Here is a 72,089-nt window from a genome sequence, read left to right on the forward strand (position 1 = left end):
GCGCGTAGAAGAAGCAGCGGTGAAAGCGAGGACTCGCGCTGGCCGGATCAGATAATGTATTGCCGCTAGCGTCGTTCGTCGGCATTCGAGCGCTTCTATCGGCGCACTCCCGACCCGCCGGCAATTGAGCGAAATCTTCCGCAAGGACAGCAACAATGGGAACGATCGATTTCGGACGGAAAGCGATCGTTCGGTCAGCATTTGCGCAACGATTTCACAGCCGATTTGATCACAGTGATCGGATTGGCTGTATATTGGCGGGAAAATCTGTAAGTGTATGGGCCCCTTTAGATTTTCTAGAAGATTGTCTGTAAAGTACTGGTAGAGACTGGTCATTATCTCTGGTGCATTGTCTTCTGGTTATCTCCAGCTGAGTATAACAATGCTTAAAGAGACACTGAAGCGAGACTAAATCTCGCTTCAGCTCTCATATATAGCAGGGGCATGTGTGCCCCTGCTAAAACGGCGCTATCCCGCGGCTGCACGAGGGTCCCTGACCCCCCCAACCCACCCCCCGCAAACCTTGGTCGCAAGTTGGTCGTAGATTTTTGCTTCCTGGAGGCAAGGGCTAACGACTGCAGCCCTGCCTCCCAGCGCGTCTATCAGACGCGCATCGCCGCCTCTCCCCCGCCCCTCTCAGTGAAGGAAGACTGAGAGGGGCGGGGGAGAGGCGGAGATACGTGCTGACAGACGCGCGTGGGGCAGGGCTGCGGCGGTTAGCCCTGCCCCAATGCGGAAGCGCTCCCACGCATTACGGAGGGGATTTGGGGGGACAGGGACCCCCGTTAGCAGGGGCACATGTGCCCCTGCTATATATGAGGTCTGAAGCGAGATCTATTCTCGCTTCAGACTCTCTTTAATTGCGAGGCAGATAGATGGTTAGATAGATAATTTCCTACATGTTGGAAATTATCTATTTGTAATCTCAATGTAAAGCAAGCACCCACGGAATGGAATTGCGATGTGCTATGACTTGCAGCGTCCTTGCACCAATGGACACACTCCCAAACTTCCTTTCCAATCAAGTCAGCACCATCAGTAAATATAGCTCTTTATTGGTTTAAAACAGCAGCATGACAGTCATCCTGTTCAGCGACAGCCTCGCTGTTTCGGTCCTCAGACCTTTATCAAGCTGTGTAGAATCGTATCACACTTATACAATACACCACATGTTCTTATATAGTGGTCACTGAGCTCCAGCACCAATCAGGTGCAAGTGCCTTGTAGCCAATCAGCTCACAGCGGTGGTCAAGCGGACTGCATAGAAAACTGCAGTATCTAATATGTAAATGGGAAACATCCCATAATATTGCCAACCAGCCCCTATATGCATATAGACCACCCCCACAAAGCGGACCACGTAGGAAACCGCTCATTGTATATGTAGATATATGCGCAGTTGCGCAGCACTCACCAGGAGCCGACACTCTGCAAGACGGCAATGCGTCCTCCAACCCAGCCGCTTCCTGAATGAGTCATCATGACGTCTAGCGCCATATGACTCCATCATGTGATGCCTGTGTCACCAGGGGGCGTCCACCAGACGCACTATCACCATGGTGACCATATACAAGCGCAGCCAGCTAGTAAGCCGGCTCTGCACTAAATAAATAAACGTATATTAATAGCGAATGGGCTACAGAACTCACCACCGGCTCGCAGGTCCCACCACCTGTTAGAGTATCAAGAAGAGGGGGGGGGGGGGGACATACAGACCACCGATGTTCGTCCCCGGCTCCCAAGGCACTAAAATAAAAGCATAAATACAATATTAGTTATAGATCCCACTCATTCCAATTTAAAGGCACAGCAAGTTCACCCTTATATTAAATACATGCTAGTAAGTCATATTCTTTATTCAGACCCTCCTCCCCATGGTACCAAGTCTCCGAATCCAACTCGCTTCTTTCACTAGTAACGTTTTATTCCTATCCCCCCTTCTAGGATGTTGGGGTGCATGATCTATAACTTGCACCCTCAGCTGAGTGACAGAATGGCCATGTTGTTTAAAGTGCAAGGAAACTGCTTGATCCTCATCCCCCTTTCTAATTGCACTTTTGTGCGATGAAATTCTATCTTTTAATGGCTGCGTCGTTTTACCCACGTATCCAAGTCCACATGGACATTTTAAAAGGTATACGACAAACGTCGAGTCGCAATCAAAATAACCTTACATAGAATTTGCGTCCACTAGAGGGATGGGTAAAGCAGTTTCCTTTGTTTACTAGACTGCACATGTGACAATGGAGACAAGGGAAAGTACCACTTCTAATACCTCTCTCCCTAAGTTGTTCAAAGGTACTCATAACCTTGTCCCTAATAGTTGGGGGACGTTTGAAGGACATCAGGGGCGGGTGTCTAAACTCCTCAATATGAGGAAAAGCATCTTGCAGTAACTTCCAGTGTTTTCTAATAGCTGTACTAATTTGGTTACTCCAACTATTGTACATAGTAACAAACGGGATTCTCGGACCACTCGGTCGCCCATTATTTGGGGATTTTCTCTTTGTAAGGGTTTCTACTGGATACCCCCTTCTCTTAAATTTATCCTGCATTTGTTGGATCCGAATTCTTTTCTTCTCTGGATCAGCTACCAATCTCTCTACCCTAGTTAGCAACTAACTAAATTTAAGAGAAGGGGGTATCCAGTAGAAACCCTTACAAAGAGAAAATCCCCAAATAATGGGCGACCGAGTGGTCCGAGAATCCCGTTTGTTACTATGTACAATAGTTGGAGTAACCAAATTAGTACAGCTATTAGAAAACACTGGAAGTTACTGCAAGATGCCTTTCCTCATATTGAGGAGTTTAGACACCCGCCCCTGATGTCCTTCAAACGTCCCCCAACTATTAGGGACAAGGTTATGAGTACCTTTGAACAACCTAGGGAGAGAGGTATTAGAAGTGGTACTTTCCCTTGTCTCCATTGTCACATGTGCAGTCTAGTAAACAAAGGAAACTGCTTTACCCATCCCTCTAGTGGACGCAAATTCTATGTAAGGTTATTTTGATTGCGACTCGACGTTTGTCGTATACCTTTTAAAATGTCCATGTGGACTTGGATACGTGGGTAAAACGACGCAGCCATTAAAAGATAGAATTTCATCGCACAAAAGTGCAATTAGAAAGGGGGATGAGGATCAAGCAGTTTCCTTGCACTTTAAACAACATGGCCATTCTGTCACTCAGCTGAGGGTGCAAGTTATAGATCATGCACCCCAACATCCTAGAAGGGGGGATAGGAATAAAACGTTTCTAGTGAAAGAAGCGAGTTGGATTCGGAGACTTGGTACCATGGGGAGGGGGGGTCTGAATAAAGAATATGACTTACTAGCATGTATTTAATATAAGGGTAAACTTGCTGTGCCTTTAAATTGAAATGAGTGGGATCTATAACTAATATTGTAGTTATGCTTTTATTTTAGTGCCTTGGGAGCCGGGGACGAACATCGGTGGTCTGTATGTTTCCCCCCCCCCCCCCCCCCCCCCCTCTTCTTGATACTCTAACAGGTGGTGGGACCTGCGAGCCGGTGGTGAGTTCTGTAGCCCATTCGCTATTAATATATGTTTATTTATTTAGCGCAGAGCCGGCTTACTAGCTGGCTGCGCTTGTATATGGTCACCATGGTGATAGTGCGTCTGGTGGACGCCCCCTGGTGACACAGGCATCACATGATGGAGTCACATGGCGCTAGACGTCATGATGACTCATTCAGGAAGCGGCTGGGTTGGAGGACGCATTGCCGTCTTGCAGAGTGTCGGCTCCTGGTGAGTGCTGCGCAACTGCGCATATATCTACATATACAATGAGCGGTTTCCTACGTGGTCCGCTTTGTGGGGGTGGTCTATATGCATATAGGGGCTGGTTGGCAATATTATGGGATGTTTCCCATTTACATATTAGATACTGCAGTTTTCTATGCAGTCCGCTTGACCACCGCTGTGAGCTGATTGGCTACAAGGCACTTGCACCTGATTGGTGCTGGAGCTCAGTGACCACTATATAAGAACATGTGGTGTATTGTATAAGTGTGATACGATTCTACACAGCTTGATAAAGGTCTGAGGACCGAAACAGCGAGGCTGTCGCTGAACAGGATGACTGTCATGCTGCTGTTTTAAACCAATAAAGAGCTATATTTACTGATGGTGCTGACTTGATTGGAAAGGAAGTTTGGAAATTATCTATTTGGCAGGTAAATCTAACAGAAAATCTTACAGAAAATTGTATGTACTAGGCATGAATTCACTTATGCTGGGATTACATGATACTTTTTTTTGTAAGAGTCGTTCCGATAGATGCCTTTGATGATAAAACTCCGACATGTCCGATGTTCCACTTGATTCGTTTCTGCTCGATTTCTTACAAAAGTCAATGGAATAAAGATAAGAAAAACGAGTGGAAGATAAGAGAATCGAGCAGGAAATCTAATGGCTAATAGATTGCGCGCCGATTCGAGCGCAAAAAACGTATTGAGTAATCCCAGCATAAAGAAGCTTGCCTTATTAAGGTGTAGAGATACGTTTTCACAGTGGGAGAGTTATCTTATCACTTCAGTCCTTAATTTACATCCTATGTAGTTATTTTCACATGCAGTTAATTAACAGCCTGCCTGCTTTAACTTTAGAATTCTTTAGTTACTGTATTTTAAGGATTGAAATGTTAACTCTATAGAACGCTCCTTAATGTAAGACATAAACAGATAGACAGAACAAATAATTCAAAAACATTGGCCAATATTGCAACAGGATCAATCCCTGAATAAGGTAGTCCCATCAAGACCAAAGTTTATATACAGACAGGCTCCGAACCCCAGTGATGTATTGGTGCCCAGTTGTGTGGACCCATAGTGAAGCCTACAGCATTTTGCCAAAGACCAGGTTACTTCCCATGTAGGGATTGTTGTATATGTAGGGATACATCTAGCATTAGGGGAGACATGGTCACCTCGAGCAAAGATGGGAAAAGGTATCAAATTAATGTCAAACATGCTCCTCGTTGTATGTGGTACATGTGCTGATGTGCACATGTAACCTACAATATGTTGGTAGGACGTCGAGGCCGCTTAAAAAAACGCATATACGCATATTTATAATTTACAAAAAGGTTACATGTGGTACAGTGTCAGCGCATTTTGCCAAGGTTCATAATAAAGATCCGAGTGGCATGAAGGTGTTGGCTATTGAACAAGTTCACACACACTGGCGGGGATCGAATAGATTGCAGCAATTACTGTATGTAGGAAGGAGACTGAATGGATTTACAGGCTGGGCACTATGGAGCCTCACGTTCTTAATATAGAATTGGACATCAACTGTTATGTCGCCAATCCTTGAAGAGTCTGTTATGGTTCTGTGTTCCCATGGTTTGTGTGATATATTAATATTAGTTTATGTAGTTAGGTTCGCTGATGTGGGTGGTTATGTGAGGTTCTGTTGGGTAGGTTGATATTAGCATGTTAAAATGGTTTGAGGGTTGTTATGCACTTTATAGGCACTGTACATGGCACTTTTGACTTGTCTGGTTGAGAAGTTGGGCATTATGCCGTGGTGCTTTATTTATGCACTATTTAGATGCACTGTCACTTTAATGATGTTTACACTTAATGTGGTAGTATATAACTTTGGAGGTAGAGAGATACGGGCAATTTTGATGTATATCAGTATAGGAATTTTGTGGTTATGTTGGTTCATATACTTGGATAAATAGGGAATATGCACTTTAGTAGATAATGCTACTGTGACAGGTGACTTATGGAATCGTCACTGTAGAGGTGGCATGATCTTTGTAGGTTGCACTGTTGAGTTGAACTGTCACTTTAAGGTATAGTTGTGACTACATCAGGTGATCTAAGGACTGATCGTGATGTCGTTTTGGGGTTCACTGTATATATGGGGGTGTACGCTGTAAGGTTTACACTGTCACTTTAAAATATCTTGTATAGGTTGCACTGTCACTTTAAGATTTTGCATAGGTTGCACTGTCACGCTGTAATAGGTTGCCCTGTCACCTTCAGGCATTTGGGTAATGACTATGGAGTGATGGCAGTGTCACTTTATATGCACTGTCAGGGTGAGTGTGCATGGGGGAAGTATTCACACTGTATAGTATCTGCATAGTATCAAACGTGGGAGGGATCTGCCATAGCAATGTAGTGATGGATGCACAGCCTTTTTGCAGATTGCAGAAGACAAACTGAGGTAGGATAAAGCGGGACCGAGGCAATTATAATATATACAATTGTGTAATAATGCTGGTATCCTGATTTTTAAAGTATATTTGGGTTTTATATGTTTGTGGAGCATGATCCACAATGTTATTTTTAATGTACACCGCTCCTCACCGGGTTGCCTAGCGATAAGAGGGCAGAGTTGCGGGCGGAGCCCTGGAGGGGCAGCGACGGTATTTGAATTATGTCAGCAGAGCGTGTTGCCAGCCCCTGAATGAGTCATTGCGACGAAACGTGTAGGGCGGAGCTAGGCAGCACGCTGACAGACCAGGAAGTACAGGCATACCCAGTGAGGACGGATTGCCCTGTGTCCGCAGCCAGGGCTTCTGGATCTTGTTCCTTAAGTGGATTGTCTTGCCTGCTTTTAAATAAAGAAGTCTTTTGTATTCTCAGCCGGAGGATGGTTACTGCACAGCACTTTTGGTATGCTATATGAACCAAGACGCCAGTCGGTGAGTTGATTCACAAAGGGGGAAGATCTGTATCATCCCAGTGGTGAAGGCACGTCCCTCTGGAGTGCAGCACGCGGTGTCAATCATATATTGTATAGACAGTGCTGAGCACTATGTGCGCCCTCGTTTTGTTTTTATTATAGGGTATCTTATCTCCGTGGGAGAGTGGACTGAGTATGCACAACAAGTAATTAATGTATAAACTTAAAGACAAAAGAGTTAGAGAATCTGTACTGTGAAAATCTTACATACAGTAAATAGAAGTACCAGTCTGTCTGTAGTCTTCTCCTAGCCCCCTCTGTGACATTTTCTCTGCTCCTGCTGCTTGGTGATAAAATCACTGTTTTCATTGTTTTTGTAAACCATTAAGATGGCCACCAAACGGGAAATACATCATCAGAGCAGGTGCCTGTTTGCAGATGCTTCTCTCAAACGTGACTTCACTGCTGTAATATTTCTCCCACGTGTTGCCTTGGTTGCTTGTCTGGGCTTTGAACTGATCTTTCTGCACTCACAGCTGTTCACAAGGTCACAGACAGGCTGGCTGTGAGCAGAGAGCTGTCTGTGACTAATAATCAAAACACACACACACACACACACACACACACACACACACACACACACACACACACACACACACACACACACACACACCCTGTAGGGAGGGGGGGTGCATAACTTCTCCCTATCGCAGCACATTCCTCTCTGGGCTAACAAGGCTCGACAAAGGATTAGATTAGATATAATACAGAAACAGTGCAACTAGAAAAGGCTGCAGTAAGCCAGACCACATTAAAATGGGTATAGGAACTTATAGGATAGAAGAAATGGGGCTGAACATTTTGTTGGTGACAACAGTAGAAACAACTCAGAAACTTTATTAAAGACAGGAGATAAGCTTAGTGAATTGAGGCCTATGTGGCCTGCAACTAAGTGCGTACATACGCCCGATCTCTTCAGACGACTGGTCGTTAGACTCGCCCGCGGGGCTGGCCGTTCTGATGACTGATCTGCTCAGTGGATCGGTCAAAACCGGTCTTATCAGCCTGCCGACAGACTGTACACACAGGGAAACTGTCGTCAGAACGGCTCCCCGCAGGCAGGTCTGACGACCCGTCGTTTGAAGAAATCAGGCATGTGTATGCACCTTACAGCTACATACACACATCGGATTTTTGCAAACGACTGGTCGTTTGGACGTCAAATAGGGCGCGTGTACAGTCTGTCGTTCAGTTGATAAGAATGGACTTGAGCGATCCGCTTGGCGGATCGCTCAAGTCCAGTCTTATCAGCTGAACGACAGACTGTACACTTGCCCGATTTGACGTCCAAACGACCAGTCGTTTGCAAAAATCCGACTTGTGTACGAGCCATAAGAGTGTTTCAGATATTTGCCCTTTTGTGATTGAGTTTGCCACCCCTGGTCTAAAAGTATTTAGATTAGTTATCAGTGCTATGACCACTCCTTGATCAAAGACCACTTTAGTAATGCTAGTAACTTTTCACTAGTGAATATATTTTTTCTGTTAATTTTTTTTTTTTAACCTTTGGGGACCGCTGTAGGCAAATCCTACGCCGCAGTTTTGGCTGACTAAAGGCTAGTACACACTAGCAATTTTGATTGGGCAATGATTGGTCAATTTTACCACCTCCATGTAGTATGACCATTTACCTATATAATCTGCATAGAATTGAAAATCTGTTTGGCCCTCATACTACATGGAGGAGGTAAAATTGACCAATCATTGCCCAATCAAAATTGCTAGTGTGTACTAGCCTTAAGACTGATGCGGTTTAAGATTTACACCACCTGCCATTTCCCAACAAGATTGTGTGCACCCGAGAGGGGAGATTAAGCTGTCATATAACAGCTAACATCTCCACTCAGTGATCAGAAGCCATCGCGATTGGCTCCTGATCACGTGATCACTACGATCGCCGGTGGATTGTAGTGATCACTAACAGAGCAGCTGCAATTTCATAACCTACATGCGCTGCGTTAGGGACACGTTGTACGACTTTAACATCGCATCAATCGCAACGTCCCACTGTGAAAGAGGCCTAAGGTATAGACACTATTTCTCCATTCAGACCACAGCAGCTTTAACCGTTTATTGCTCGGTCATACAAGCTACTATCTAAATTAATTTTACCTCCTTTTCTTGTCACTAATACAGCTTTCTTTTGATGCTATTTGATTGCTGCTGTGATTTTTAGTTTTTATTATATTCATCATTTTTTTTTTTACTTTCTGTGCTGACATTTTTCAAATAAAGTAAAATTTCTGTATACGTTTTTGTCCAAATGTGTTGTGCTACATGTCTTTGATTAAAAAAAATCCAATAAGTGTAAATTTATTGGTTTGGGTAAAAGTTATAGTGTTTACAAACTATGTTGCTAAAAGTTAATTTTCCCATTTTGAAGCATCTCTGACTTTTCTGAGCACCTGTCATGTTTCATGAGGCGCTAGAATTCCAGGATAGTATAAATCCCCCCCCCCAAATGACCCCATTTTGGAAAGAAGACATTCCAAGGTATTCATTAAGAGGCATGGTGAGTTCATAGAAGTTTTTATTTTTGTCACAAGTTAGCAGAAAATGACACTTTGTGACAAAAAAAGAAAAAGTTTCAATTTTTGCTAACTTGTGACCAAAAAAAAAATGAAATCTGCCACGGACTCACCATGCTCCTCTCTGAATACCTTGAAGTGTCTACTTTCCAAAATGGGGTCATTTGTGGGGTGTTTACTGTCCTGGCATTTTGGGGGGTGCTAAATTGTAAGCACCCCTGTAAAGCCTAAAGGTGCTCATAGGACTTTTGGCCATTAGCGCACCTAGGCTGCAAAATAGTGTCACACATGTGGTACCGCCGTACTCAGGAGAAATAGTATAATGTGTTTTGGGGTGTATTTTTACACATACCCATGTGGATAGGAGAAATATCTCTGTAAATTAGATTTTTTTAAATTTTTTTTTACACACAATTGTCCATTTGCAGAGCGATTTCTCCCACCCAGCATGGGTATGTGTAAAAATACACCCCAAAACACATGATACTACTTCTGAGTACCGCGATACCACATGTGACACTTTTTTTTGCAGCCTAGGTGCGCTAAGGGGCCCAAAGTCCTATGAATACCTTTAGGATTTCACAGGTCATTTTGAGGCATTTGGTTTCCAGACTACTCCTCACGGTTTAGGGCCCCTAAAATGCCAGAGCAGTATAGGAACCCCACAAGTGACCCCATTTTAGCAAGAAGACACCCCAAAGTATTCCGTTAGGAGTATGGTGAGTTCATAGAAGATTTTATTTTTTGTCACAAGTTAGCGGAAATTGATTTTTATTTTATTTTTTTCACAAAGTGTCATTTTCCACTAACTTGTGACAAAAAATAAAATCTTCTATGAACTCATCATACACCTCACGGAATACCTTGGGTTGTCTTCTTTCTAAAATGGGGTCACTTGTGGGGTTCCTATACTGCCCTGCCATTTTAGGGGCCCAAAACCGTGAGGAGTAGTCTAGAAACCAAAATGGAATGTATAGTGTGGCGCCTATGAAACTGACAGCTGCTCAACCTAGTATGGGGTAATCCCAAAGACCCCTAATTTTTGAAAAAGCAAACTAAACAGTACTAGGTAGGCGCTAATTATTGCAATCAATTTATTATATAAAATAAGCAATGAATGGATATAAAATTCTATAACATAAGATGATTGATCATTCACATGCACACACTTCAATCACAACCACTGCCCTGCTGCAGCAGAAAAATCCCAAAAACTAAAAAATATAGATTGAATAAATAGTACAAAATGATGCAATGAGATATTGAAGCCCACTGTATTAATGTGTTGTTATAAAAGAGTCTTCTTCAATAAGAAAGCCTGATGTGCTATATCCAATATTATGAGAAGTAATAATAGTGGGACTTGGTTATCCTAGTGATAAAATATCACAATGTTCAGTCAAACAGGAGCTTTGAGAAAGGAAGGCGTACCTTCTGAAACGCGTTAGCGATTGGCCAGGTTGCAGTGACGTCACTAGCTCCATCGCGGAAGGAGGTGTTTCCAGCACGGACAGCGTGATCTGGTGGAGTTCGGGATTACGGCAAGACTTTCCGGACACCAAGCGCTGTTACATCCTCACTGAAGCCGGGTTAGCTTGCCCGACTCTGCTGCTACTCACTATCGAACAGCTGGTCTTAGTCTCTCCTGCCCAGCCCCCGGCCGGGGCGGACAGGATTGAGCGGCTCCAGTCTTGACATTGCGGATCATCTACGGAGGTTGTGAGTAACTAACACTTCCTGGACTATCCATTATCTTTGCATTTGCCGATATTTGCTCCTGTTTGACTGAACATTGTGATATTTTATCACTAGGATAACCAAGTCCCACTATTATTACTTCTCATAATATTGGATATAGCACATCAGGCTTTTTTATTGAAGAAGACTCTTTTATAACAACACATTAATACAGTGGGCTTCAATATCTCATTGCATCATTTTGTACTATTTATTCAATCTATATTTTTTAGTTTTTTTAGTTTTTTTGATTTTTCTGCTGCAGCAGGGCAGTGGTTGTGATTGAAGTGTGTGCATGTGAATGATCAATCATCTTATGTTATAGAATTTTATATCCATTCATTGCTTATTTTATATAATAGATTGCAATAATTAGCGCCTACCTAGTACTGTTTAGTCTAGAAACCAAATGCCTCAAAATGACTGGTGATGACCAGTGGTCTGAGGGACCGAATTTTGTGGAACCAGTCATAAGCAGGGTGGCCTCTTAGATGACAGGTTGTATTAGCACTGAAGTGCAGGAAGCGCAGGATGTTTTCAAATCGTGACCTGGACATGGCAGCAGTGAACATGGGCATGCGATGTATTAGGTGCGTAGACCAAATAAGACCAAAATACATTCTTTTTGACAAGGCCCCAAAAAATGTTACGTTCGGAAACTTGGAGTGGTGTATACCGAAAAGGCTGGGCATGGTAGCTTGGATTGGCGGTTTCGTATTGTGTGGCATAACTGTTGGTGTCAGCCACAATTACGTCGTAGAGAGGAGTAGTAATCAGAAAAAAAAAATTCTGTCACTGCGGTGGGGTGGGTGAGGGTGATCAGAAGCCCGCAGGGGGCAGATTAGAGCCTGATCTGATGGATAGGAGTGCTAGGGGGTCACAGGAGGTGATTGATGAGTGTCTCCAGGGGGTGATTAGAGGGGAGAATAGATGCAATCAATGCACTGGGGAGGTGATCGGAAGGGGGTCTGAGGGGGATCTGAGGGTTTGGCCGAGTGGTCACGAGCCCACATGGGGCTAATTAGAGCCTGATCTGATGGGTAGGAGTGCTAGGGGGAGACAGGAGGTGATTGATGGGTGTATCAGGGTGTGATTAGAGGGGGGAATAGATGCAAGCAATGCACTGGGGAGGTGATGAGGGGGGGGGGGTCTGAGGGTGTGAGCGGGTGTTTGGGTTCCCGCAAGGGGCAGATTAGGGTCTGATCTGATGGGTAGCAGTGACAGGGGGTGATTGATGGGTGATCAGTGGGTGATTAGAGGGGAGAACAGATGTGAACAATGCACTTGGGAGGTGATCTGTGTGAGGGTGTGGGTGAGTGATCAGGTGCCCGCAAGGGGCAGGTTAGGGTCTGATGTGATGGGTGGCAGTGACTGGGTGATTGACAGGTGATCAGTGGGTGATTACAGGGGAGAATAGATGTATACAGTACACGGGGGGGGGGGGTGATCAGGAGCCCCCAGGGAGCAGTTTAGGATCTGATCTAAAATATAGCGTTGACAGATAGTGACTGGGTGATTGGGTGCAAACAGTGGTCTGAGGGGTGCTGTGGGCAATCAGGGGGCAGGATCAGTTTGTTTGGGTGTATACTAGAAGGGCTGCCTCCTGCCCTGGTGGGGGCCTCGATCACTGGGAATACCAGGGCAGGAGGCAGCCTGTATAATACACTTTGTATACATTACAAAGCGTATTATACACTTTGTAGCGGCAGATCGAGGGTTAACACCTGCAGGCGCTGCTAATTGGCCGGCGGGTTGATGTCGCAGGTGGGTGGAGCCTGATGCGCGATCCCCGGCTATTCAGCCCCCCAGGTGCCGCCACCGCCGCCAATACTCGTCCTGGGGGTGCCACTTTGCTGACGCCCATAGGTAGTGGGCGGTCGGCAAGTGGTTAAGCTACCAGGAAGCAATAAAATACTCAAAATAATTTTGATATTACCTTTTTACTTACTTTTGGTAATTTTTTTTAATTGTAAAGTGCTGAAGTTATTTTAAAGATAAGATGAAAACTTATCTCCTAGGAAACAAAACATTGGAAAAGAAGTTAAAGGAATACTATCGATTCACATATTTTTTTTCAATTGACACAGGAATTGTTTGGGAAGTGCTGCTAAGTACTGGTGTATACATTTTAGTAGCAACTTCTTTGTTTACTGTTAGCAAAATACATTCAAAGTTTACTGACGCCAAAACTGACGGCTGACTGAGCCATGAGGAGAGGGGAAATTCCCCTCACACTTGATCAGTTAACTCTATATGTAGCTCTGTGTGTGACAGAGAGAGACAGGACACAGGAGCTGCAGCTGTTGGGAGCTCTGTTTCTGACTGAAGTGTCTGAAGAGAGCAGAGGAAATGTAACTAATTGTCACAGCTTTTTCATATTGTTTTTGCTTTCAGAGTTTGATATGTTTGATATTTGCTTTCTGTAGTCTGATATGCAACTCTGGCTGTGCATTGAAGCAGACACCCCTTCTGCAATTGATTTGTCCCAATATAGCTAAATCCTACCCTCAATAAATTACAGCTTTTGCCTCTGATATTTAACATGAAAAGTAGGAAAATGTTTACACAGCTACTTAGACATTATTTGTACATTGTAATCTTAGAACACTTGGGTATTGATAGTATTCCTTTAATTGAATAAGGGCCTATGTTTCCTGTCTGCGAGAAAAGTGTCATATCCCTGGGTATTCCATAGCAAATATTGCTATGCTAGATGCTCATCATATGGTCTGATTATACAATTGTTATACAGTCTTACCATGTTTGTAATGTGAGGGCCTACCTAAACTGTCTCTATATTACATCTCTTTTGTTGAACTCCATGTTTCATAGATATTGGTGGTAAAACTGTGATATAAAAATAAAATGGACAACTCCATTTTACAGGGAGTGCAGAATTATTAGGCAAATGAGTATTTTGACCACATCATCCTCTTTATGCATGTTGTCTTACTCCAAGCTGTATAGGCTTGAAAGCCTACTACCAATTAAGCATATTAGGTGATGTGCATCTCTGTAATAAGAGGTGTGCATAATTATTAGGCAACTTCCTTTCCTTTGGCAAAATGGGTCAAAAGAAGGACTTGACAGGCTCAGAAAAGTCAAAAATAGTGAGATATCTTGCAGAGGGATGCAGCACTCTTAAAATTCCAAAGCTTCTGAAGCGTGATCATCAAACAATCAAGCGTTACATTCAAAATAGTCAATAGAGTCGCAAGAAGCGTGTGGAAAAACCAAGGCGCAAAATAACTGCCCATGAACTGAGAAAAGTCAAGCGTGCAGCTGCCAAGATGCCACTTGCCACCAGTTTGGCCATATTTCAGAGCTGCAAAATCACTGGAGTGCCCAAAAGCACCAGGTGTGCAATACTCAGAGACATGGCCAAGGTAAGAAAGGCTGAAAGACGACCACCACTGAACAAGACACACAAGCTGAAACGTCAAGACTGGGTCAAGAAATATCTCAAGACTGATTTTTCTAAGGTTTTATGGACTGATGAAATTAGAGTGAGTCTTGATGGGCCAGACAGATGGGCCCGTGGCTGGATTGGTAAAGGGCAGAGAGCTCCAGTCCGACTCAGACGCCAGGAAGGTGGAGGTGGAGTACTGGTTTGGGCTGGTATCATCAAAGATGAGCTTGTGGGGCCTTTTCGGGTTGAGGATGGAGTCAAGCTCAACTCCCAGTCCTACTGCCAGTTTCTGGAAGACACCTTCTTCAAGCAGTGGTACAGGAAGAAATCTGCATCCTTCAAGAAAAACATGATTTTCATGCAGGACAATGCTCCATCACATGCGTCCAAGTACTCCACAGCGTGGCTGGCAAGAAAGGGTATAAAGAAGAAAAACGAATGACATGGCCTCCTTGTTCACCTGATCTAAACCCCATTGAGAGCCTGTGGTCCATCATAAAATGTGAGATTTGCAAGGAGGGAAAACAGTACACCTCTCTGAACAGTGTCTGGGAGGCTGTGGTTGCTGCTGCACGCAATGTTGATGGTGAACAGATCAAAACACTGACAGAATCCATGGATGGCAGGCTTTTGAGTGTCCTTGCAAAGAAAGGTGGCTATATTGGTCACTGATTTGTTTTTGTTTTGTTTTTGAATGTCAGAAATGTATATTTGTGAATGTTGAGATGTTATATTGGTTTCACTGGTAAAAATAAATAATTGAAATGGGTATATATTTGTTTTTTGTTAAGTTGCCTAATAATTATGCACAGTAATAGTCACCTGCACACACAGATATCCCCCTAAAATAGCTAAAACAAAAAACAAACTAAAAGCTACTTTCAAAAATATTCAGCTTTGATATTAATGAGTTTTTTGGGTTCATTGAGAACATGGTTGTTCAATAATAAAATTATTCCTCAAAAATACAACTTGCCTAATAATTCTGCACTCCCTGTATGGTGTGTTTCCAAGCACAGTTCACTATACTATGTTAGTTTGATGATCATATTGGTTACCCATAGATTGTTAAAAAATTTTTTAATCAATTTTGTTGACCGAGTTAAAAATCTACTTATGATCACTTGCTGAGAGAAATCACCATTATCAGTTTATTTATTGGAAGTATGATCCAAGAAGTTAGGCCACTGATTTTTTTTTTTCTGATTTCTGCTGAAATGTAGTACAATACTCTCAAGTAGATTTCGGTACTTATCCGTTAGCCGGGCGCATCCGGCAGGTGGCGCTGTTGTAGCGAATTTCGATGCGCTGGGTTGTATCTAATTCCATTCATACTTCAACGTAGTACTGTGTGAATGGAAGCGCCGCAGGTGGCGCTAATTACATTGATACGTTGATAACAATACAGTGTTAATGGCAAGGAATACATTGTATTTGAAGTGGCTGGCACTTTTACATGGAATTCAAATGAAGGCGGCGGCAATGCAGATGAAGCCGCCGCCTTCCTCTGTTCTTCTTCTTCTTCTCCCCCTTTGCCCTCCTCTCGCTTCTACAATGCTGGCAGCCTGCGGGGACATGCGTCTCCCCCCAGAGTCGTTCGTCGCGGCAGGGAATCCTGCTTGTTTCCTTGCGACGAACGACTGTGGGGGGGGGGACAGGTGTGCCCCCCCCCAGCTGGCAGGGTTGTATAGTTGAGAGAGGGCAAAGGGGGAGAAGAAGAACAGACGAAGGCGGCGGCTTCATCTGTTACATTGCCGCCGCCTTCATTTGAATTCCATTAAGTGCCAGTGCCGGCCACTTCAAATACAATGTATTCCTTGCCATTAACACTGTATTGTTATCAACGTATCAATGTAATTAGCGCCACCTGCGGCGCTTCCATTCACACAGTACTACGTTGAAGTATGAATGGAATTAGATACAACCCAGCGCATCGAAATTCGATACAACAGCGCCACCTGCCGGATGCGCCCGGCTAACGGATAAGTACCTAGATTTCTAATTTGTTTGGATAGACTAAACATTGACAAAAAATATATAAACTCAAGCAAAGTCCTTGCAGAACTGTAAAACTTAGCCTGGTAAGGAAGAGGGTTTAATATGTTTGTACTGAAAAGCAAAGTACCCTTGCAACCCCCTAGGGAACAAGGGGTTAACGCTTGCAAGCCTTTTTTTTTTTTTTTTTTTTAATCCCACTTTTGACAAGCAAGCACTTCCACGTGTGCACAGTACTGTCAAACATGACATTGGCCATTGCATTGTACAGCTGCGTCCAATTTATTTGATAAATGGTGGACGTTGCATAGAGAAAGATGCATACATGTGCACATTTTCTTCTATTTGTATCAAAGGCTGCGTTCTTACTGTAAGTAATGCGCAGCGCACACCTTATAACACGTTATTTCAAAGCCTGGTCAATGTGTATGCACATATTTAAACAAATGCACTGCATACAGCAAGTCACAAGTTAGTTTGCACTTCTGAGTTTCCCAAAAATCATCACATGCATTCCATTGGCTTAGTAGATGATACATTTTACTGTATTGTGTGTCTGTCTTTAATTCTGCCAACCTAGAAAGACCTGGTGGGCCAGTCTGTCTACATAAGCAGTCGGAGAGATTGAGAGCAATTTAACAGAGGCTGGCATTTGGTGACAGATTTCAGCACAACTCCTACAGAGCTTGAATATGAGCCAGGCCAGATCTCCGAGTTATCGAAAGTCAGAATGGAAACACAGAGCCTGAAGTTTCCCCTTGCCAAGACATGTTTGTGACAAGGGTATTCAGCTGCTATCAAGCACATATCCCAATTAGCTAAAACTCTCTGTTAGTTCCCTGCCCCCGATGACTGATTCACATTGTCCTCTTCCTGTTATTAAATGTCAGTTTTCACTCTTGTGCATTTTCACTTTTCATCAGTATTAATTACTGGGCTCTGGTTACTCAATGTCAGAAGGTATTTAACATGAAGACACATTGTAGTTGCTGAATGCCTCTCATATTATACACTGCCCCTCCAGCTTCAGACTTCTATCAAACTGGTGCTTGATTTGAATACTGTAATTGGTTAGAGGTGTTCATTTCTCACAAAGGAGTGTATTTCCTTTCCGTGCATCTGGTCAGATGATATGAGACCTATTGTAAGTCAGTGAGGACAGGAATCAATGGGCTTGATGCGTCTGTGGCGCCAGGACAGTGTATCTCCATATGCTGTGTATATTAGTCTCCTCCCGTTGTTCCTTTTTTTTGCTTGCTTCATAGTGATTACACTTTTTTTCATTATGCATAATGCATAAACATTTGTTCTGCATTGCCAACACAGAATATTCTTTTGATTTTGACCTAGAAAGAAATGGAAACCTTGTAAGAGACCACATTCTTATTGCAGAGTTAAAGTCCAATTGAGAAAGTAGCCCAACACAACAAAAACACTTAAATTGAACCTGAACTTAGAACTTCCTCTCTGCTCTAAAAGATAAGCAACAGCATAATAAACTTTAAAGAAAAATGTCTTTGTTGCACCTGATACAAATCCTGTAAAAATCTGCAGTGTCTACTTCCTGCTTTCATGGAAGCAGACCTAGTGTTAACATCCTCTGTTTACAAATTGGCTGCTCTGCAGAGGCAGCCAGCTGATACAGCTGAGAGATTAAATTACAGTTGTGATTAGTCATAAATGAGGGGTAATTACATTTGACATTAAAGGCATACTTTGCCCTATTCAATATCTTAAACGTGATTACCTCCAGATTTCACTAGCCATTAAATGCCTTTAAACCACACTACCTTCCAATATTTTTGTCCTATCTGTAATATCTTTACCCCAGCTTTTTGGGTTACCATATGCCAACTTTTCAACTGTGTGACTTTCAGCTGTATGTCAGCTACAGATAATTTATGCGTAGTTGGTGAAAATAATACATCAAAATAATTTATAGACCAGACTTTGGACATGTCCACCACTCTTGCTTGTATAAATGAATGTATTTGGGCATAATACAGATAATGAGATTGTGGTATCCCTCGCATTAAGCTAATTTTTAAAAGTATACCACCAATTTTCAGCAATACATAAGAGATCTCCCCATTTTAAAATCTCCTTATTCTCCCATTCTATAAAGCCCCTGTGTGACATGCTGGGTGTAAAACCATGGTGTCTCCACAATGGCATACACTCATCTAAAGGATTATTAGGAACACCATACTAATACGGTGTTTGACCCCCTTTCACCTTCAGAACTCCCTTAATTCTACGTGGCATTGATTCAACAAGGTGCTGAAAGCATTCTTTAGCAATGTCGGCCCATATTGATAGGATAGCATCTTGCAGTTGATGGAGATTTGTGGGATTCACATCCAGGGCACGAAGCTCCCGTTCCATCACATTCCAAAAATGCTCTATTGGGTTGATATCTGGTAACTGTGGGGGCCATTTTAGTACAGTGAACTCATTGTCATGTTCAAGAAACCAGTTTGAAATGATTCAAGCTTTGTGACATGGTGCATTATCCTGCTGGAAGTAGCCATCAGAGGATGGGTACATGGTACTTCAACAATGTAGAAAAGGGCACTCTACAGGCTTCAAACTTTCGTTTGTGGTTTATTTGAGCCTGGACACATACATGTTACGGGTCACCTGACCCTTCCTCAAATGTACACACTTGAGGAAGGGTCAGGTGACCCGTAACATGTGTGTGTCCATGTTCAAGTAAACCACAAACGAAAATTTGAAGCCTGTGGAGTGCCTTTTTCTACATTGTTGAAGATTGTTGGTTAGCAGGAGTGGTGTACCTGCAGTGAAAAGTGCACCGGCTAGTGCTGCCTTATCCAGGTGGCTGGACTGATTTCCAAGGTGACTATTGAAATGGGTACATGGTAGTCATGAAGGGATGGACATGGTCAGAAACCATGCTCAGGTAGCCAGTGACATTTAAACAATGCCCAATTGGCACTAAGGGGCCTAAAGTGTGGCAAGAAAACATCCCCCACACCATTACACCACCACCAGCAGCCTGCACAGTGGTAACAAGGCATGATGGATCCATGTTCTCATTCTGTCTACGCCAAGTTCTGACTCTATCAAGACTCCTCAGACCAGGCAACATTTTTCCAGTCTTTAACTGTCCAATTGTAGCCTCTTTTTCCTATTTGTAGTTGAGATGAGTGGTACCCAGTATGGTCTTCTGCTGTTGTAGGCCATCCGCCTCAAGGTTGTGCGTGTTGTGGCTTCACAAATGTTTTGCCGCTTACCTCGGTTGTAACGAGTGGTTATTTCAGTCAACGTTGCTCTTCTATCAGCTTGAATAAGTCGTCCCATTCTCCTCTGACCTCTAGCATCAACAAGGCTTTTTTCGCCCACAGGACTGCCGCATACTGGATGTTTTTCTCTTTTCACATAATTCTTTGTAAACCCTAGAAATGGTTGTGCGTGAAAATCCCAGTAACTGAACAGATTGTGAAATACTCAGACCGGCCCATCTGGCACTAACAACCATGCCACCTTCAAAATTGCTTAAATTACCTTACTTTCCCATTCTGACATTCAGTTTGGGGTTCAGGAGTCTTGACCAGGACCACACTACTAAATGCATTGAAGCAACTGCCATGTGATTGGTTGATTAGATAACTGCATTAATGAGAAATTGAACAGGTGTTCCTAATAATCCTTTTGGTGAGTGTATATTTGGAGAACTGTTTCCTGAGTTCCTTCCATGTTCGCCAAGTATTTTAATCATTCTGCTAGTTTTTAGATAAAGTAAAGGGGCTTTAAATTGGGATTGTCAGCCACAAAAATAAAATTCCATTTACTCACTGTTCTGCATTTATTATGCAGCCTGCAACCTAACCCTGCATTGCAAGCATTCCAGTCTAATCCTAAATATTTCTGCTTTTAATAAATTTCATCTCAGTCAGCCTGGCTCTATTTTGTACATTGCCAATGAGAATGAAGCTTGTCCTCTCCCCTCCCACATTCCTTCTCACTGATTGGCTGAGGGCAGTTCAGCGTGACAGGAGGCTGAGAAGAGAGAAGCTGTGAAATATGATCTATGCTGTGCTCACATGTGCTAACAAAGCAAGCTAGATGTGACAGTGCAATTTCTAGGAGAAAAAAAAGAGTAAATGATAAAATGACATCAAGATTGGCTTCACCAGAAGAAGTAAAAAATGGAAAATGCTAGGAACAGTTTTATCTTTTACTATAAATAATTCACTGAAATCAGAATGTGGACAGTATGATACATAAGTTATGTAAGTAGTATTTATCTACTTATAAATGTGTTGTTTTTCCTGGGATAATATGGCTGTTCCTTCTGCTTTAAAGGATGCAGAGCTTTTACAAAAAAATAAGTTTTACTCACCTGGGGCTTCATCCAGCCCTTAGAATTGTGTAAGGTCGCACGCGTGGTTCCACTGTCAGTCAGGGCTCCTGGTCTCCCCTCCAGAAGATCACAACCTGCGACCAGGTTGGGATCTTCTGCGCATGCACAATTGCTCCGAGCAGCTCTTGGTATCACACTCCCGGCACCGAGAGCGCTCTGCGCTTGCACAGTTCAATGAGAATTGAACTTTGCAAACGCAGCGCTCCCGGCATCAGAAGTGCGATGACAAGTGGCACACGGCGCATGCGGAGAAGAACAGGACTTGACAGCAGATATGGAGGGGATACCGGAGACCTGGCTCACGGCGGAATCGTGGAGTGGGACCTACTGACATCATTGGGAGTCCCGATCCACCCCTCAGCGCTGCCTGGCACTGATTGGCCAGGCAGCGCACGGGGTCTGGGGGGGCGTGGCGCGACGAATAGCGGCGATCGAGCGTGGGGCGGCGGCGATCGGTGTGCTGACGCAGCTAGCAAAGTGCTAGCTGCGTGCAGCAAAAAAAAAAGTAAGCAAATCGGCCCAGCAGGGCCTGAGAAAACCTCCTGCGCGGCTCGGGGTTACCGCCAGGAAGGTTAAGCACCAAAAACTGCTGGTACCATAAAACTGCGCATACCAATGATTCACTGCACTGATCCACCACTCTCTCCCATCACCACAGGTCCCTCTCTCTGCTGTCTCTGTGACGGCAGAGCTCTGTGCGCCAGTTAGGAGCCGCTTTCATTGGCTCCTGTCCATCATCAATGTAAGCCAATGGGTTTGTCTTACAGTGATGACAGGGTCAGGAGCCAATGAAATCTGCTCCTGACTGGCTCACAGAGCTCTGCCATCATACTGACAGCAGGGCGAGTGGGTTGCGACGGGGGCAGAGTGTCTCGATCTGTGGGCCTTCACCACTGTGAGTACTGCCGGAGTACTGCCGGAGATTTGTGATGGTTGATAGCGACTGCTAGTTAGTTGAGGTTCGGAAAATCTACTTTACATTTTTGATGTGATTTTGATATTCTTAGCTATTGTTACAAGGTTGGACCATTTTTTTTTCATAAAAAAAAATAAGTAGAAACAAAATAATTAACATAAATAAAAAATTTCAGTGCAGGCAATGCTGTTGCCTCTATAGAAGTCAATCGGATCACATGACAGGGCGATTTCACAGTGCTCAGTTGCGTTGCAGAATAATTTTGCATGTCAGCTCACTGCCCAATTCTTTGAGCCTGTTCACAGTACTGCTTTGTAACTGATTGTGTTATTCTAACTTGCTGCAAGCAGATATTGTATTTATGTCCAGTCTCCATTGCAGTTCACACTAATTATAACGTGTGCAACCACTGTGAACCTATCCTGTGTAAAGCACTGTAGAAAGTGTCCTTGCTATATAAATATTAAATACTAAATAAAACAAATAAGGAAAATGTAACTAATATTTCCAATATTTGGTGTTAATTGAATGTGGCAATCAGCACTCAGGGAGCAGCTGAGTCCCACTGTTATAATTAGGGTAGGTTGGCAAAAAAAGGATGCAGGATATGCAAAAATAATATTTTCTAGTTCTGTTTGCCACCTTTATAAATAGCTTCCCCAGTATAACCTGGCTTCTTGAGGAGCATTTAAAAAATAAATATTTAGCTTATTTTAAAGTCAACAGAAATGTAGCAATCAATTAACAAGGTTTTAGCTTGATTTAAATAAATTAAAAGCTCGATTAATATCCTTACTAAACTGGGCTGAAAGGGGTTGAGGCTTCAGAAATATTGCTATGCCTAAAGTTAAAGGGATACTGTAGGGGGGGTCGGGGGAAAATGAGCTGAACTTACCCGGGGCTTCTAATGGTCCCCCGCAGACATAGTGTGTTGGCGCAGCCACTCCCCAATGCTCCGGCCCCACCTCCGATTCACTTCTGGAATTTCTGACTTTAAAGTCAGAAAACCACTGCACCTGCGTTGCCGTGTCCTCACTCCCGCTGACGTCACCAGGAGTGTACTGCGCAGACACAGACCATACTGGGCCTGTGCAGTATGCTCCTGGTGACATCAGCAGGATCGAGAACACGGCAACGCAGGCGCAGTGGTTTTCTGACTTTAAAGTCAGAAATTCCAGAAGTGAACCGGAGGCGGGGCCGGAGCATTGGTGAGTGGCTGCGCGGGCACAGGACGTCTGCGGGGGACCATTAGAAGCCCCGGGTAAGTTCAGCTCATTTTCCCCCGACCCCCCTACAGTATCCCTTTAAGCTACATGCCTTTGAAAGGAACCCACAGTTGAGCTACACACACACGCGCACATACTTACACTTAAACTTCTGCCTATAAATAAAAGTGGGCATGACCCTCACCTGGTAACCTCCAGCAATGACCCACTGTTTTGTAATTAAGAAAAAAATTATAAAAACAGTTACCAGTATTTATTTGCTATTTTTCAGTTGTGCTTTTTTTAGTTTGTCCAGCAGAGGGAGATATGGCCTAAGATTTGTAATGTTATAAAGAAGTACCAAACCAGTTTTATTCAAGTGGACTCCGGCAGGGCTCTTCATTTTTGTCCTAGAAATACATTTAAGACCAAAAATTAAAGAAAATACAGTTTGAATCCTTATTTGTAATAATGTTAATAGATTCATTAGACCATCTAAGCACAATGTGAAAACTTTTGATAGCTCTTAGGGCCCTTTTCCACTAGCAATCGCTAGCGTTCACGCTGAACGCTAGCGATTGCTGAATCGCAATTACCGGCGATTCCCCGATGTTCGCAGCCGCGATTTTGCTATGCTATGCACTGCATAGCAAAATCGCGGCAAATATCGCTCCGCCGCGCGTTCGCGTTCCCGGGAAAAACGAATCGCGGTAGTGGAAATGACCTACCGCGATTCCTATGTTAAAAAGCAAACCGTAGCGATTGTAAAATCGCTAGCGGTTTGCGTTTTTGCGATTCAGCCACCGCGCTGGTGGAAAAGGGCCCTTAGGGCCAGTGCACACCAAAAAATGCTAGCGTAATTGCAAAAGCGTAGCGCTTTTTGAAGTGGTTTTCCTAGGCGACTTTAGGCATGTGCCTAGCGATTTTTCTAAACATTCCTAGCGATTTTTGGAGTGTTTTGGTGTAGTATTTTTTTTATTTTTTGTTACATTACAGCTGTAACTGAATAGCTTCTGTAACAAAAACGCTTGGAAAATTGCTCTGATCTAGCACTGCAGGACCCACATTTGCGCTTGGGAAAAAAGCTCTGGTGTGCTCCATCCCATTCAAATACATTAGCCAAGCGATTTTAACTGGTTCAGCACCGCAGTGGCGAAAATCTCATGCATCCGAGCAACGTTCACCTCCCATTCATTCGCCTATAACTTTATTGCTACTTATCACAATGAATTGATCTATATCTTGTTTTTTCCGCCACTAATTAGGCTTTCTTTGGGTAGTACATTTTGCTAAGAATTATTTTTTTCTAAATCCATTTTAACAGGAAAATTAAGAAAGAAATGAAAAAAATTAATTTCTCAATTTTCGTCCATTATAGTTTAAAATTAATATACGTTACCATAATTAAAACTCGTGTATTTTATTTGCCCATCTGTCCTGGTTATTACACCGTTTAAACGATGTCCCTATCACAATTTATGGTGCCAATATTTCATTTAGAAATAAAGGTGCATTTTTTCAATTTGCGTCCATTATTTATAAGCTTATAATTTTAAATAATATAATAACATACTCTCTTGACATGCATATTTAAAAAGTTCAGACCCTTGGGTAACTATTTATGTTGTTTTTGTTTGTTTTTTCATTGTATTTATTTTTTTTAATAAAAAATTTATGTGGGTCATTTTTGGTGTGGGAGGGAAACTGCTAATTTTAAATGTAAAATAATATAATTGTTTAATTAAAAATGTATGTGGGTGCAGTTTACTATTTGGTCACAAGATGGCCACAGTGAAAAAAGTCCTGGATGCGAACGATCTCGCATCCAGGAACCAAAAAGCAGAGGAGAAGTTTCCTGGGGGCAGAAATACCGCGCTCTCTGGATAGAAAGCGTTGGTTTTTCTGTGGGGAAGTTAGATCGGTGAATGGGAATTATATTCCCATTCACTGATCAGGGGGCTAGCGGCGGGCAGCAGGAGCGCGCCCGATCGCGCGCACCATGCGGCAGGAGCAGCAGTGCCTATCTGGACGAGGAAGCTCGTCCAGATAGGCCGAACTGGTTAAAAGCGCTCAGAAGTGCTCTTGGGGCTTGAGTCACTAAACCGTAATAACTCATATCACACTTTATCAAAGATGTCACACCTTATCAAAAATATCACACCTTATGAAAAGATATCACACCTTATCAAAGTTAACACACCTTATCAGAGTAGCATAGCAAGCGCTACGAACTTATGCCTGCTAATTGGCAATGGCACTCATCCTGCCCTGAGCCCCTGTGGGTTCGTAGCGCTCGCTCTGCTACTCTGATAAGGCATGTTAACTTTGATAAGGTGTGATATTTTTGATAAGGTGTGATATTTGAGTTATCACAGTTTAGTGAATCAAGACCTTGGTTTGCACCAGTCCTTACAAGAGTTTTTAAAGCTTGTGTTGATCTGTTAGATCAGCAGAATTTACCAGTTCTGCAGGTGATCACTAAAGCAAATGCACATTGTTTTAGGTCAGTTTCACACTTTTGTGGTGTGGTTTTCCAGTGAAGGGAGAGTTCGCTGCAGAAGAATTGCACCGCACCAAAGCCCCTTTCACATTACCCTGTGGCAGACAGCGGCGACAGGGTAATGTGCATAGGACTGACCCCATTCAGTGAAGTACTCCCTGCTGGACAGGAAGTATGTCTACTTGATTTCCGTCGGTCCACGCATGAACGCTGCGTTGCACTGCGCTGCATCGTTCGCACTCACTGTGTCGCCATAGACTTGCAATACTGCGTAATCTGTGCGGTAGGCACAGATGACTTTGCAACCCAGTTGCAGCAAAGTAACTACAGTATTTCCATCGCAGCGCATCGCATTGCATTAGTATGGAAGTCTCCATAGACTTTCATTGACTTAGTGGCCTCTTGCGGTAAAATGCTTACTGCAACGCCCTTACTGTGATAATTGTGGTCATGCAGTCAAACATCCTATTTTTTCTCTGTACCTGTTTGGATGTTGGAAATCAACTGATAGTGTGCATATGGCATTAAAGTGGACCCAAATTAAAAATACAAGATTTCAGAAATAAAATCTATTTTCTAAATTATAATAATAAATAGCAGCCTTTTTTCAGCTGCATGATGACAAATATAAAATATTTTACATTTATTGCAGGAACCCCTCTCTTCCTTTCAAATTGCCGGGATTTTTCCGGCAAACTGGTGGAGTAGATGGTGTCCGGCAATGGAGGAATTGCTAATGGCTGCCCCCAGTATAACCCTAGCTATGAAAAGAGAAGGGTGAAAAGCATGCACTGAAATGCTCATAGGCTTGAAGGAGTGTTTATTTATCTTTGTATGTGTCAGAGTGGTGCAACTAAATATTTTTAATTAGAAAAATTTTTTGGTTTGGGTCCGCTTTAACAGCATTCTGGATTTTCTATGGTCTGGAGCTGTGTCCTTGTTAGGTCCTTCTGTAAAAACATTCTTCTGCTTTGCATAATGCCCACACTATAATAGGGGTATAACGCAACACTAGAAAAAACAATAATTATGCTTGAATGTCCAAATGACCAGGAGCAATTCTCACTGTGCACTCTGCACATTATAACATTCATGTTATAGTTTCAGGAAGAAGAACAGAGGCGCCAGAAGAATAAAACCAAACTTTAAAATCGTTAAAAATTGCTTGGGAGGCAGTGGTGGACTTACCTCCTATAAGCAGACACAGAAAACTGTCAATTAATGAAACAAATAGTTTATTGGCATACTCCACAATAGGTTTCAACACGTTTCGCAGGCAATCTCCTGCTTCCTCAGGCAATTAAGAGTGGGGAAATGGAAAGGGTAAGGAGGTTAAAAAAAAGTGCACACATTGGACATGCCGAGAGCGTGTTCTGCACATGTGGCAACAAGAACACCACAGGATGCGCCTGCACATCCTGTTTGCGGGAAGGGGCTGCAAAATGGACGCGCATATACGTACAATCTGCAGCAAAGTTCTATAATGTAATATCTTACAATAGAAGAATGATTCTCTTTTGTACCTTGTTGAATTAAAAGGCTCCCAAGGGGAAAGACATATGGAAGCTCCAATATTTATTTCTTTTGAAACAATACCAGTGGTCTGTCAATCTAACTGATCTTTCTGGTGAGTAATTTCGAAATCACCCACCTGAAAGAAGCATGCAGCTAATCTTGTCAGAAACACCTGGTCTGCATCTTTGTTCTATGTCTATGGCTAAACGTATTAGAGGCACAGGATCAGCAGGACTGCCAGGCAATGTTCATTGTTAAAAGGAAATACCGTATTTTTTGGCATATATAAGACTATAGACTATAAGACGCACCTAGGTTTAGAGGGCAAAAACCTGGGGAAAAAATATACTAAACCTGGTTACTTCCACAGTCCAGGGACGTCTTGTAGATGTAATCCCCGAATTATTGTGCTCCCCTTTTGTCCTCCTCTGTCCCCTGTTTGTCCTCCTCTGTCCCCATTTTTTCTTCTATCTCCACTGCCCCGGTGTGTCCTCCCCTGCCCCCCCCCCCCCCCCCTCCCATGTATAACTATAAGGAGTGGCAGCATGGCTCACCTAATCCATAGCTCCAGCAGCAATCACAGACTGTTCCCCTAGTATCGACTTTTGCTGATGATGAAGAGGAGGGCAAACTAGGGACAATACAGGGAGTCCCTGACATGTCCGCGGTTTGTATCAGCGGGCATTTGTAAGTCAGGGACTCCCTGAATTTGGCATATGGCATGCACAGACTTTTTCTCTTTATTTTTGGGGGAGAAAAAGTGTGTCTTATATGCCAAAATATACAGTAAATATGTCAACCTCCATATGTCTCACGTCGAGTTCCCTTTAAGCAAATGTACTAATATGCACTTTTTGTATTGAATAAAGTATTTTTTGAATATCTTACTAATATTATAAATGCAAAAGTTTGGATGTTTACTTAATTATGCAACAATGATTGAACAGATTTGAATGGAATTTGGCGCACACATAGGGCTTGATGCACTAAACCGTGATAACTCAAATGTCACACCTTATCAAAGATCACACCTTATGAAACGATATCACACCTTATCAAAGATATTGCACCTTATCAAAGTTAACACGCCTTTTTAGAGTAGCATAGCGAGCGCTACAAACGTATGCCTGCTAATTGGCAATGGCACTCGTCCTACCCTGAGCCCCTGCGGGTTCGTAGCGCTCACTATGCTACTCGGATAAGGCGTGTTAACTTTGAAAAGATGTGATATTTGAGTTATCAGGTTTAGTGAATCAAGCCCATAGTACATTACAGATAGTCCCCGGTTAATGAACGAGATAGGGACTGTAGGCTCGTTCTCAACCTGAATCCGTTCTTAAGTCGAAACGCTGTGCCATCTCTGTCCCCTATGCATCCTATGTGCCTCCTTTTGCCTCCAGTGTCCCTCTCTGTGCCTGTTTGTCATCCTGTGCCTCTCTATATCCTCTCTCTGTGCCTCCTTTTGTTCCCCACTCTGTTTGTATCCCCTCTGTGCCTCCGTTTGTACATCCTCCTTAACACTGCTTTGCCCCCTCTGTGCCTCCGTTTGTGCTTCCTTTATGCCCACACTTTGCCCCCGCTGTGCCTCTTTGCTTCATCTGTGTGCCACTTTGCCTATTCTGTCCCTCATTGCACCTTCTATGCCACTTTGCCCCTTCTGTGTCACTTTGCCCCTCTGTGTCACCTCCGTACGAGTCCACCGCTATCTGTCCTCTCTCCGCATCCAGCGCCCTCTAGCCGCGTACAGCATTGCTTCCTGTATGTCATGTGACATACAGGAACCTTTTTGTCACATGACATACAGGAAGCGAAGCCGTGCTGTACGGGGCTAGAGGGAGCTGGATGCGGAGAAGAGAAGGACAGACAGCGTTGGACTCGTACGGAGGTGAGTGCAATTCTGCTGCTGCAGGCACCGGCACTTGGGGGAAGTTTGAAACCGCTTCTTCAAACTTCCCCCACGTGGAAATGACGTCATCGTAACCCCAGGACTACCTGTACCTGGAATAACATATAATAGGATACTTTTTATCCCCATAACCAAAAAGTGGGCGGAAACAAAGTTTCACTGGGAAAATTTAAACTGCAGCCATTCTTACACTGTTAACGGTAGGGTTCTCAAACTTTGCACATTTGGTCACTGGGATTAATATTCAGAAAAGTGGGTGGAGCCTATAAAAGTCAAAATTCACCTATTGATTTTCAAGAGGAATATTTAATTGCTGCCATTCTTGCACTGTTAAAGGAGAACTGTAGTGAGAGGTATATAGAGCCTACCATATTGATTTCCTTTTAAGCAATACCAATTGCCTGGCTATCCTGCTGATCCTCTGCCTCCAATACTTTTAGCCATAGACCCTGAACAAGCATGAAGCAGATCAGGTGTTTCTGACATTTTTGTCAGATCTGACAAGATTAGCTGCATGCTTGTTTCTGGTGTGATTCTGCAGGCAGATAGCTCAGCAGGGCTGCCAGGTAACCGGTATTGCTTAAAAGGAAATCAATATGGCAGCCTCCATTACCCTCTCACTACAGTTCTCCTTTAATGGCTCAAGCCTCAAACCTGGTACAGTTGGTCATTGGGTGACTGGGGTTCAAATTCAGAAAAAGGGGTGGAGCCACAAACAGCCAGATTTGAAGGAGACAAAAGTAAACCGAGAGCCCAATATAGTGTAGTATCTCAGTGACAATTAGTCAGGTGTACAACAAAGTAATGGTTATACTCACAAACGTGGGTCGCCACAAAGGCAACCAGTGGATAAGCGGGCGGGGAAAATTATAACCTGACCCTGAAAATGATTGAAGTCTATCAAAATGCATTCTGTTAGATCAACAGTATTTTTGACAAAGCCCTACATGAGAGGGAAAATCATACCGATTTACTACAGCAGATGAGGAGGTGGAGTTTTGGCAATGCAGCCTTAAATGCTATTTAATGCACATTAGTAGCAGTACTGACCAGGGTGTGCCCAACCAAAGTGTAAAGCTTGCATTAAGAGTACTGTTGAAACTTGCACCCGGTATCAGATTGAGCAGCTGTAACTGAGAAAGCCAAAAAGTACAGCTGCACAGTGAACGAAGACAAGTTTATAGAGCAACATGGTGGGAAGTGACCTTTTTCTCTGCCTGGCAAGTGGCTCAATGGAACACACAGGGACTTGAGATGTTTTTATATATACTGTGTGAAAGACCTATGTTATAAGGAGTGGTGCCTGTGGGAGAAAACTGCAATAAGCCTCTGGGGCAGTGATATGCCCTGTACCACAAAGTCCGGGTCTTACTATGCTTGCAAAGAATGCTTCTGGTTATGGGAGCACAATGGGGGAGCACGTGCAGCCACACTGCACCTTCACAGACTGGCCCCAACTGGCCGAAGTTACCGGGACTGTAGCGGAGGAACAAGGCAATGGAGGAGGACAGCAAGGGAGCGATCAGGACGTGGGGGGCTGGAGGAATCCCCAGGTATGCATAAAACTTCATTCATCTCGGGTACACTTTACGGAATGAACTATAAAACATTTATGAGGCTGAATATTTTAGTGGGACTGTAGTGGTAGTTAGAGAATACCTAATACTTGGACACATGAAAATCAAGCAATCTCAGACAACACCTAATTCTGTGAGGTTTGGACAACAAGCAAGTCATAGCACATAACGCAGTTATCTAGACTAGAGTTCTCCTTTAGTTGGAAAACTTTATTCTAATGACATTACGTAAAAAAACCCAGATAACAGAATCCTTTGCCAAATTTCTTGTACACAGAGGCCTGGTGCACACCAAAAACCGCTAGCAGATCCGCAAAATGCTAGCAGATTTTGAAACGCTTTTTCTTCTTTTTCTGTAGCGTTTCAGCTAGCGTTTTGCGGTTTTGTGTAGCGGTTTTGGTGTAGTAGATTTCCTGTATTGTTACAGTAAAGCTGTTACTGAACAGCTACTGTAACAAAAAACGCCTGGCAAACCGCTCTGAAGTGCCGTTTTTCAGAGCGGTTTGCGTTTTTCCTATACTTAACATTGAGGCAGAAACGCATCCGCAATCCAAAATCTGCTGCAGCCCGGGAGTATGCGTTTCTGCAAAACGCCTCCCGCTCTGGTGTGCACCAGCCCATTGAAATACATTACCCTAGCGGATCCGCACCCGCAGGAGGATCGCAAACCGCAGCGGAAACGCTCTGGTGTGCACTAGGCCAGAGAGATATATACACCTTGTGGTGATGAGCCTGATATAAAGTCTTGTAATAAAATATTCTCAAGTCTTTGAATCTTTTTTTCAGCTTAATAGAAATGAAGAGGGCTATCTTTTGAGTCACTGTGTTTTATACAACTTTAGATTTTCTTCACCCTTGCTGCCTACCCGCTACCCCTCCCAAATGGTATTGAGAAATTCTTATTTTCTTTATTGGGCTTGAGCCCAGTCTTTTAACAGCTCTTTTATAAGCTTCCAGAGACAAATGGGTCCATGCGGTGCCCATTATAATCTCTTACAGAGCGGTTTTATTTGCATTTGTCACTTCTTTCTACAAAGACTAATAGGCGATTAGTTTGCATGGAAGCACAAAATTCTTGATTGCTGTGAAAGGAAGAACAAGAGCTGAGAAATTCCAGAACTGTCTATCAACTGTTTCCAGCTTGAAAGCCTAGCTTACTATTGACATTTTTACGGCAAATTCACTCCAGTGTTTCACTTCCACACCAAAGGAAACCGATTATTCACAAAAACATTCTTATGCTTATAATGTGCCTATTACTTATATTTATCCTAAATCTCATTCCCATGTGTGTATTTTACTACTGTAAAGTAAAAACTCTGGAAGTATGATTTGGTAGAGCTACACCCACACCGAAGCCATTAGCCCAGCATTCTAAGGGGTCAAACCCACTAGCAGCCTTTTCAAAGCGCCAGTGATTTGAAAAAACTTTTGATAATGCAATGCTATGGGGTATTTTTTTTTTATAAAATCACATCGCTCAAGTGGGATCACACCCATAGCATTACATTAGCAAGCGCTCTTAGAGGGTTCCAGGCCTAAGTGTACTTAGATGAACAAGCATTTTTGCCACACTTTGCTCCCCCTTCATTCCACATAGCTAGCCTACATAGTTTTTGCTCAAAGTAATATAATTGTGTAAAAGCAAAAGTTCATAGAAATGTAGTGGTTGAAGCAGCCATTAAAATTTTATGTCAACTGGAGACCAACTTTAGTTTAGAGGCAGCAGACCGTGTGAGGGAAACAGTTTTGCTGCTGCTGATCAATGCAGCTATCAAAATCATTCACTTAGAAAAGCTTTCTTCACTTCCCTGTACATCAGAGCAGAGTCATGCTGGCACACCTCCAAGTCAGTAAAGTGATAAGGCTCCAGGGAAAGTGAAAACAGAAATTGTAACCATTTCAGATACTTTAAAAACACTTTATTATGGGGCGTGGCTTGCTGATGGCCGGGTAAAGACGTACTTCACTTGAGCTCCCGCTGCCCTGACTCCAAAAGACCCATAAATCAGCCAAAAACAGCCTAAGTCCTGCTCCACATGGGCGGTGGAAGAAAGAAGAGGGACTCCAGCTAAAAACCTCGCTCAAGCTCCTCTCAAATCCTCCGGTTTCTGCGTCCACTGGAACGGAGGCTACAACAGCAAGAAGGAGACAACATGGCGACCTCACCTCGCGGTGGACAAGGCCGCATCTCCTCGCCAACAACTTCACTACATAGCCCTACCTCGCAGAAGAACCAGTCACCCGCTCTCTCGCCATCCACACAGCAACAGGTAGATGATCCCATGGCGAACCTGCCTCATGCCGAACAGGGCCGCAAATCCCCGCCATTAGAGTCACCTTGTGGCGTGAGATCTCCGAAGCTTCAATCTTTGGCAAACTCTCCCAAATCCCCGCAGAAGACACTCGTGCACAACCCTTCCTCCCCTACAACCTCGGAGGGTGCAGATTCATACATGGAGGTTGACCTCCATGAGTATATACGTTCTCTGCCCACCAAACAACATTTGAAGAACTGCGTCACACGCATCATGGAGTCACACCGGAGAGACATGGCCGAGTTCAGGCAAGACTTCAGCCACATAGTCCAACGGGTGGAGGCCATTGAAAAGAAATGAGATGAAGTAGACAAAACCCTGGAGGCGCAACAGGCTACCATCAGCTCACACACAGATCACATCTCTGCCATATACCTCAAAATAGATGACATAGAAAATCGCCATCGGCGAAACAACCTATGCATACAGGGAGTTCCCGAAGCCACCCGCGCCCCAGATATTATGGCCACCACAGAAGCTATCTTTAATCTCTTCCTTGATGCGCCAGCAGGCAATAAGATCGAGCTGGATAGGACACACAGATCAGCGGGCCCGCCTAACCCTGATCTTCTTAAACCCAGGGACATCATCTGCAGAGTCCACTTTTACAGGGAAAAGGAAAAGATCGTGGCGGCAGCGCGCCAGAAAGGTGAGGTGGACTTTGATGGAGCTAAAATCCGCATCTACCCGGATCTTTCAGGCCTAACCCCCCAGTTACGGAAAGCTGCACGTCCTCTACTTACTGTGCTCCGTGAAAACGACATTACCTACCACTGGGGCTATCCATTTTCCATCTACATGACAAAAGAGGGCAGATCAACTGTCTTCTCATCACCACACGATCTTCAGAGGGTGAGAGAATTCTTTGATCTCCCGAGGATCACCCTGTCAGACTGGCCGCTTCAAACCACCACTACAGCTCTTCCACAACGCGAACGATGGCAGAGAGTTCAAAATCGGAGGAGATCAAATAGAGCCTTAGATGTTATACCAGCCTGAGGTGATCTTTACCCTTATCTTCACTGCTAACTTTGCTGGATCCTACTTGAGCCTACGTATTGAACTCGGACTTCTGTATGTGAGTACTTACCCAGATGCAATTTTGGAACTGCGTTTCCCCCTTCCCCCTATCATGGCCTAATGCCCCTTATCACCAACCCTGCTCTGCTGAACCCATACTAAAGGGAGAAACCCGACACTTCCCCAAGCTCATACTACTGTATAGGCCTGTTGTGTGTGCTAGCTTAACTGCTCAGCTCTGCTCATGGCCTCCCCATAAAACCCAACCACACGGTCCAGGCATCCAATACAGCAGGGGTCCCCAACCTTTTTGAGCCCGGGGCCCACTATCCCGACCAAAATTTTCTCCGGGGCCCCCCGGGAAGAGGGGGGCGTGGCTAGTGGCAGCAGCAGCACCCCCTTTTTTCCCAGATTCCACAGTATAGCAAGTATACTTAGCCAAGTATAGCAAGAACAGTTACCACAGTATAGCAAGAACAGTTGGCCCAGAATAGCAAGTACAGTTAGCCAAGAATAGCAAGTACAGTTAGCCCAAAATAGCAAGTACAGTTACCACAGTATAGCAAGTACAATTATCCCAAAATAGCAAGTACAGTTAGCCCAGTATAGCAAGTACAGTTACCCCAGTATAGCAAGTACAGTTAGCCCAGTATAGCAAGTATAGTTAGCCCAGTATAGCAAGTATAGTTAGCCCAGTATAGCAAGTATAGTTAGCCCAGTATAGCTGCCCCAGTGTCGCCAGTACAGTTAGCCCAGTGTAGCCAGTAGTTACCCCAATATAGCTGCCGCAGTGTCGCCAGTAGTTAGCCCAGTGTAGCCAGTAGTTAGCCCAGTATAGCTGCCCCAGTGTAGCCAGTAGTTAGCCCAGTATAGCTGCCCCAGTGTCGCCAGTAGTTAGCCCAGTATAGCTGCCCCAGTGTCTCCAGTAGTTAGCCCAGTGTAGCCAGTAGTTAGCCCAGTATAGCTGCCCCAGTGTCGCCAGTAGTTAGCCCAGTGTTGCCAGTAGTTACCCCAGTATAGCTGCCCCAGTGTATCTAGGAGAGGTGCCCTCTCCCCCCCGCGGTCGCCGCTCCTGTTACCTTTTGAGCGGGCGCTTCCTTATATTCCCCATAGCCCCTCTCCTCTTGCAGCATCTCGTATTACAGCAGCGCTTCCCGCGCGGCTGCTGTAAGGAAGGGAAGGAAGCAGGACAGCGGCTTCCTGTAGCGGCGATCACCGTTACCATGGGAACGCTGCCCTGCCTCCTTCCCTCCTTACAGCAGCCGCACAGGAAGCGCTGCTGTACGAGATGCTTCAAAGAGGAGAGGGGCTATGGGGCAAATAAGGAAGAAAGCGTCCGCCCGCATAAGGTAACAGGAGCGGCGGGGGGAGAGAGAGGGAGAAAGGCCAGATCCGCCGCGGCCCCCCAGAAATTTGCTCACGGACCACCAGGGGGCCTCGGCCCCCAGGTTGGGGACCTCTGCAATACAGCACCCGGAACATTATATCCCAAGCGGTCCAGGACTACTCCAGTTCCACCGACAGCACGCAATCCCTGCCCTCTTACTATATTAACCTCCCTGGCGGTTTATTTATTTTGCCAGGGAGGCTGCAATGTGGTTTTTTTGAATTTAAAAAAAAAATATTTCATGCAGCCAACTGAAAGTTGGCTGCATGAAAGCCCACTAGAGAGCGCTCCGGAAGCGTACTTTCGATCGCCTCCGGCAATCGAAAGTAACAAGATAGGCCGCAATGAGCGGCCTATCTTGTTTCGCTTTCCTCGTCGCTATGGCGACGAGCGGAGTGACGTCATGGACGTCAGTCGACGTCCTGACGTCAGAGCCGCCCGATCCAGCCCCTAGCGCCGGCCGGAACTGTTTGCGCCGGCCGGAACTGTTTGTTCCGGCTGCGCTGGGCTCGGGCGGCTGGGGGGACCCTCTTTCGGCGATCGGGCAGCACACGCGGCTGGCAAAGTGCCGGCTGCGTGTGCTGCTTTTTTCAGAATTGAAATCGGCCCAGCAGGGCCTGAGCGGCGACCCCCGGCGGCATACCCCGAGCTCAGCTCGGGATTACCGCCAAGGAGGTTAAAACTCTGACCTTTGTACGGAGCGAGTTCACCTCCTGTTTTCCCATACATTTCCCGCACTGTGTGACCAGGCATCGCCACCCAGGGAAACCCCTATCATAGTTAACAACATGGAATACAACTTTGCTCCTGCCAGAAGAGCCTTAAACAAGGCACTATATTCCTAAAACTCACTACCAATGCAGCTGCAGAATACTCTAATCTATGCCTTGATTGATGTAACTGTTTTATTATATATGATGATCTAGCAGTCACTAAGGTTCGGTAAAATGCTATTACTAGGAAATTCTTTGAGTTGGTCAAGATGTTTGCACACTCCAGGGTACAGTATTTCACTGTGGGGATGCGATCTGTGAGTGAGTTGGGGGGGTTAAATTGAGTCACCCCACGGGGATCGGGGCGGGAAGAGCGGGATGGCGGGGGAAGGGGCACCGTTCGCAAAATTTCCAAAATATCCCATGTCAGCAGACGCAGTTCCTGAGACGAGCAAACCTTTGAGTTGTATGAAACCTCGCGGTTGGGGACACTTCCTATAAGAGACTCTAGCGTGTCGCGCCCTCTGCGCTCCCGCTTGTTCGACTATTTAAAAGTCTTACCCAATAGGCCAGAGACAGCCCCACTATTCCCGCACATGGCAAAACCAAGGGTAACTCCAATACCGACCCTGTATATCATTCCCCTCAGAGGGAACTAATACAGTAACAAGAGTCGCTCATTCCTACCATGCACCCAAAGGTCATTACCGCCCGCCAGCTTCTATAGCTCTCACACTTATACACTCCCCGCATTATGGTTACGGTTATTCTTAATCTTCCAAGCTCTATGCAAAATCACCCCCTTTCCTCTAGAAGCTCCATACTAAGTTCAGGTTCCCACATATTCTCCTAGTTTCAGTAAATGAGACCCAGCAAACCAAACACATACAGTTTCCTACCTCTTAAACAGATAAAATCGTTTGAGGTTAGATTTTAGTTCATTAAGTTCTATACTGGTTTTTGGTTGCAAGATCAATGCATGTTATAACGGGAGTCGGGAAGCAGCCGGGACCCCGAGTCCGGCATCGGCTTTCACACCCCACCAAATTTCTCATACTACTGGTGCCCCATAGCGCCATTGGTATGATCGGTAACCTAGTTGCCTACAAGTGTCGGCAGGTTTTATTGCCGACTGTTTTTCTGCTGATGGTGTAATGGTTAAGGGCTCTGCCTCTGACACAGGAGACCAGGGTTCGAATCTCGGCTCTGCCTGTTCAGTAAGCCAGCACTAATTCAGTAGGAGACCTTTGGCAAGTCTCCCTTACACTACTACTGCCAATAGAGCGCGCCCTAGTGGCTGCTGCTCTGGCGCTTTGAGTCCGCAAGGAGAAAAGCGCAATATAAATGTTATTTGTCTTGTCTGTTTTTGTTATGTTATGTGCTTCTTTACTACTTTCCTTCTTTTCTACCTATTCTCTACCTCCTACCCTACCTTGTCTCCTTATCTCAAGGGACGCTGCTGCCCTGTTGCCCCGGAAGTTCCTTCACTACTACGGTCGAGACTCAGACAAAATGGTAAGATTGGTCTTCTTCTCTCATTTTTATCATGGATAGTTGCCAAATAACCTCATTTAATGTTAAGGGATTTAATTCCCCCAATAAGCGCTCCCAAATCCTACACTATCTTCACAAACAAAAGGTCTCTATAGCCCTACTACAAGAAACGCACTTTAGATCGAACGAGGTCCCAGCCTTCAGGACCAGATACTTTGACAAATGGCATCACAGCACAAACCCCTTGGCCAAATCAAAGGGAGTCTACATAGGCTTCCACAAACACCTTAACTTCTCTGTTTTAAAAGAGTTAATAGACCCCCATGGGAGGTTTTTATTCATTGTAATTCAAATAGACAACCGTAAGTACACCCTAGCAAACCTGTACCTTCCTAACCAAAACCAGGGGGGGGGGCACTGCTGAATTATCTCTCCAAATTGTCATTTGCTGAGGGAGACATGGTCGTGGGGGGGGGGGGGGGGATTTCAATTTATACCTTGACTCCGGGTTGGACTCATCATCACAGAGACTTTCTCTACCGAAGTCAACCTTACTCAAGCTGAAATTGAAATTAACATCACTACGCCTAGTAGATGCATGGCGAACTCTAAACCCTGACGCACATGACTACACTTTCTTTTCCTCAGTACACAAATCCTTTAGCCGCATTGATTACATCTTTGTATCCCAATCCTTGTTAGATCAAAATATACAGGCTTCAATTGGAAACAGGCTCTGGTCTGATCATGCTCCTATATTTTGCTCATTCAGCACCAATGATCACTCCCACTGCCAGTTCCAATGGAAACTCAATGAAAACCTTTTAAAAGACACACAATGTACAGCTGCCATTAAAGACACGATTGAACAATTCATGATAAACCACTCTGACGATGAAACATCAGCAACTATCAAATGGGAAGCACTCAAATGTGTTTTACGGGGAGTTTTTATCTCCCACGGTGCAAGAATGAAAAAAGAAAGGGGTACACAAATATCAGACTTATTGGCGAAAATCCACACTCTCGAAACAAATCTTAAAGTGGCATACTCTCCCGCTCTAGACCTCGAGCTTTCAAACACTAGACAGACCCTATTAGCCCTACTTGATCAAAAGACTCTATTAGCCAGGGAAAGATTCCACAGCAAACTATTTTTCCATGGCAGTAAATGTGGCACCCTCCTAGCACATTACCTACACCCAAGAGCTGCCACCTCCAATATTTTCTCCATCAAAAATCCTAAAGGCCAAACCAAATTCAAGAACTCAGAAATCGCCCATGAATTCCAAACATATTACAATACCCTTTTCAACATAAAAGGTAGATACCACGACATGAATCAGGCCAAATTGAAGGATAAAATCCTTTCGTACATTAATGCAACTAAATTACCAACCTTGTCAGAGGATTTGGCTAAGGAATTAGACTCAGAGATCACAGACCTAGAACTCATAACCTGTATAAGAGCCCTTAAAAAGGGCAAAAGCCCTGGCCCAGACGGCCTTTCAGGGTCTTTCTATAAACAATTCTGTTCCTCTCTGGCCCCTCTCCTACTGCAGACCTTCAATTCTATAAATGAAGAAAGAACTTTAACAGCACAGACTTCCATGGCTCATATCACAGTAATTCCCAAACCAGACAAAGACCCAAGTAGTTGTGCAAATTACCGCCCAATATCCCTGATCAACATTGACCTTAAGCTATATGCAAAAATCCTGTCTGAAAGACTCAAACCTACTTTGGCTTCTATTATTCATACAGACCAGACTGGGTTTGTGGTGGGCAGAGAGGCCAGAGACAACACTTTGAAAACTATTTCACTAATACACTACGCCAGGAAAACTAAATCTCCCCTATGTATTATGTCGGTTGACGCGGAGAAGGCGTTCGACAGGGTCCACTGGCTCTTCCTGGAGGCCTGCCTGGAGCAGGTAGGATTAGGACCAAACTTTAGAGCCAAGGTAATGGCCCTTTATAAAATTCCATCAGCCATAATCAAGAATAATGGGACTCTGTCGGACGCCTTTCCTATAGCTAATTGGACACGCCAGGGCTGCCCCCTATCTCCTTTAATGTATGTCCTTTGTATGGAACATTTGGCAGTAGCACTGAAGCAAAAACCCAGATATTCAGGGAATCATGAAAGATGACAAACACTTCAAAATCTCACTATTCGCAGACGATCTTCTGATCTACATATCGAACCCTATCATAGCCCTACCGAACCTTGTAACAGAATTTGAGCTCTTTGGGAATGTAAGCAATTTTAAAATCAATATCACCAAAACAGAATTGTTAAATATCACCATGCCAAACTCAGTGGTCACCAATCTCCAAAATTCCTTCTCCTTTAAATGGCAACCTCATAAAATCAGATACTTGGGAATCCACATCTCGGCAGATCCGCAAGAGCTATTCACCCTAAATTACATACCCTTACTAGCCAAAATTACGAATGACCTTGAAATTTGGAATCCCATGCATCTTTCATGGGCGGGTCGCATAAACGCTATCAAAATGGACATTCTCCCAAAAATCCTTTACATAATGCAGGCGATTCCAATTAACCTACCTACAAAATTTCTAAACAAATTACAATCACTCATATTAAAATTTATATGGCACAACAGACCTCACAGAACTAGGTATAGACTTCTCACGCGCCCTAAATCAGGAGGAGGAATGGGCCTTCCAGACATTAAGACCTATTATCAGGCTGTCTTGCTCACACACATACTCAACTGGTTCCAAGACAGAACAGATAAACAATGGATCAGCCTAGAGGCCTCCCTGTCTACCCTGGACCCCAGAGCACTGCTGTGGCTACCACACGCTCTTAGACCTAATCCTGACGACATGGCATTCTGGGCCCAAATAGTGATTAAGAAATGGCATTCTCTCATTAATAAAGTAAGCTCCTCTACTCCATACAGCCCACTTACCTCACTATTAGACAACCCAGGCTTCGCATTGGGCATTCAAGCCCAATCTATTCTTGGATGGCCACGAGAATTCTGGCCACAAGTACGACATATTATCAGTGGTGGGCATCTTATTCCACGAGACACAATTGGCAACCCTGACAGGCAGAAAGGAATCACTTGGTTGCTCTGGAACCAAATAATTTGGTTTCATAAAACTATTAGCTCCAAATCCCAGATCCACAGACAACTCTCAGATTTTGAACGCATGTGCACCTCCACGTCCTCTCTCCCACATAAAGTCTCCCTTCTGTACTCTCTCCTCATTGATGCTTCCAGTGAAGGAGACTTACTTAAACTTACAGATTCCTGGGATACGGATATGGGGAATCCTCTCGAAGCAGAGCAATGGTAGAAGATTTTCACACTTATCCATAAAACCTCCATCTCCTCAGTACACCAGGAAAGAAACTTTAAAGTTTTCTCCAGATGGTATCGCACCCCTATACAAATAGCTAAATACAATGCCGAAACCTCACCTATGTGCTGGAGATGTACCCAAGCACATGGGACGTTCTTACACATTTGGTATGAATGCCCCCTCATCCAACCTTTCTGGGCCAATGTTTTCCTGATCCATAAACACCTCTATTGCAGGGAGCTCCACATGTCAATACCCACAGCATTATTAACACTGCTACCAGGTAGAACCTCAGCAATTAAAAAATCAGTCACTCCCCAGTTAATGGTGGTAGCTAGACCTTTAATTGCTCGACATTGGAAGTCTACCACTATACCCTCCATGACGGAATTTTTTAAAGAAATCAACCACATTATGAGAATGGAGGACCTTTATACTGACAACCAGGGCTCAGCTGAAGCCTACACTAGAAAATGGGCAACATGGGTGGACTTCCGTGAATCCTCCAAAGCTCTTGACATGCTCTGATTTTTGCCCCTCGACTCTTACCTAACTGTCAGTGGTGATAGAACTCTTTCTGTCAGTGGTGATAGAACTCTACTTATACCGGATGGCCTCAGGGCAGCGGCACCCCACTTGCTCTTTTCTCCTTTCTTTCTTCATCTCCCCCTTGCTCCTACTCTCTCCCCCCTTCTCTTCCTCACCCTGTCCCACAACAACGAATAGTCACTCTTTGAATAAAAAGGTATGATGTAAAGGCATAAACTTTGGTACGCCAGGCTATTGAGATTCTTCAAGATTCAAAATAATTATATCCTATACCTGTAATATTGTTTGACTACCTGCTATTGAACGAAATGGTACACTGTCACTCTTTACTCACCAAAGTTTTTAAGAGTACCCCTTTAAGCAATACCACATGCCGGAAACTTTATTATTATGTACAACAACTATGACAGGATGCTGTGTTGATCTGTCTGTATCACTTTCTTTGCTAATGTATTGAAAAGTTTCAATAAAAGTTATTTTACAAAAAACACTTTATTATTAGATTTTATAATGGTGTGGCAAACGGCAAAGGTGAAATTTTGAGTGCAATTACGCTTTAAAGCAAACCTGAACCAAAATTTCCTTCACTTGATTTAAAATGACACTGAAACAAAACAAAAAATCTTATGATATAATGAATTGTATGTGTCATATTTTTATTTTCAATTATATAGCTTTTTTTTTTAAAGAAAAAAAAAGCATTGCATCATTCTCTCATATTTGCAGTTTACAAACTACACACATTTTAAACTATGAAACAGAGAAGAGCTAATGACCCTTTGAACGTTCCTGCAATAAAACCTTATCTGAAGTTGCATTTCATGGTTTCTATGATGCATAAATACTTCAGAAAACAGCAGCTGTCTTCAACCCAAGTTGGGTCGGAGAGCTCAGAGAAGCTCTTTTGCATAGATAACAAGTAAAGTTTCCTAACTCTTCCTGTACTGGAAACAATACAAGACTATTTCCACTTGCCTCCACGACAGGTCCACCAGGAGATTGGACCGCCCATCACTGGGACAGGAAGAACAGGCAAGTTTAAATAGCCACCTCCTACCACCTACCTTCAGTGTTCTTCCTGTCCCCGGGAAGGACAGACACAGTTTCCTGGTCTGCCGGGAGGCCTGAGGGTAATTGCTGGGGTTTCCTGTAGCCGTCTGGAAGCATCCCTCTCAGGGGGGATCCCAGACGACCATCTCGGCGGTCAGGCAGCAGGTCTCTCCCCGCTCCACTCCACCTCAGTGGTTGTGGAAGTTCATCCGCCTTTAAATGATTGCACTGATGCAATCTCATGGGGCGGGCGTCTGTTCCACGGGAGCTCCTGGTGGAAGTTGCTACTCGGTAACTTCCACTGGCTGGAGGTGGACCATGGCTCCACGTGGGACGCCACGCTGTGCGGCGTTTATACCATAAGACATTCTGAGAGGCAGCAGCAGCTACTAGCAGCTCCAGGCTGATGCTGCTCCAGGATCCGCCGCTCCCTCTGCTACCATGGAGCTTTCCTCCTCTCAGGGCGTAAGCCTAGCCGTACAAGCGAGGTAAGGTTTTTGTTACTGGCTGGGGAACAGCAAGTGTTTGTAGGCAGCCCACTAATGCTTGTTCTGTGTTTCTTTGCAGAGCTCCAGGCCTGCTATCCTGATGGATCTGAGTCTAGGACTGGTGGGATTTGCCATAAGAAGCTTGCTTTACCCAATCTGAAACCTTGGTGTAATGCTTATACTTTTCAGTAGTAAAGCATGAAAGCGATAACAAGTTCAATGCAACTTTCTGGGAAGTATTTCTTGTGTTAAGAATCTCTCTTATTAACATCTGATTAGGGGTAATCCAGCCTAATTAGGCTTATGAGAGACTTCAGGTGTTTTATCATCCAAGGGTTTCAGATTCTTCCTTGAGGGGAAACAAAGGCTGGGGAATGGGCACTCCTTATAGCTCTGCTAAAGGACCTGCATGTAATGCATTTGGAACAAACAGTCAATTTTGGGATTGTTGTTTTGGGGCCCCATCTGCGTTGTGCAGTTTTTGTGCGATTTCAGTTTGATTCGATTGATAGATTTTCTGGTGCATAAGTGCTTCCCAGATAAAAATTATGTGCAGGGATTATGCACATTAATGAGTGCAATACTGCTTTTTCAACTACTTGTATGCAAAGCTTATGCATAGTTATTTTCTGATAGCAAGTGTGCTTTTCAGATAAGGATTATGTGCAAGGATTATGCACATAGATATTATGATTGCAATGCTGCTTTTTCAAATACCCGTATGCAAAGATAGTAATTTCTGATAGCAAGTTTGCTTTTCAGAAAAAAAGGCTGTAGCTAGTATGGTGATTAAAGGCTTTTAAAAGCCAGGGCTATTTAAAACCTTACTATGAGATCAGTATTGTTTGCTCAGACAGCTTCAACATGGTTGTCAAACTGTCCTTGGTTCACAGATTGTCTTCTCAGGAGAATGGTAGTCTTGTGCAAACTATGAGCTTTCAGCTCCTACTTTTATAGTGATTGGATGCAATATGGCTGCCTAATCTGGAATTTCCCTAAATCCCAGGTTCTGATTGGCTAAAACTTCCGTGCGTCAATGCTTTATCATGTTTTGAATGCCTAAGTCATAATATTATTGTTTATAAATTCCTTAATTACCTTATCTTGTGAGAATTAAATTGAATTGTCATTTGGAGTGTTTACAAATTCTGGCATTTGATATCAGGTCATATTTGACGCAGTAAATAAAAATGGACGTCACCAGCCATCTTGTCTGCTGGTTGACTTATTTGCCCCAGACATTTGGACTTTCAAACATTAAACAATGTAATTCATGATGCATTTCTGATAATGTGTCCTTCTGCTAATTAGTTTGGAATGTGTCTGTCTTTTCCCAGACATAAGATTGGTCAGGTTGACACTGTAACACAGACCTGTAAGAGTCTTCAACAATTTAAGGCTTATTGAAACATACAGGGCTTCTAATATACTTATTTAAATATAAAGCTTATTATATAAAACTTCTTAAAACAAAATAATCATATAAGATATAATTTTAAAACTTAATAATTTAAAATCCTGTTCTATAAATTTGTCTCTTAGAAATAAATAAGTGTAATATTTTCCACCGACAGAGGTCACCATAAATAATTTTTAATGAATTGGGAAAACCCCTTATTGTTTTATATAGTTCATGAATTTTCCCAAAACATAGCATGTATTATCAGTGTTCAGCTAGCTGAGACGTCCTTCAAGTAAAAAGAACATATAAACAATCTGGCAAAATCCAGCTTTTAAAATGTATTTCAAAGTAATAAATTATATTATATGTAATTATAGCGTTTAACAATAATTATTTCTTTCTTTAGGACTGTATTTATTATTAATATTTATATTAATAATATTTGTGTAATAATTGAGAAAATGTGTGTATATATATATATATATATATATATATATATCTCTGGCAAAATCCAGCTTTTAAAATGTATTTCAAAGTAATACATTCTATTATATGTAATTATAGCGTTTAACAATAATTATTTCTTTCTTTAGGACTGTATTTATTATTAATATTTATATTAATAATATTTGTGTAATAATTGAGAAAATGTGTGTATGTATATATATATATATATATATATATATATATATATATATATATATATATATATATATATATATATATATGACTGCTGCAGTAATGTGACTTTTAAACTTGCTTTCTTTCAGTCTTCACACAGTACGCTTATCTATAACCTTGACATTTGAAAGATGCTTGTAACATAAACAAAAATGTTTTAGCTTCTAAACTAAAATAATCTAATAATTATGAGTTTCACTGTCTGGAATATGCTGAGATGTCCCAGAGCAATATTTTAGGGCCATTGCCACTGGCCACCTGGCACTTCCTGTTCAGCGGGAACGCTGACGAATCCCATGAGCCGTGCAATGGACGGCTATGTCACCCCTAAATATTGTCTGTAACCTAAATTAATGTCCAGCGCTGCGTAATATGTTGGCGCTTATAAATACAATTAATAATAATAATATGGGATTCGCAGCCTCCCGCACGGAAACTGACGGCAATGTCGGCCGAATCGCTAGGGTAAACGATTCGGCCGGCGGCGCCATAGTTTCCTATGGCAGAATTTCCCTGCACGGTCCGCCTGTGGGGAAACTCTCTGAATTCGGCCCGGTTTCCGCAGTAGTGGAAACGGGCCCTTAAAGAAGTACTCTAACTTTACAGTTTACAATGAAATTTGGCATAGAACATTAAAACTTAAAACGTACATATATGAAAGCTTTTCCTGCATGAATAAACCGCTAGAATTCTGACAGCAGTGGTCAGTAAGTGGTGGTGGAAGGACTTCAGCTATCATGTAGCTGAACTCCAGATAACAGCTCAGTAAGTGGCGCCTGAGATTATTGGTGGGTATCGGAGAGGGACGTTAGTAAGCAGAGTAGAGAGTTTGGCCATCATGTAGTCATACTCCGGATACCGGTTGCAGCAGAGGTGAGTAATCGAACGTCTGTGGTTCAGCTACTCATAGCCAAATATTGGCTATGGAATGCCGCTTATGATCGGTTAGGTGTGGGTCGGATGGGGGTGTAATTAGTGTTAGGAGTAGGTGGGGGGAGGTTAGTGTTAGGTGTAGATAGGGGAGGGTTAGTGTGAAGTATAGGTTAGGAAAGACAATAGTAGAATATCGGTAACATTACTGACTGATATTCTATCAGCATGATCCGGTGCCCAATTTACCAAGCACCTCTTTTAAATGTACGCCTTTGTCAATCATTTGATTATATTAATGTACACCAGGGGTTAACAGTAAGCAGCATGGACCAGTACCAGACCATGTGCCAAGGTGGGCCACACCTCAGTGGTTTCACTAGGGGGGTGCAGGTTGCACAAAGGCTCCCTAATACCGATACTGTTTTTAACTGGAATATAAGTAGGGGTATTAGCATACCAAAATTGTTTTTCGAGGAACTCTGTTTCAGTAAAGCTGTTCAAAAGATTAGTTAAGAGTGACCCTGTGCAACTTGATATATGTATGGTTATATAATTGGATTAGTTCTCATAAATGGGTTTGAATTTTGTCTAGAGTCAGTACCAATTCAGTAAGAAGTCCTTGGGTAACAGTTTATTAACACTGTAGGGTGGCCCCTTGAGCGCACCTTTAGTGGCTGCAGCTCTTGAGCGCTTTGAGTCCAACAGGAGAAAAGCGCTTTGCAAATGTTATGATTTATTATTATGATTATTGACTGTGCACCAACAATGCAGATTGAATGGTTTAAGAAGAGGCTGGGACACCGCTCTCAAGATGAATTCCTTCTACTGCCACTGGCCATACAGTAAGTACAGCTGTTATGTCATTACGGTGTGTCCTCCTCAGGTGTGAGCATTTTATAAGCTAGAAACCTATTTATTTTTTGTCTAAAGGTAGCCATACACTGGTCGATTTGCCATCAGATTCGACCAACAGATAGATCCCTCTCTGATCGAATCTAATCAGAGAGGGATCGTATGGCTACCTTTACTGCAAACAGATTGTGAACCGATTTCAGCCTGAAACCGTTCACAATCTGCTGTGGTGGTGGTGCTGCCGCCGCTCCCCCCCCCCCCCCCCCCCCCCCCCCGCATGGTCCGGCATGCTTTACTTCTTCCCCTACTGTTTAAACTTCCTGCCGGGCAGGAGGAAGTGAAGCATGGCGGACCCGGAGACCAGATCAGTGCGGAGACGGAGCAGCGGTGACTGGGGGCAGTCGCGCCGGCGGAGCAGGTAATGTATTGTATTGCCGCTCTATTGCGTCGGTCGTCGGGCACTCGAACGCTGCTAGCGACGCGCTCCCTGCCCGCGGGCGATCGACGGTAATGTTCCGCACGGAGCGAAGTGTAATAGCCCAGAATACTTTTTGATTTGTAGAATGGAAACTGTAGTTTATAGTGCGTTAAATAATAAAAAATATTCAGCAGCTATCCAGTGTTGTCCATCTTGATTCATAATCCTTTACAGTTTGTCACTTTATGCCAGGGAGGTATCTTGGTGTAAAGTTTCCACTAGATGGCATTGATGCATTCATGTTTTGTTTACACTTTTCACTGTTTCTATGTCCAATATTTTTTATGCCTTTAAAGCGGACCTGAACTCAGAACTTCCTCTCTGCTCTAAAAAAATAACAACATAATAACCTTTAAAGAGAAACATTTATTTGTTACAGCTGATACAAATCCTGCAATAAAATTGCAGTGTGTTGCTTCCTGCTTTTATGGAAGCAGACATATTGTTAACATCCTGTGTTTACCAATTAGATCTCTGTCGTGGCAGGCAGGCATAGTCACAGATGGGGAGGAATAAGACAAGCTAAACTATCTAAATACATACATGTTGCATTTCTACAAGCCCATTTTCTGGGTGTCACCCTGGACTCCGCACTCTCCTTCACTCCCCGTATCCAAAACTTTACAAAGACCTGCAACTTCCACCCCCATTACATCTGCTAGATCCGCCCTTTCCTGACTTCTGCCACCACCAAACTCCTCATCCATGCCCTCATAATTTCCCGCCTTGACTACTGCAATGCCCTTCTGTCTGGTCTCCCTATGACCCGAATTGCCCTGCTGCAGTCCATCATGAATGCAGCAGCCAGAATTATCCACTCCTCCCATCATTCCACCACAGCGGCTCCCCTCTGTGAATCCCTCCACTGGCTTCCTATCCAGTCCAAAATCAGATTTAACATACTGTGTCTGACCTACAAATCTGTCCACAAAACCTGTCCAACCTACATTTCCGATCTTAAGGCTGCCATACACTGGTCGATTGTCACCAGATCGACCAGCAGATAGATCCCTCTGTGATCGAATCTGATCAAAGAGGGATCTATTGGCTGCCTACACTGCAAACAGATTTTAAATTGATTTCACTATGAAACTGATTCACAATCTGTGGAGCTGCCGCTGCCGCCGCCCCCCTGCATACATTACCTGATCCGGCCGGCGTGAGTCCCCCGGTCTCCGCTGTCTCTTCTCCGCTCTGGGCTCCAGCTTCACTTTACTTCCTGTCGGAGGAAGTTTAAACAGTAGAGGGCGCTCTACTGTTTAAACTTCCACCGACAGGAAGTGAAGCCAGCCCGGAGCCCAATGCGGAGAAGGGACAGCGGGGACACGCGCCGGCAGAACAGGTAATGTATTGCCGCTAGCATAAGTCGTCGGACATTCGAACGCCGATATCGACGCACTCCCGACCTGCCGGTGATCGAGCAAAATCTTCCAAGCGCACAGATCGACGGGAACGATCGATTTTGGATGGTAATCGATCGTTCGGCCAGCATTTGCGCAGCGATTTCAGTGATTGAATCTGCTGTATATCGGCAGGAAATCATGTAAGTGTATGGGCCCCTTTACTCAGAGGTACACACCTAGCCGCTCACTCCGCTCCTCCAATGAACTTCGCCTGACCGCCCCCCTCATCACCCAGTCCAATGCACACCTCCAGGACTTCTCAAGAGCTGCTCCAACACTATGAAACTTCCTCCCTCCACCCATTAGGGCAGCACCCTCCTTCAATACCTTCAAGAAGGCACTCAAAACTCACCTTTTTACTCTGGCCTACCACCCCTCACTAGTGCTCTACACCCGCAGCGGAACTCTGGTCCCCTACCTTTCGTGTCCCTACCTCTCTCTCTAGATTGTAAGCCAGGGGTCTCAAACTCACGGCCCACGGGCCATTTGCGGCCCTCGATACAATATTTTGTGGCCCTCGCCGGCAAAAGCTTCCTTATAGTTCGCTTCAGTGCTCCCAAGTAATCCACCGCATCCCCGCCGCTAAACGATCCAAATTGCCTGGGGGGCAATCCGTAGGCATTTCCTGGAAGGGGCAGAGCTTTCAGCTTCAGCTCTGCCCCTCCTGACGTCAATCGCGGTGCATCGCCACCTCTGCCCGCCCCTCTCTGTGAAGGAAGAGTGAGAGGGGCGGGCAGAGGCAGCGATGCGCCGCGATTGTGAAATTCCTTATGCGGCCCAGCCTCATCCTGACTTTGCCTCATGCGGCCCCCAGGTAAATTGAGTTTGAGACCCCTGTTGTAAGCCTTTGGGCAGGGTCCTCCTTTTGTGTCCTACCTGATCATGCAGCTCTATTACTGTGCACCCATTCTATGCATTTGAGTGAACTCTACTTGCCGAATCCCCATGCTCCTATCCAGTGACTGACTAAGCATTACCTTGTACTCCTACTGTGCTGCGTGATCTGGTTTTTCTTATATTCCTGTATTGTCGTATTGCTGTATGTCACCCCTAAATATTGTCTGTAACCTTAAGCAATGTCCATCGCTGCGTAATATGTTGACGCTTTATAAATACAATAAATAAAATACATTTTTATATTTTCCTTCTGTCCTGTGGAAGAGTTCAGGTCCACTTTAAACACAAGATAATGGTTTCCTTTTTTATCGTTGGGGAACATTTATTTTAATTTACTTTTAGTATTGCAAATCACTTGTATATCATTATTTTTGTATTTGACAATAACAATAATATTTTTATAGCGCTTTTCTCCCTGGGGACTCAAAGCGCTGTGACCCTGCATTATGCAGTCTCAAAGGCTAGGGAAAAGAGGTGAGTTTTAACCTCCTTGCCGTTTTGATTCTTTCCAGATTTTAGGGTCTAAAAGCAATTTTTTTTTCCACTCTTTCAGACCCTAAAACCTGAAAAAAATCATTCTGGCATGGAGATCTGCAGCAAAATAAAAAAAAATGTACCTTCCTGGGCTCCTGTGCTGCAGTTTTCTCTTTGCCCACAAGATGGCGCTAATATACATATAAACGAACTTCTCTATATTTCTCTAATATAGAGAAGTTCGTTTTCAATATTAGCCCCAATGACGTCACGCCGCCACCGCCGCTCCTCTGCTCCAACTGGCCGCTGGGTCCCCGGAAGAATAGCGGGGACATGGGGGATCCCGGCGGCCAGGGAAAGACCCCACACTGCCGGGGAGAGAGGCTGGAGTCCCGCTGCGCTGCGAGATCGCGCGCGGGACTCCACAACTACAAGTAAAGTGCTGCACTCCCTACCCCGAACTGAGTTCCAATAGATCCGCTATGTATTTGGGTCCCATGTGGTTTTGAGCCTTGAATGTCAGCAGGCAGATCTTAAAATTGATTCTCCATTTTACTGGCAACCAGTGAATAGTTTGCAGTACTGGGGTGATGTGTGAGCTGCGGGGGGGGGGGGGGGGGGGGGGTAAGGGTGCCTTATCTGTAGATCCGATGAACAGGGCATTGCAGTAGTCTAGGCGGGAGGATACAAATGCATGAACCAGGGCAGGTAGGTCTTCAGCTGGGATAAGGTGTTTGATTTTCGCTATATTTCTTAGATGGAAGAAGGAAGACTTGACAACAGCTGATACCTGCTGTCTGAGTTTTAGATTTCTATATAGGATCACCCCAAGGTTTCGCACAGAGTCTTTATACTGTACAGTATCTCCCCCAATTGCTAGTTTGAGGTGGTGAGCGTTTTTAACTTTATCCATCATGTGTGGACCACCTCAGCCTCAGCCAGCTGGTGTTCATCCAATTTTGTAAATCCACTAGACACACATTTATGGATGCTGATGGGTCTTGGGTGCCAGGCGTGAAGGACAGATACAGTTGTGTGTCATCTGGATAACAATGGTATCCTAGGCCATAGTTCTGGATTATTTTGCCCAGTGGAAGCATGTAGACTGCAAAGAGTAATGGTGATAGTACAGAACCCTGTGGAACTCCATAGGCAAGTGGCACTGGATTAGAGTAGTGTGTGCCCAGACATACTTTCTGTGTCCTGCCAGATAGGAAGGTCTGAAACCAGCTAAGAACAGTACCCCTTAGGCCACAGTAATTCTTCAGTCGCTGTATTAGTGTTTCATGATCCACAGTATCAAATGCTGCAGACAAGTCAAGAAGAATCAGAATTGAGCAATCACCCTTGTCCCTTGCAGTAAGTAGATGATTCATTACTCGGACTACTGCGTTTCAGTGCTGTGCCTTTTCCTGAATCCTGACTGAAAAGTGTCAAATATGTTATCTGTAAGCCTGGCTTCTAGCTGGTTGGCGACTGCTTTCTCGATAACTTTTGATAGGAATGGTACGTTTGCCACAGGTCTGTAGTTGGTCACAGAATCAGGATCTAGTGATGGTTTCTTCAGGAGGGGTTTTATGATTGCTTTCTTTAGTTCTTCTGGGAAAAGTCCACTTTGCAAGGAGCACTGAGTGATTTTGTGAAGTGCTGGCCGGATCAGCTCTGGGCACTGCATTAAGGATCCAGTTGGGCCAGGATCCAGGTCGCAGGTAGTGGGGCGGAGACTTTGAATGAGAATTCCAAAATTTTCTTCACTCAGAGTGTCAAAGACTTGCCATGGTAGTACGGTAGTAGGCATATGCAAAGTCCAGTGGTCAATTGATGTTGTTGGTGTAATGCTGGCACGGATGGCAGACACCTTGTTTGTGAAGAAGGCAGAGAATTTTTCACACCTTTCCCTGGAGAATGTGGTTGGGGCTGTTAGGCAGGATGGATTGCAGAGTGATTCCACTGTGTGGAAGAGTTGAAAGCTCTGTTGTTGGCTGTAGATATTTTGTGCGATATAAAGTCTGATTATTTTCTTGGTTATTGCTTGTTGGTATTGTCTGAGGTGTTGAACTAGGCTAGATTTGTGCTCCTCAGACCCTGATTTACGCCACTGTCTTTCTAGTCTGCACCCTTTATTTAATTTAATTTACACAGTAGTGGTCAGATCACTAGATAAAGAGGGCCACAAGTGTGAACCCATGAGATGACCAAAGGACAACATATTAACCCTTTCCAATCCTATTTTCAGATCACCCACGTTCCCCCAAGCACTTACTTTTACACTGCTGTGCAGGGGGGACATGTGTGATCTGAGATTGCTGCTGTAGTGGGTGCTGGTGGGGTATGAGGAGGTAACTCGTCCATCAGTGGGGGCATGGCTGGTGCCAGCTCATACACTGTAGCTTCATGCCACATTGCACGCTCCAGTGTAATATGTAATTACGCAACACAGCGTGATGCCAAAGGGAATCAAAGTGTTGGACTTGGTTCAGCACTGTGATTCAAGTATTCTGATGCCACGCCAGTCTAGATCTAGCCATGGTGGCTACGTAATATATTATGTGGCATAGCGTGGGGATGGCGGTGATCAAAGTGTTGGACTTTGTCCATCACAATGATATAAAAGGGCTAACGCTGTGTGAGACTAAGGCTACATACACACTTGAGATAAGTCTTTGGAAAAGGCAAGATCACAGACCAATTTTGCCCCATTCCATGTAGTATGAGAGCTATGATATCTATGATATCTGAAGATCCTCATACACACCTTGTTTAACAGACAATCATCTGACAATATCTGACAATCATCTGCAGATCTGAAAATCCATCCTGGTGGATCTGATCTGCAGATGAATGTCTGTTAAACAAGGTGTGTATGAGGATTTGCAGATATCATAGACTATGAATGCATTTTACAGGAACTGATCTTTTGCAGATACTGATCTGTTGCATGTGTACTGCATCTTTGTGTGCAGCATCTTGCAAAGATTTTTATCTGATGGGGAGTTCAGCTCAATATAATAGACTGTGTAGAGTATGGCTCTCATACTACATGGAAGGGGGTAAAATTGGTCTGTGATCTTGCCTTTTCCAAAGACTTTTATCTCAAGTGTGTATGTAGCCTATGGCTCTCATACTACATGGAAGGGGGTAAAATTAGTCTGATATCTTTCATTTATCTTTCAAGTGAGTACACACCATAAGTCCAACATTGAATTGGGGAGGATTGACTAAGAATCCTAAAACCTCCATAATAAGCATAATTTTAATTATTTACTGCTATTTTACCCCCCCCCCCCACCCCCCCAAATGTTTAGAGGAAAACATATTTTGACTCTAAAGAGGTGCTTAACCTACTGTTAAGGCATATACAAAGAACAGCTGCCAAATCTGGTCATTTTCAGCTGGATTAGTCGAGAATTTTATGTTTGCAGATACTCTACAAAGCTGTCTGAGTGCGATTGGATACTACTGTTCACTTTTGTTAGTTTCTGGCAAAATAACAGTGGCGGTGCTTGATAAAAGAAATTAGCCAGTCTAATTATTCTCATGTGAAGGATTACCAGTAGTAAAACACAGGAGGGTGCTGGAACCTTTAGTAAATATTTTGTATTTTTATTATTTGTATTAAAATGCCATAATCTGAATATATTTGAATAAATGGTGTTCATCTTCATAAGAAATCACACCTGAATGTTAATGAATTACTCTTGAGCTGTACATTATGACGTAGGACAAGAATTGCACATGATGTAAATTGTAATAACAGAAGAGGAAAAGTTTGAAAGATAAAGAAGTCTACAGATGAAAATGGTGAAAGAAGTAAGAAGTATATAGGAGAAGATGACGTCACATGATATAAGTCTAGAGAAGAAAAAAGAAAGTTACGGAAGGAAAGTTAGAAGCAATTAGATGTGAATATAAACTTAAAAAGTCTATTATTATCAAAATAAATATTGTGTTGTGGGCTTTAATTTTTAATGAACTTTTACGCTTAAAGGAATACTATCGATTAAAATAACTTTTTTTTTAATGCTGTATGTTGGGCACACATTACCACAAGTACTAGGAGCAATTTCCTCACACCGCTCTGCCTCTCTGCTGTAAAATCCTCCATCAGTTTTAGATACAAAAGTGTTGGGCTCTTAGAGGACTAGACCATGTTCCTGCACAGGGAGGGTTGCTATCAACTCATCAGTGTATATTTTAATAATCAACTTGCTGAAATAATCTTATTCAGAGGGTAGTAAGGGTTTAGAGATTCCAGCAATGTGTGTTTATTATCTTTGCTTCACTGACTGATAAAGATCCTAATAATGCCTTTGTAAACCACATCTCTCCCTCTCAGCATGGCACCACATAGCAGCCTACAAAGTAGATGCAGCCTAGAGTGAAAAGTCACAAGCAAGGCAGGAATAGTGTATACACATCTCACTGCTCTTTACATTGCAGCAATATAACAGCACATCTAGCTACAGTACATGTTACTTCCTAAGATCGACCTCCTCCTCCTCATGTCTTCTGCATGCTGTGACACAGTGAAGTATATTTGTGAGCTCCGTGAGGAGTAAGGGATGATTTTTAAGAAGGGAGAGAGAACTGGGTGAATAAATAAAGTGCCCCTAGCACTAGTGGTGTACCCTAATATAGAGTGTTAAAAAAAAAGTTGTTTTAATTGATAGTATTCCTTTAATCCTTACTAATAGGAGTTAAAAATGACCCCATTTACTGATTTAATTGAGAGGGTGCAGATATCTGGGGTTCTCACATATGTGGCGTAGTGACCGCCCCCCCCAGATACTAAACGCTGGAAGTGAGGCTTGCCAAGAGGAGGAAAGATTTCTGCCCTCCCTCTTGCAGTGTCCTCCTCATGCCATGGAATATGCGAGCTGGAAATAATTAGGCAGCAGAGCCCCGTGCTGTTCTGCAATACCAGCCAAGATGAGGGACAAGAGGTTAATATAGACTTGGGAGGGAGTGCTTTACTGATATTTTCATATTTTATTAAACATAATAAAAACTATTTTAAAAATGATGCACATCAAAACCCTCATTCAAACATTGCATTTTCTGCTTGATTCATCCTGTCCTTTACATTAATGATAATAAATCTGCTGCAAACGATAAGACAGTTTAACATCTTGGCCACTGCACACAAGTAATCTCATGTGAGATAACGCAGTGCCGCAGCTGACTTAACTTGTCCTGCCTCCCCCCTGCAAAACAGTGCAAACAGTTCAAAATGTAGAGAGAACTAAGCAATACATGATGCGATGGCTGTGGCTGTTCACTACATGCTGGAAGGATGGGTGGGTGGGACAAAGAGATTATTATTATTGAATTTTAAAGCACCAACATATTCCGCGGCACGGTACAAAGTAAGAAACAAACATCCCTTATAATAATAGGCAACTGTCCCTGCGTACAGCAGGGACAGTTGTCTCAGTGTAGCTGGGTCCGTGCTGAACTGCTGTGCGCATGTGCGCGCAGTTCAGCCGGCTCTAGGATGACGCGGCTGCTCTGAGGGGAATGACTTGCGGCTCTAAGGAGATGTTCAGCGGCTCTCGCGATAGTTAGAGCTCAGCCGGCTACTTTACTTCTGCATGCGTCCCTGTGGTAGCTATGGTAACAGGGACGCACGGCTCACGCAACGGCTCTCCTCTCCGAACACGCAGTTCAGAGCCGGCTCCATTTTAGCTCTGCCAGCGTCACTGTGGTAGCTATAGCAACAGGGACGGACAGAGCTTGAGGCAGACAGGGCAGCTCTCACATTGTACTGCATGTGCCCCTGTGGTTTCCAAGGCAGCAGGGACGCACACTGCAGAGCTGCAGACGTTTAAAAAAAAGGATTTTGAGTGTTTGGTGGCTAGGAGAAGGAATCAGTAAATAGCTGATGGGACATTAGCTGTGTGGTGAAAAATACAAATACTACCGAGGAAACATTTAATCTCACATAATGGAAGCTGTTACTGTGAGGAGAAAAAAAATTTGCAAACAAAAGTGACCAAAGTAGCGGAGTACGCCAACAGAGAATCTGCGACTTTACTGTAAGTGCGTTACTCTGCAAAACAACCCCAAAACCATTAATTAAAGACGCTGTGAAAGGGACATTTGCAAGCAAACTGGACTACACAGGCAAAAGACACCTGAAGGAAATCTGCGACTGTAAGTGTGTTTCTCTGCAAAAATCGAAAAAAAATAGACTCGCTGTTAAAGGGACATTTGCAAACAAAAGTGACCAAAGTAGCGAAGTACGCCAACAGAGAATCTGTGACTGTACTGTAAGTGCGTTACCCTGCAAAAAAAAAAAAACAACCATTAATTATAGACACGTTGTGAAAGGGACATTTGCAAGCAAAGTGACTACACAAGCAAAAGACGTCTGAAGGAAATCTGTGACTGTAAGTGAGTTTCTCTGCAAAAATCGGAAAAAAAAAGTCTCGCTGTTAAAGGGACATTTGCAAACAAAAGTGACCACAGTAGCGAAGTATGCCAACAGGGAATCTGCGACTTTACTGTAAGTGGGTTACTCTGCAAAAATCGTAAAAAAAAACAACTCGCTGTTAAAGGGACATTTGCAAACAAAAGTGACCAAAGTAGCGAAGTACACCAACAGAGAATCTGTGACTGTATTGTAAGTGCATTACCCTGCAAAAAAAAAACAACAACACCATTAATTAAAGACATGCTGTGAAAGGGACATTTGCAAGCAAAGTGACTACACAAGCAAAAACACTCCTGAAGGAAATCTGCGATGGTAAGTCCGTTTCTCTGCAAAAATTGTATAAAAAAAAAAAAACTCGCTGTTAAAGGGACATTTGCAAACAAAAGTGACCAAAGTAGCGAAGTACGCCAACAGAGAATCTGCGACTTTACTGTAAGTGCCTTACTCTGCATAAATCATAAAAAAAAACAAAAAAAACTCGCTGTTAAAGGGACATTTGCAGACAAAAGTGATCAAAGTAGCGAAGTACGCCAACTGAGAATCTGTGACTGACTGTACTGTAAGTGCATTACCCTGCAAAAACACAAGCAAAAACAGAGTTTACAGTAAACCCAAAACAGAAGAACTAATAGACAACATTGTATCTGCAGAAATCCCAAATATAAAAATCACTCCTCGCTTATTTGCCATTGTTACAAAACATATGATTCATGGACCATGCGGACCACTCAATCCTAATTCACCATGTATGTCAAATGACAAATGCACGAAGGAATTTCCCAAACAATTTCAGGAAAATACTTCAGCAAATACCAATGGATATCCAAAATACAAAAGAAGAAACACAAACAAAACTTCAAGATCATTGGCCACTATAATAAGAGCAGTTTTTGTGGAGTGGTTAGAGCGAAAGCCAGACTGGAACTGACCAAGTAGGGAGTTAGCAGATAAATAATGGCTTAATTCTGCATGTATATGGCATTCAAGTAATTTGGATGCAAATGGGAGAAGTGACACTGGGCGGTAGTTGGCTAGTGTGGTAGGATCTAGAGATGGTTTTTTAAGTAGTGGTGTCACAACAGCCTTTTTGAGTGGGGACAGAAAGATACCATTGGAGAGGGATAGGTTAAATAGCGATGTTAGTGCAGGCATGAGAGATGAAAATAACTGTGGAATGAAATGGGAATGATAGCTGCGGAATGAAATGACTGTCCTGAAGGGGGGGGGGGGGGGGCGCTTGTAAAGAGAAGACTGGCTACTATGAGTTGGGAAGGGGGCAGGGAATTAAGTAAAGAGATTACAGTCAGGGAGGGGGATGGTCAAAGAGGTGAATGCCCACTGCTGTATGTGCAGTGGGGATGGAGGGGAGGTAAAGAGATGGTTGGTCAGTGGCTACTACATGGGAAAGGGTGGGTAAAAAGATGACTGGCTGAGTTTCTCTTGTTCACAATCGGCCTGGAACACTGGTATGCAACTAATTAAATCGAAAGGTTAATAACTTTATATAACAGCATTGCTTAAAGGACCATTATCACAAAAAGTTGTAAAATGTAAAATTCATGTGTATACTTATAAGGTGTACATTTGCCCCAGAGTAAGATGCACTAATTACTTTTCTTCTATGTTGCTGTCAATTACAATAGACAGTAAATAATCAACGAGATCTGGACTGGTCCATTGGAGCTTTTATAAATCAGGCCCATGATTTCTTTGAATACAGCTGTGTTATAGAGAATACCCAAATCATATCTATATAACTAAAAGACAGTTGTAATTATGGACCCAGTTGACAGTTAAACTTCACAGTTAGCAAGCAAGAACTTCAGTGTGATAATGTACATTGTGGTAATGTACAGAACCAAAATTAGAAGAAAATGTTGTCTCTGTCCAAGTATTTATGGTCACTAGTTAGGATCAGGGCATGTTTGCGCTATACCTTTTTAAAAATTATTTTTCATTTAGTTGTGTGACTGCTATGTCATGCTGTTCATTCCTTTACATGACAATATAATATACTTTGAACAGACTGTATTATAAATTCCTGAAGAATATTTTAGCCTAAGTTGAGGCTTAGTTAATGTGTCCCACCTTTTACTGAGCAACTCATCAATTAAACATGCAGCAGTAGTAAAAGTAAATTTGATTAGTATGAATAATACTTGAAATAGTCGTAGTATAGGTTTTCCCTACTAATGGGGATTTCTCTCTTACCCTCTGCTTAGCATGCACAAAATGAGCAGCCTGCAGGCTCCACAATACCTGCACAGGCTGCACAAAGACATTGCCTTTTCACAAGTACACCATGCACGATTTGATTACAGGGGAACTTTTCTCTGTTTTCTAAAGAGCATTTATTTATGCATAATCCCAGCCTTCCTCCTTCCTTCACACTTCTACTCATACCCAGAGACTAATTGATTTTTATTTTCATTGAATATAGATCTGGAGGTGTTTCCCCCCTCACTTCTGAGACTAAACGTTTCTCTTTTATTTAACAAAGCATAGAAAATGCTCTCATTGAAATGCCTGCACAATGGTTCTCTCTAGCAGAGAAAGTAACTTTTCTTTGAAGTCTGTCCCCCTGCCAGCCAAAAGGTCAAAATAATAAATGTATACCCAAATTGAAGCCTTCATGGCAGACAATGGTTGCAAAACGTTACATTTTGGCAAACCGTGATTAACTCATTTGAAAAAGCTGAAGCAAAAAGACAGATCAGCATGGGTCCTGCTGGGAGAAAAGAGTATTCAGAAGAGCAGACATAGTTGGCTTCTCTTATGCACTTCACCCTTTACCCACCCCCTCTTCCTTTCTGTTTTGTATTCCCTCTCTTCATATCTTCCATTTCTCCAAACAACCCTCCCCCCAACAACCCTAGCTCTACAGCTGCACCGATTCCACAGTTGCATTTGGAAAATAGTAGAAGATTCAACCAAAGTACAACCTTACCAAGATAATCACTTGATAGTGGAGGATGGGGATGATCTCAAAGAAATGAAGAACACAGAACTCCTGTTTAGCATTTGCAGCTGCTACACGTTCCGTTCTGGCATTTCCACTCTAGTGTTGGTGTCATTAGTTATTAGCTGTCCTGTAAGGTTTCATTATTGCCCAGTCTCAGCCCAGAGCTGCATATAAATGGACCTGCATACAGTTTATTATCCTATAATGGCTTCAGTTTTACTGACAGGAATGGTAGCCAGTTTCCAAACAGATTCAGATACAAACTACAGTATATATGGATATTTGATATGGAAAGCTCTTGAAAGTACATTGCCGTACACCATTGCTTTTACTTCACTACAAATATGCTACTGATTCTCGTAACTTGTGTAGCTTGTGAATATTCAGCCATGAAACTGTACAGAAGGCAATCAGCTTTGCTGCTACAGCTGTGGAACTGATAGCTGGCCAATTCCTTTACAAGTTGGACCCGAATGATCTATCTGCTTGGATGTGCAGAGCTCCAGAAACTGGACATTACACAACTAGCACTCAAAACAGGTATAACAGAGGAGGGTGTTAGCTTCAGTAAATAATTTGTGCACAGATTATTCCCTACTGGACTTGCCCACGGCGATGACAGACCCTCACAGGGAAGACTTAACACTAGTATAAGAATAAAAACATAATTTACTGACAATAAGCGCTACTTCTACATTTGTTGTGGTGTACAGTACTTATAGCCTTATAATTTAGATAAGTGTTTGGCCAATCCTACACATAGGGCTTGATTCATTAAGTTGCACTGTTAAGCAGTGCATTTTATTGTGAAGGAGCGGCCGTTAATGCAGCCTTACACAGCGCTTGCTGCTATGTAAGGAGCGTGCCTTCCTTAGATAGGAGCATGCCTTACTTAGGAGCGTGCCTTCCTATACATAGTTGCTATGTATAGGAAGGCACGCTCCTATCAAATTAAGGCATGCTCCTTACATAGCAGCTAGCGCTCCTTCACATTAAGGTACGCTTCTTTAGTAGTGCAGCTTAATGAATCAAGGCCATAGAGCCTTATCAATCCATGCCTTGCTCCTGTGTGTGTGCGGGGGGCTGGGAAGAGCTTGGTGTAGGTAGTTGGGAGATGCTTGTCTCTTAGATTTACATCTGAGTGTGGCCACAGTTACACTCATACACGATGTGATACAGTTTCCTACTGCCAAGCAACTGCACCACATGTCAAATCACTGAAATGCATGGGGTTACAAATGCTACCATTTAGTTGCAGCCAGAAGGCATTCAGTGCCCGAGAGATTGGAGGCTGAAATATGCAACAACCACTTGAAAGAGCTTTAAATGGCTATTTGAACCGGCAACTACTTGCACTGTCTGTGCTGTTAGGCAAATTATTTACCTCCTGGGCGTTATGGACGAGCTCAGTCTGTCCAGTAATGCTGCAGGGCACTGCTCAGGCCCTGGTGGGCCGATTTGGACAATTTTGTTCAAACACGCAGCTAGCACTTTGCTAGCTGCGTGTTTGTTCCAATCACCGCCGATGTGCCGCTACCCGCCGCGAAAGAGGCCCCCCCCCCGCAGAAGGATCGGGACTCCCCCTGACGTCATTACGATCGTCACCATGGCGACGGGGGAAGCCCATACAGGAAATCCCGGGATTTCCTGTTGTACATGGGCGTCAGCGGCAATCGGAGCCGCTGGGGGGACGCCGCAGGGAGGGGGGAATCATGTAGCTAGCGCTAGACTAGCTACATGATAGAAAAAAAAAATAGAGTAAAAAAAACCTCCCACGCGCGCACGGCAGCGGGAATCAGAACGCTAGGGAAGTTAAAGGACAACTGTAATGAGAGGGATATGGAGGCTGCCATATTTATTTCCTTTTAAGCCTGCTGATTTTCTGCCTCATATATTTTTAGCCATAGACCCTGAACAAGCATGCAGCAGATCAGGTGTTTCTGACATTATTGTCAGATCTGACAAGTCTAGCTGCATGCTTGTTCCTGGTCCAATTCAGACACTACTGCAGCCGAATAGACCAGCAGGGCTGCCAGGCAACTGGTACTGCTTAAAGGACACCCGAGACGAAAATAAACAAATAAAATAAATTATTGTATCTATCTTCCTTCTCCTCAAATGACTTTTTAAGATATTCCACAGTTTTATTTTATGATTAAATCTACTTTTTAAGTTTTAACTGTTTTATTGTTTTTGCTCACTGACACATTCATTGAAGTATTCCAGAGCTAATCTCTATGAACTAATAATTTTTATCTCTTTCCTGCTCTCAGAACTGAAGCCATTTCCTGCTAGGAAAGTGTTTTATAGTAGGGATTTCTTATCAGTGAGGGTCACACTGTAGTCACTTCCTGTCTGAGTCAGGACCGAGTCAGCCACTTACATACCTGATATTTAACTCTTTCAGGCAGAGAAAGAAAAAAAAGGAACACAGCATAGTTATTTGCGTGCTAGGCACTGTACATACCCATGTCTATCATCATTTAACAATGTCACCTCGGGTATCCTTTAAAATGAAAAAAAAAATGGCAGCCTCCATATACCGCTCACTACATTTTAAACATATTCTTTGCTTTTGACGCAGCTTCTAATGATTCCAAAGTAAAGTGCCTTGTTAAGACAGTAAGAATTAAATCGCCTGATTTCTGTCCTAATCCCAAAGGATGGGCATTTAACTATAATGTAAGGAAAGTGGTTAAAATCATGCCTTTAAACCTTTAAATGCTTTACACCTCTTTGGCCAATGTGTGCATCCAGAAGTGCTGGTGACTAGTGAAGATACAACTTACTGTGGAATCTAACTTACGCACGTATATTTTTGACTGCTTGATGCTCATCACTGTATGGTGTGTATTTACCATTAAAGTAGTATAATATAACAAGTTTGTGATCCTGTTTTGTACCCCACTGATCCATGTCAAGTGTCACTTTTTGTGAAAGCAAAGGCTTTAAAGAGGAACTTTAACCCAAGATTGTACTTCATCCCCAGAAAGCTCTGTTGGTGGTTAGAAAAAAGGAGCAGACGCATATGCCTGACACTGTGTCAGACATAACGTTCTGTGGCCCCAGGAGTCCCCCATAAATAAATAAATGTGCCAAATGGCTGTAAATCCTCTAGCTAGCACTAGGATAGCTAGTAAGAGTGTCCAGCACCCCTGGATCCCTCACGATTCCCCCGTTTATACGTTATCCCCCCTGGAACCAGCGATCGCGCAGCCTCCCGACACAGCTCCGGTCTCTCTATGGGGAGGATCGGGTTTGCGCATGACGTTGGTGACAACATGACGTTATCTGCGATCCTCCCCACAGAGAGAGTGGGGGAGGCTGCGCCGATCACTGGATCCAGGCTGGGTAATGTATAAACGGGGGAGCGGCAGGGATCGGAGGGTGCCGGAGACTTCTAGATAGCCTAGTGCTAGCTAGAGGGTTTATAGCCATTTAGCACATTTATTTAAAAGTCGGGCAAAAAGTAACAAAACCTCTTGAGCGGCGTAATGCTCAGGAGGTTAACTGACAGCTGGTTAACACATCTGCCAGTTAAGCGATCATCAGCAGCTGGTGGCTTTCATAGTGCAGCTTCAAATTGTTCAGGGCATAGAAATACGCATGTAATTAGAATTTTCCATTTAAGTCCATGGACACAGCTGCAGTTTCTACCTCTGCTAAACCACTGATCAGAGACATTTTTTGTTATTATTAGTATTTAGCATTTGGTATTAACAACATATCCCACAGTGAGAGGATTGAATTTATCATACAGCTCTGCTGGAGCTCACAGTTTAATGCATGCCTATACCATAGAGAACCCAAAGCACACTTCCTATGTCATTGCTTAATAGTCTTGCAGTATCTGGACTATCAGAAGGGGACAGAGCTTAAAGGTGGGTACACACATCAGATAAAAGTCTTTGGAAAATGAAAGATCACAGACCAATTTTACCCCCTTCCATGTAGTATGAGAACCATACTCTACACAGTCTATTCTATTGAGCTGAACTCCCCATCAGATAAAAATCTTTGCAAGATGCTGCACACAAAGATGCTGTACACATGCAACAGATCAGTATCTGCAAAAGATCAGTTCCTGCAAAAAATCAGTTTCTGCAAAATGCATTCATAGTATATTATATCTGCAGTTCTCATACACACCTTTTTTAACAGACCATCATCTGCAGATCAGACAATCATCTGCAGATCCAAAGATCCATCTTGATGGATCTGATCTGCAGATGATTGTCCGTTAAACAAGGTGTGTATGAGATCTGCAGATATCATAGACTATGAATGCATTTTGCAGGAACGGATCTTTTACAGGAACTGATCTTTTGCAGATACTGATCTGCTGCATGTGTACAGCATCTTTGTGTCCAGCATCTTGCAAAGATTTTTATTTGATGGGGAGTTCAGCTCAATAGAATAGACTGTGTAGAGCAGGGGTCTCAAACTCGCGGCCCGCGGGCCATTTGCGGCCCTCGATACAATATTTTGTGGCCCTCAACGGCAAAAGCTTCCTTATAGTTCGCTTCAGTGCTCCCAAGTAATCTGCCGCATCCCCGCCGCTAAACGAGGGCTGCAGAGTCCCCAAATCGCCCGGGGAGCTATCCGCCGGAATTTCCTGGAAGGGGCAGAGCTTTCAGCTTCAGCTCTGCCCCTCCTGACGTCAATCGCCGCACGGATCACCGCCTCTCCCCGCCCCTCTCAGTGAAGGAAGAGTGAGAGGGGCGGGCAGAGGCGGCGATGCGCTGCAATTGTGAAATTCCTTATGCGGCCCAGCCTCATCCTGACTTTGCCTCCTGCGGCCCCCAGGTAAATTGAGTTTGAGACCCCTGGTGTAGAGTATGGCTCTCATACTACATGGAAGGGGGGTAAAATTGGTCTGTGATCTTTCATTTTCCAAAGACTTTTATCTGATGTGTGTATCCACCTTTAGACTGAAAAGTACACTTGCTTGTAGTTGGCATGTAGAGACATTTATATACCAAATACCAGTTGTGAAATAAATATAGCATGACTTCATTCACACATAATGGGTAAACAGCTGACGAATGTGCTAACTTTGTGTCATTCTGCCACTTTCCTGTAAAGCTCTTGTTTCTTGATGTGTGGATGCAAAAATATATACTACTCTGACAAGCATGATAAACAACTGAGTAAATACAGTGGGATTACTATGGATAGTTTAACCACTTGAGGACCACAGTGGTAAACCCCCCTAAAGACCAGGCACATTTTTACTAAAATGACCTCTGCAGCTTTAAGGCCAAGCTGCAGGGGCGCACAACACAGCACACGAGTGATTCCCCCCCCTTTTTCTCCCACCAACAGAGCTCTCTGTTGGTGGGGTCTGATCGCCCCCAAGTTGTTTATAGTTTGTTGAATATTTATATCTTTATGTTTATGTTATTATTTAACTTTTTTTTTTTTTTTCCCCCCACAAATCCCTCCCTCCTCCAGCCGGCCAATCCTGGCGATCAACTGTCATAGGCTTCTGCCTATGAGAGCCTATCGCTCTCAAGTGCCCCAGGGGGACAGCCGTGTCACAGAAAAGAAGGCGGTTTTGCCGTCTAACAGTCTCCTGAGCAGCGATCGCCGCTCGGGGACTAAAGGTGGGGCGGAGCTCCACCCCCCATGCAGGAGATGCGCGCGCAGCCTGCACGCGATCTCCTGCAAACTGCAGAGCCAATTCGCGTTAGGCGGTCCTGGGGCTGCCGCCGTGGCCATACCCATTGGCGTGGGCCAGTCTTGTAGTAGTTAAAGGTTAACTTAATTTCTTGAAGGAAATCTCAACTCTACAGTTACATATAATAATACCAATTTTTGCTATTTGTAAATAGCGTTTTCAGTGATTCTCATCTCCCTGCTTATGTAATGACCTCTCCTCATTTTCCAGATATCCACAGCATTGTTTAGTGCAAAGTGTATTTTTTATTCAAGTTAGTTACCATAAATATGCGATTGCAAGAACAAATCACCTGCACAAGCTGTTTTTTCCACTAGCCACGATTGCGTGTGTAGCCTTCTGGAACGTCGCGCAATTGCAACGAGAATCATGCCGGCCGGGGAATTGTGATTCGACACAAAACTAATTGCGGTAGTGGAAAATGAGCACCGCGATTTACATGTTATCGCGGTGCTCTAGCGATCACCAAAGTGGCTCCGATTCGCTTTTTGAATCAGATCGCAGCCAGTGGACAAGGGCCCTAAAGGAAAAGAAATACAGTATTCCAGCTGAAGCATTTTTGTTAGGTTTGGAGGGAATATGAGATGGGATCACTTGGATCACTGCAATTTTTTATGAGCAAACCCTTTTCATCTTAAAGGACAGCCGAGGTGACATGTGACATGATGAGATAGACATCGGTATGTACAGTGCAAGCACACAAATAACTAGGCTGTGTTCCTTTTTTACTTTCTCTGCCTGAAAGACGTAAACATCAGGTATGCAAGTGACAGCTTTCTGTCTGGGTCGGGACTGGGTCGGACTGGGTCAGACTCAGGCTTGCTCAAATCCAAATTCGGGAGACATCCGGATAGTTCTATCCGGTTTTCTCCCAGTAAAGCTGTGCAGAGGGGGGGCGGGGGTCAATCTTACCTGTATGACGTCTTTTTCGGTCCGTCCCTGGAGCCTCCCACGATGGGCTCCAAGCGGCGGTCACGTAACTACAAACACTTCCTCCTTCCAGGTTGAAGGAGGAAGTGTTTGTAGTCACGTGACCCGCGCATGGAACGCATCGTGGGAGGCGCCAGGGATGGACCGAAGAAGACGTCATACAGATAAGATTGACCTTCCCCTCCGCACAGCATTACTGGGAGATATCCGGATACAACTATCTGGATGTCTCCCGAATTCGGATTTGAGCAAGCCTGGTCAGACTATAGAATAACCCTCACTGATAAGAAATTACAGCCATAAAACACTTGCCTGTTAGTAAATGGCTTCTGAGAGCAGCAAAGAGATAAAAAGAGTCAATAATTCATACATGTTAGCTCTGGCATACGTCAATGAAGGTGTCATTGAGCAGAGACAATGAAACCGTAAAAACCAGATTTAAATATAAAAGTGAGATATCTAAATAAGTCATTTGTAGGAGGAGGATAGAAACAATTGTTTTTCTCATTTCACTTCATATGTCCTTTAAAACAAGAAGAAGACAGGTAAAATAAAATCAAGGACCTCCAAGGTAGTGTTTTCAGATGTGCTGCCAATGCCACATACTGCACCTGGCAGGCAGGAGGAGGAGTTGAGAAGTTGATGTAGGGAATAGAAATGGTTAGGACTCTTGGAGAACTGGGCAGACTGTCAGTAAGCTGGCTAAGGGCTCAAACCCACTAGCAGCTTTTACTAAGGCTGCATTTCCACTTGTGCGGTGCGAATCGCCACGGTAAAAATTCGCATGCGGATGCGAAATTCGTATGCGGGTCCATGCGAATTTTCACGCGAATTCGCACACGAATTCGCATGGATGACGATGTGTGCGAATTTAACCATGGCAGTGCTGGTGTGCTTTTCCATTGTTTCTATGCGAATTCGCATGAAAATTCGCATGAAAATTCGCATAAAATAACCTCATGCGAATTTCCTATTAAATACATTGTATGCGATTCGCATAGCGGTATGCGGTATGCGAATTCTGATGGCTCTGCCATGCGAATTTTTTCTGCACAGAAAAACGCAAAGGAATCCTGACAAGTGGAAACAGTCCCATTGACTTGTATTGCTATGCGAATTTGTATGCGAAAAACGCATGCGAATTCGCGATAGTGGAAATGAGCCCTCAGTGTTAGTGATTTGAAAAGCTCTTGCTAATACAATGTTATAGGCGATTTTTTATAAAATCGAATCCCTCTTATGGGATCACACCCATAGCATTAGACTAGCAAGAGCTTTTCAAATCTGTATATATATATATATATATATATATATATATACATACATACATACATATACATACAGAGGGGCTGCAGCACACAACAGGAAACCAGTGACAGGGGCTCTTAGTTAACGCTTTAACGTGCTTAAGCACACTAACTGCGCTAAAGTGTCCCCAATCTGGTGAGTCCTACTCTACCCATGCAAAAATGCTTGTTTTTATTTGCATTCTAGTGTGAACTATCCCAAAAGCCCAAGAGTCAACTAAATGGGAAGAAAGGAAATTAAAAACACCTCACCTTCTTAGGCCCAGTGCACACCAAAAACTTCTAGCAGATCTACAAAACGCTAGAAGTTTTTGAAGCAAATTTGAGGCCTGGAACCCACTACAAATCATTATCGCAATCGCTAGCGTTTTGTGTGAGCGTTTTTTTGGCGATTTCATCAGCGTTTTCTGACATTTTGGTGAGCATTTTGCAAGAAGTGCATAGCGTTTTGTGAGCGATAGCGATTTGCAATTTGATTGTCTAATCAAATTTTTTTTTCTTTTTTACAAAATTTAGCCAATGTGTAGGATTTTTCAGCTTTTAAACCATACCATATATACTCGCATTTAGGCTGAATTTTTCAGCACAAAAAATGTGCTATAAAGTCACCCCCTCGGCCTATATGCGAGTCACCTGCTTGTGTCTGTGGTGGGGGTGTGCGGACTGACCTCATGCTGGGTGCAGAGGACTGGAGAATGCAGAGATTTTGCATAGCAGGCTTGCGGTGCCTGCAGCGACATGCTTCCCAGCTGATCGGGGCAGAGGAGAGCGCATGGAGTACAGCTGGGAACAAAGCAACATCGGTCAGATGCCCGTGGGGAGAGCAGAGAAGGAGCGATTGATGTCCACCCTGATTCACAGCAGGAGCGCTCCTCTGTGTACATAATCTTGAGCTTCCTGCAGTCTCCGCATCTTGTGAGGCCATTGGCTATTTACCCAGCCAATAGGCTCACATGATGCAGAAACAGCAGGAAGCGCGAGATTATGTACACGGAAGAGCGCTCCTGCTGTGAATCAGCGTGGACATCAATCGCTCCTTCTCTGCTCTCCCTGCGGGCATCTGACCGATGTTGCTTTGATATCCCCTGGTATCCGGAGGCTGCTGCTCTGATCTCTGCCGGGCATGCGATGGCTCCTTCTCATCAGCTGCTCTCTATGCGCTCTCCTCTGCCCCAATCAGCTGGGAAGCATATCCTACTGCAAGTCCGCTCAGTATCACCGATGCACTCTCCATTGCTCTGCACTCTAAATATATACAGTAGTTCATATAATTTACTCTGGGAGAGTACAATTTTTCACAATAGTGATTTTTAATAATTCAGCTTTTTTTCTGGGGGTAACTAGGTATCACAGTATCACACTGTCCCACAGCAACATTTGGATGTTTTTTCACTCTCAAATGATGATGTCCTTACATGCAGAGCAGGGTGGCTTCCAGGGTAGTGTTGACATCAAAATGATTTAGCAGGACTACTAGACTTGCTAACCAATGAAGAAACTTTCCCATGACACTTTGAGCAGGTCTACAAATTAACTTTTGCTGGAGGCAGTGTTCTCAGTTGCTTGTTGTGGCCTTGTTTGTGTAAGATCAGTGTACATAACAGGCTCTTGAGTTTGCTGATTAACATTATAAGGAGGTTGGTAAGGGTGGTAATAGCCCATGTGACTTGGAGGCCTATATGGGTAATTGTGGTATGCTGCATCCTGTTCACTTTGGTAGTAACCCTGTCCCTGATTGCATAGCTCCCAACTGTCCCTCTTTCGGAGGGACAGTCACTCTTTGGCAGCCCTGTCCTTCTGTCCCTCTTTCTGCCTCATTTGTCCCTCTTTCAGGACTTTGTCCCTCTTTCTATGTAAATATATATATTTATCTATTAAAACATGTGTTTGACTGACTCTAAACTGTATTCTCATCCTTTAAATTGATATATTACTAATTTTAAAACATTAATATGAAGGAAAATGAACCAGGATAGAAAGGACCAGTGTGGTTATAATTATAACACCACATATTTTCCTTATGAAATCTTTATGGTATGCGTACCTAGGGGCACAACGGGGGCGTGATTAGGGGTGTGGCAGAAGCGTGGCCTAAGTGTCCCTCTTTCGCATCTCAAAAAGTTGGGAGGTATGTGATTGTATTGCAAGTAGCCATAGGGTGGTTGTTTGGGATATGGCGGAATAGGCACTGGAGGTAGGGTTGCCAGGTGTCCGGTTTTACACCGGACAGTCCGGTTTTTGTGCGCTGTGTCCGGTGCAAAAAGGCATGCTAAACCGGACAATTAGGTTGTCCGGTTTAGAGCCCCCAACCCGCAGCGCAGGAGGAGAATCAGTCTGAATAGTGTTGTCCGGCTCATGAATGATTCGAATATTTGATCCGGATCTTTTTTGAGTCGAATCTCAGCGGCTACGGGACCCGAACTTCCGGCGCCTGCGACACAGAGGTAAGTTCCGCCCGCAGCCACCCGCCAGCCTGCACATCATATTGGAGGAGACAGCGGGGGAGAGAGAGCACCCTAAGGTGAGGGAAGGGGGGGGAGATTGCCCCCCTTCTCCACCGCTGCTCCCAGCTCTCTCTCTGCTGCACTGTTCTCCTCCTGCGGGGGGGCGGGGGGGGCGGGGGGTGTGGTGATATATTGGGGTGCTGATAATGTTAAGGATAATAGCAGAACATATTTCTGTCTTTTTTTCTGTCTACTGGGTAAAACCTCAGATGTGTATTGTGCTTGGTAGTAATTGGCCACCTGGCTAGAGTAATCTGAAGGATAATGTAAGTCTGCATGTAAATGTACATTACCTCTGCCCTCATTGTCCAGCCGGGGAAACTGTGTGTACTGCTAATTAGCGGCCAATTGAGGAAGAATAGGCTGGTCGGCATGGCTTTTGAACTGGAATCAGCCATTGTCCCATCATACAAAGCAAGCCTGCCAGAGTGTTGGGGATGGGAAGCGGACACCTGAAGGGGTTGGAAATTTCTACAGACTTTAAAAACGGAAGTGGAATTGCTTTGAAATCTGTAAGTGTAAACAGGATTACAGGCAAACTGCTACCTGTAACCAAAATTCGATCTTTTCATGGATGTGCTAAAATACACTTTAACCAAGGAAATAATGTGGAGGAAGCTTTTTGATGTCTGCAGAGTTCAATGGGTGACATTGTGTCCTGCCAAACTTCAAGAAGCTAAAACAGGAACCCCCTTTGAAGTGCATATCACAAGAAGGATTATGACAAGCGTTCGGTGATGTCACAAACGGGGAAACTGCATTAGTTCCTGGGGGCTGGACATTAAATGCCCCAGGGGACACTTCAGACTATTTAAGGTGGCCCAGGACAGCCACCGGTGTCTTCTCTCGGAGGTAGCGAATAGCTAGGGAGGATCGCGACTCCTGGTCGAAACGGCGTCCTCCCGTCAAACAACGTTCTAACCTAAGCTGGTAACGTTCTTTTTTCCCCCGTTTATTTTTACGCAAATATCTGTGTGTGTTATCTTTGTAACTTTTATCTTGTAACTATTTTTACTTTGTTTTTTTGTAATCTTTTTGTATATATTAAGTTCTGCATTGTTCTATGTTTTTCTAGAATATTAAATTATTATTTAATAAGTTTGACTTCTGCCGTACTAAACTAACACTCATAGCCTAGAAGAGACTGAAGTGTAACCGTGTATAAGTTCATGCCTAATTGTACGCTTGAGCAACACTACCGTATGAAATTGTAATTGCATTGTGTGTGGGGGCGTTTGTCATACGTTGGCCTAAGCGCGCAGCTGACCCAACGTACGAACAACGCCAGTGCGAGTAGCGACAGCAGAGTGGCTAACAGTATCGTTCGGAACGACTGTTAGTGGGTCTTTGCTTCACGACAGTGTAAGATTGCAACTGTGTGTGTGTGTGGGTGCGTGGCGTTCCCGTATTTGGCCTAAGCGCAAAGCTGACCCAAATACGAAAACGCGGAGTGCGCACTGCGGACTCGACAGCAGAGTGGAAGTGTCTAGCGAACCGCTAGTGGTGGCAGTGAGAGGTGTTCTGAGGGGTCCCAGCCTTGTTTTAGCTTGACTAAGGCTGCTTCCCCTCTCAATCTGGTCAAACCCGCAGTCGGGAACCGTATACGCAGGCGTGCCGCGGGCCGGTTCCTGACAGGGGGCACCTGGCTACCTAACCTATTCTGGGCACATATAGCCCCTGGCTACCTATTCCGGGCACATATACCCCCTGGCTACCTATTCTGGGCACATATAGCCCCTGGCTACCTATTCTGGGCACATATACCCCCTGGCTACCTATTCCGGGCACATATAGCCCCTGGCTACCTATTCCGGGCACATATAGCCCCTGGCTACCTATTCTGGGCACATATAGCCCCTGGCTACCTATTCTGGGCACATATAGCCCCTGGCTACCTATTCCGGGCACATATAGCCCCTGGCTACCTATTCTGGGCACATATAGCCCCTGGCTACCTATTCCGGGCACATATAGCCCCTGGCTACCTATTCTGGGCACATATAGCTCCTGGCTACCTATTCTGGGCACATATACCCCCTGGCTACCTATTCTGGGCACATATACCCCCTGGCTACATATACTGGGACATATATACCCCTGCCTACGTATACTGGGACATTTACACCCCTGCCTACATATACTGGGACATATATACCCCCTGGCTACATATACTGGGCACATATATCCCTGGCTACATATACTGGGAACACTGGCTGTTTGTCATTATGTGCATTTAGTGGTGAAAAGCTGTCTCTTTTGTGCATTTACTGGTGAAAAGCTGTCTCTTATTATGTGCATTTACTGGTGAAAAGCTGTGTCTTATTATGTGCATTTACTGGTGAAAAGCTGTCTCTTGTGCATTTACTGGGGAAAAGCTGTCTCTTATTATGTGCATTTACTGGCGAAAAGGTGTCTCTTATAATGTGCATTTACTGGTGAAAAGCTGTCTCTTAT

General features: G+C 43.8%; 1 long non-coding RNA gene across 1 annotated transcript; it reads right to left on the reverse strand.

Annotated features, from left to right (window-relative positions):
* Window positions 1-16,650: 16,650 nt before the first annotated feature.
* On the reverse strand, window positions 16,651-28,671 carry LOC137534017 (uncharacterized). The gene is made up of 3 exons (XR_011024274.1): window positions 28,597-28,671; window positions 23,166-23,307; window positions 16,651-17,738 (listed from the first exon to the last, which is right to left on the reverse strand). It is a non-coding gene; the product is annotated as an uncharacterized lncRNA (long non-coding RNA).
* Window positions 28,672-72,089: the final 43,418 nt, after the last annotated feature.

Source organism: Hyperolius riggenbachi, chromosome 10, assembly GCF_040937935.1.
Source record: "Hyperolius riggenbachi isolate aHypRig1 chromosome 10, aHypRig1.pri, whole genome shotgun sequence".
Lineage (NCBI taxonomy): Eukaryota > Metazoa > Chordata > Amphibia > Anura > Hyperoliidae > Hyperolius > Hyperolius riggenbachi.